Below are 72,089 nucleotides of genomic sequence, written 5' to 3'. Positions count from 1 at the left end.
AACCAATAAAGTTTGTTGGTTCCCAAGAAATGCGAATCCCTGCGAAATGCAGAATGGGGGCATTTCCGCATATGCAACAACACCAAGCTGGAGTCGCCGGTCGTAGGTATTAATTAAGTTACAAAATTTAGTTTTATAATTGGTACTCAAAAAAAGCACATAGTGCTGCTAAACAAATAAAAAAATATATATTTTATTATTCAGTATCCTTGAATTGGTTAATTTATGTATTATAAAGATAAAAGTAATGTCTAATTCATATTGGATTCTGGAGCCGAAAAGCGGACAAGGCGTTAAGGAAAGTATGTGTGTAACTAGTGTTGCTATGAAACATTTGCAACTGAATATAAAATAAATTAAAATTATCGCTTGTGGCATGAGGGAAATAAAATGATTAAAGATATAGAAATCTTAGTAGATGTGCAACTGAATAATGAGATATATGAGGTTTGTTGTAAAGGCTGTAAATCTCTACATTGATAATGGAAGAGAATATTTGTCTAATGACATGGTGAAAAGGCATGGGCTACCATTTAACAGTACCACACACACCACAACTAAATGGAGTATCCGAAATTATGTTAATGTTTCTCGAGTGAAACTGTTTTAACAGCAACATATTTAATTAAGAAAACTCTAAGTAAGGCTTTCCGGGATAAGAAAACTCCATTTGAAACAAATGTATATAAGTTGTGGAATATGGGTACTAAAGTTTTTGGTAACAAGAAATGTTGTTGTTAACGAAAAATCTGTAGAATGAGAGTATGGAACAGGTAGGAAATATCCAGAATAATATTCTGGATAGTCTACAATGGATTCGAACATAGATTCGAATGACAGAGTCATATTTCCGGAATAAGAGTACGGAAGAGGAAATCTGATAGTAAAATATCAGATAAACAGCCAAGTGAAAATACCAGTCCAACTGAATGGGTTGGTGAAAAATTGTCTGAATCTGAAAGGTAACAGGCTTCATTTAAATCTTTAAACATTTGCTTAGTGAATGTGCACATTTTTGTTATAGTATTCCAGTTACATATATTGAAATTAAGAATAGACCGAGCTAAATGGGACGAAACCATTAAAGAAGAATTAAATTCTCTTTAATTTTAATAAAGCGTGGACTTTGTTAGAGCACCCTTGGGGAAAAAACATAGTTGATTGGAAGTGGGTTTTTACTATTAAATATGAAGCCAGTAGCTCGAGGATTCACACAGGAGTATCTTATAGGCTAAGTTCAGACATTTGCTCCAGTTGCATGAATATCTAGCTTTAGATTTATTCTATCAATTGCAAACCAATTTAATTTAAAGGGCACCATTCCTAAATGGTATTTTGAAAGAGGAATTCTGAGTATTTCTAAAAGTTTATCACATGCAAGAGATAAAGTCTGCAAGTTAAATAAGTCAATTTATGGATTGAAGCAGACGGCACGATGATGGGTTTCCGAAAAAGCTTTAAAATGAATGCATCTATCTTCTTGATAAAGGGGATATAATGAAAGATATTTATGTGCATTTTGTACCTAGATGATTTCGTTATTGCAACTGAGAATAGATTCATTCATACCTAATGAGTATTTTTAGGATGACAGACATATGTGAAATGAGACATTTCATAGGAATAAAAGTAAAAAGACATGATAGTCAGTCAGTATATATTAGTAATATTCTAAAGAAGTTTAACATGGAAGAATGTAATTCCAAGTAAGCTCAATTATATTGCTTTGAATTCTGGTGTTCAATGTAGGGCGCCATGTAAATAAAAAGAAATATATTGAGCAGGTATACAAGAAAAAGTAATCAAGAGTTATGGCAATTTCTTAAAAGAGTATTAAAGAAACCACAACTGTGTATGTTCATTCTAACTGGGCCGAAAGTGAGTCTGATAGTAAAAGTACAACTAGATAATAATATGTTGGAACGCTAAGAAACAGAACTCAGTGGCTGCTTCTTCTACTGCAGCGGAATATATATGGCTTTGTTTAAAGCAGTTAGAAAAGCTCTATGGCTAAAATCGTTGATATCTAGTTTACAATTTTAATTTAGTGGGACAATAGAAATACTAGACTAATAAAGTTTGCATTAGTATAGCCAATAATCGCACATGCCACAAGAGACCAAAACATATTGATATAAAGTACCATTTATCAAGAGAGCAAATTAAAAATAAACTAATCACTCTTGAGTATATTTCTACAGATCACCAAGTGGCCGATATCCTGACAAAGCCGTTGCCTACTGCCAGATTTGTGACCCTCTGAAACGAATTGGGTTTCACAAAATAATTTTTCTTTTTTCCCTTAATTTTTTTCTGGGTTTCCCTTAATCCTAAAACTAATTTTGAAAAAGCAACTATTTCTAGACAAATGTGGATCATTAATATTGTTCCCAGAAGGCGCAACTTGTTCTAGAAGAAACTGTATTGTAACATTAACATTTATAATTAAAAAAGGGTAATGTATCTTTTAAGGGGGTGTGTTGGAGTATTGAGTGTTGAAATAATACGTGAAATTAGTTTTCACAACACTGTGTAGTAAATAATAATTTAACAACACTGAAATACACACAAACACTTCCAATCATACAAAAGTTACAGCGACCAAGTAGGCTTTTGTTATTTTAAAGACTTTAGTCTTAATACTGAAATGCTTAAATCGTTTAGCCTCACTCTTGCTGCAGCATCTGAACAAACAAGTTGAGCGCGTCAAGTAATCCAAATACTAAATATCAAAACGAACATAAAATAAAACTAAGTGTTATTATTTAATTGTGTGTGATTGGAAGGCAATATTCCAACAGTATCTAATGCCGGATCCTTCAGTCATCTTGTCTAACCTAGGCAAAGCGCGACTCTTTTCAACAATCGATCTAGAATCTGGATTTCATCCGATTCTGAAAGAAGAAGACATAGAAAAAACAGCTTTTTCCATTAACAATGGAAAATACGAATTCCTCTGTTTGCCATTTGGGCTTTCCAACGCACCAAGTATATTTCAGAAAGTAATGGACAATATATTGCGTGAAAAAATTTGAAAAACTTGTCACATTTATATGGACGATAATATAGTTTTTTTCAGATAATCCGAAACAACATTTTGATGACTTACAAGATGTAATGATCAATGCTTTTAAACGTTTGCTTGTGTCGATCCTTAACAAAGAACAAAGCATCAAAGAAATCTTAGTAAAAGGATCCACATGGAAAGAGGTGGTCACGCGTTAAAGTCGGAGGGCGAATGGCCTCAGTATACTTGGTTGCGAGAAAACAAACACCGGTGGCCCATCATTATCGACACCAATCCTTACTACGGTCTTTCCGGTAGACCTTAGGTGCACACCGGAGGTCTGGACCCTTTGATACCCTAGCTCTTCCGGGTTTAGGGTGGGGTTGCTGCGTCCTGAGACCGTCGTCTCATAAACTAAATTATTATAGAGTCCCTGCTGAATCTAAATTGGGGAAGCTAAACTTCCATTTTAACATACAAAAAAGTGGACAAGAAGAAAACCAAAACCTTACATCGTATTAAATGTATACATCAACATGTTGATGAGGCTCCTTACAGCTAAACAACTGTCTGATTGTTGCAGGATCTGAGATGAAGGGCGATCCTGGCGATCTTTTACCCACCCAACCATTAATCTCTCATGCCAGTTTAAGAGAGACTCCCTTTAGTAAACTTATCTATAAGATTAGGTCAATATGCCTCCCCTCAGTAACGATACTTAAACTTTCATTTGGAATTACAATAATATATATGCTTCAATTATTCTCTTTAAATTTTAAGATTCTTTGTAATTTTGGACATTCGTTATAGCTAGATGCGATTTGCAAATTAATTCTTCAGAATTATTTAATTATTAACGGAAGATAAATATTATATTTCCTTGTTTGTTTGCGTTTTTAAACCAGTTCATAATAACAAAAACTACTATCTTTACGTATAGTTCTTTAATTAAAGTTATTATTACTATTATTTTCTCATACAACTGGTAGTTGTATAACTACTGAAAAAAAAAAAAACGTATCGATGCTGTAAAACGTGCATTGGGCTACGTATATATATCTTGATCGAGCATCTTGACTAAAGTCCGAGCAAAAATCATAAAAAAAATTAAAAATAACAAACTAGTGGGCGCATACTTTTAGTAAGAACGGTCTCAAAGCAAATCAGCAGTTTCTACTACGTTCCTCCGCGTCAAGCTTTCGAGTTATGCAAGGGCTCGAAGCGTCAAAGTGCTCATTATGAGCATAAACGATTACTTGTTACCGATCAGCCGTCCTTTTACAGGAAAACAAACCAATCACCTTTGTTTCAAAAACCTGGAAAATGTCCAAAGGCAGCTGAAGAATTGAAAAAAAAAACAACAACAGCAGCAACAATGAGAAAAGAAAAGAAACATATTACATGGCTCCAAGATACGTCATCTACTGTGAATTAAATGAAACAACAAAAGCTGCAAATAATTAATGGCAGAGGAGCTCAAGTTCGAGACAGCTGTTCCTATTGAGCAAAGGGATTTGCCGACGTTGCAAGAGGCCTTGCAGGCAAATCCAGCCGATGGACCACGCCCACTCACAATAGCTGAGTACCGGGCGCGACAAGAAAAACAAGCGATACCAAAGCACAAAAGGAGTGGACGGAGAGTGAAACTCTTGCAGCAACGGCGACTGGTCAAGGAAATGATTCAGTTAGCCAAATATGAATCAGACCGACAACGCTACACAGAGCGTCTTCAACACCTAGATGAGCAGCTTCGCACTGGTGAGAAACAACGCAAACGGGATGCATAATTGCGAATGCCCCAATTTGCTTTAACATTTAGTTCTAATTTCAAGCCTATGTGGGAAACCGCTGCTTGAAAAAAATACTAAACACTGATAGGCTTTACACTAACAAATGTGGTTGGAGAATTTTTTTCTTTTAAAAAACAAAACAAATGAATTGTAAACCGAAATGTGAACCAACCACATTCTATAACAACTAATATTTTCATGTCTCTTGCGCTGGGTATCTATAAACTCAGCTGCAATAAAACATTTGTCAAATGATAATTTTTTTTAAAAAAAAATAAAATCTTTTCATAAAAATTATCACCTAAAATTTTAGTTTTGATTTTCAAAGAAGAAAATATTTTTCTTTTTTTACGTAATCCCACAATTAAAAATTTATGTAAAATAAACATTTTTAATCGAAAACCTTACTTTTACTTTCATAAACGTTTGCAAAAAAAAATTTTTTTTCATTGAATATATAAAAAAAAACAATTAAATTACATAATGGGATGGTTAAGTGATTCTAGTGAGGCAAAAGACAATACTGCCAACGTTGTAAACAATTCAAGATAATTGATCACACAGACGATATAAAATCGTTGTGGATCCTGTTATTAATTATCACGATAGTGTTAGTTTTACAATTTCTGCTTACAATCTATGTTAACCATAATAAAATTATTAAGAAAAGATACATGAGTAGGGCAAATAACTTAGATAAGATCTAAAAATGAATAAGGAGAAACTAGATCACGTTTACGAAAGCTTTCCAAATTTTCGCATTAATGCGATCAGAGTTTTACATTCCCATAGCGAATACATATCAGTATATCAGTTCGAGACTTGTTATATAGAATCTTTCGGCGGAATCTGTAGCCCAATTATACACTGCGATAAAGCAAAAAAGGCAATGGTACTTTCAACACTACCATGTGTCAGGGTAAAATTAACAGAAAAAAATAAATTTAACATGGTTAGTACGCTTAAGAAGAAAATTCGAGTAAAAGAATGGAATGGAACGAAATTGCGAAACATATAGACGCATTTCGTTACAAATTCGATAAATCTTACAAATGCATCAATAAAGATGCAGTTATAAAAGCGGAAACACTAAAAACCATATAGAAATATTAGTAAGGGAATACAATAATATAGTTACCTTAGTAAATAGTTTTGCAAATAAATTCACATCTGAGCACAATAGTAAATGTTTAAGGGTAATAAAATCCCTAAACACAAGATTGATTACTGTCACCAATAGGCGACATATTCAGATAAACGTGCCAGAAAGTCTAAATCAATGGGCGGAGTTTGATCCCAACCAATTAAAAGAATTAGAAGAATCAATTCAACCAAGCGACGCTGAATCTGATAGTGACATTGAAACACTAGAAGAAAGCGATCCAATCGAAACCAAACCGGAAATAATAACAATCTCTGAAATGGCACAAACAGTTGTAGAATTTATCAAGCTAGCCACATCTCTGATACCAGAGTTTGACGGTAAGCCGGAAAATCTACAAAGTTTTCTAGATTCTTTGAATCTATTAGAAACCTTAAAAGGCACACATGAGCTAACAGCCATAAGCCTTATAAAAACTAAGCTAAAAGGCCATGTGAGAAATTTAATAAGTAATGAGCAGACAATTGCTGCAATCATTACGCAACTATCAAATGCAGTAAAATGAGAATCGGTAGAAGTTGTATCTGCTAAGCTTCTTAATTTGCAACAGAAAAATAAAACGGCTAACCAATACACACAAGAGGTGGAAAAACTGTCAAAGGCCCTTGAAGGCGCCTATATCAGTGAAGGTCTAAGCCAATCACTAGCAAACAAATACAGCACTACAACGGCTGTAAAAGCTATGACCCAAAATTGTTCAATTGATAAGGTACAACTTAACATGCAGGCAGGCACATTCATAAATATGAATGATGCAGTCTCCAAATTTGTTAATAGCTGCACGGAGATAACAGGTCAAAGTAACACTGTCCTGTATTATCGACGAGGTGCAAACAACAATAATAGAGGAGGCCGAGGTTATAATCGTGGCAGAAATTACAACCACAACAATTACAACCGAGGCGCTAACAACAACAACAACAATAATTACAATAACCGTGGAGGAAGACGAGGCCAAAATCGAGGAGGAGGCCGAGGTAACTCCAACCAAGGTTATAATAGTAACAATGTGAGAATGGCGCAAAATACGCCGGAGAACTCTCAGAACCCATTAGTAAACAACTAGTAAATGCAAAGGTTCATTCCATCAATTACAGTCTTAATATATTTAAGAAAAAATTATAAACATCCAAGGCATAGGCCAAGGTGTAATAAAATCTCAAGGAACAACTTCAATAGAACTTCAATCAACAATATATATTATTCCTCACGAATTTAATTTAGTAGATTCCGATTTTTCAATACCGTGTGATGGAATAATAGGCATTGATTTTATTAAAAAATTCAATTGTCAATTAGATTTCAAACCAAGTAAAGACTGGTTTATAATTAGACCTCAAAATTTAAATTATCCTATTTATGTATTATGTATTCGAAAAATAGACATTAATACAGTAAATGATTATATATTTGTTCCTAATCAAGATATACATAATGGAATTTATGTTGCAAATACAATAGCAGCATCCAAACATGTATACATTCGCCTTCTCAACACAACTAATTTCGACCAATTGGTCAAAGTAAACAAAATCCAATATGAAAATTTAACAGATTACGACATTCATAGTACTAATCCAGAAAATAGAAGCGAACAAGTACTTTCAAAATTAAAGAAAAATTTTCCAGAACAATTCAAAAGTTAACTAACAGAATTATGCACCAAGTATAGTGATGTGTTCGGACTGGAAACCGAACCAATAGCGACAAATAATTTTTATAAACAAACATTAAGACTTGAAGATGATGAACCCATTTATATTAAAAACTACAGAAGCCCGCATAGCCGCATTGAAGAAATTCAAAAACAAGTAGGGAAATTAATAAATGACAAAATCGTAGAACCGTCTGTATCCGAGTATAACAGCCCACTCTTGTTAGTTCCGAAAAAATCATTACCAAATTCGGAAGAAAAGAAATGGCGATTAGTAATTGACTATCGCCAAATCAACAAAAAACTACTTTCTGATAAATTCCCGCTCCACAGAATTGATGATATTCTAGACCAACTGGGCAGAGCTAAATACTTTTCATGCCTTAACTTAATGTCAGGTTTCCACCAAATTGAACTTGAAGAAAATTCAAGAAATATAACATCTTATTCAACGAACAATGGCTCATATCGCTTCACGCGATTACCATTTGGTCTTAAAATAGCACCAAATTCATTTCAGAGAATGATGACTATAGCATTCTCGGGTTTAGAACCCTCTCAAGCATTTCTTTATATGGATGACTTAATGGTGATAGGATGTTCCGAAAAACACATGATTAAAAACTTAACTGATGTTTTTAAGAAATGTAGGAAATATAACCTAAAGTTGCATCCAGAAAAATGTTCATTTTTCATGCATGAAGTGACATTTTTAGGTCACAAATGCACTGACAAAGGAGTATTGCCAGATGACAAGAAATTTGACGTCATCAAAAATTATCCTGTCCCTCATGATGCGGACAGCGCGAGACGATTTGTAGCATTTTGCAATTATTATCGTCGATTTATAAAAAACTTCGCAGATTATTCACGGCACATAACTAGATTATGTAAAAAGAATATTCCTTTTGAATGGTCAAGTGAATGCCAAAACGCATTCCAATACCTTAAAGACAAGCTTATGCACCCCACATTATTGCAATATCCTGATTTTCGCAAAGAATTTTGCATTATAACAGATGCAGATGCTAGAAGCTTGCGGAGCGGTTCTAACTCAGAACCGTGACGGAATTCAGCTCCAAATAGCTTATTCATCTCGTTCATTTACAAAAGGGAAAAGCAATAAGAGCGCAACAGAACAAGAGTTAGCGGCAATTCATTGGGCAATTACCCATTTTAGACCATATATTTATGGCAAAAACTTTACTATTAAAACGGATCACAGACCATTGACATATCTTTTTTCTATGACTAATCCCAGTTCGAAATTAACTCGCATGCGGCTAGAGCTTGAAGAATACGACTTCACAGTAGAATACCTAAAGGGGAAAGATAATTTCGTAGCAGACCCACTTTTGCGTATTAATATAAAGGAACTCAAAGATATGCAACATGAAGTCCTGAAAGTCACTACCAGGCGACAAAGTAGACAAAATAAAAACTGTACAGTAGAAAATTATGAACGTCTGCGAAGGCAAAGTCATAAAAATGTATCTAAGCCCAACGTACATGAAGTCATTACAAATGATGAAGTACGAAAAGTAGTGACCTTGCGCATAACAGCATCTAAATGTTTATTTAAACATGGAAATAAAATTATCGCTAGAATTGAAGTTAGCGATTTATATACTAATGGAGTTCTCGACCTAGGTCAGTTCTTCCAAAGAGTCGAAAAAGAGGCCGGTATATTAAAAATCAGCCAACTCAAAGTGGCACCGAGCGAAAAGATCTTTGAATCAGTTTTAAAAGATTCTTTTAAAAATATGGGCAATAAAATATTAAAATCTTTAAGAGTAGCGCTACTCCAGCCGGTGACCCAAATAAAAGATGAAAAACAGATACAACAAATATTGTCTACATACCATGATGACCAATTTAAGGAGGCCATAGCGGCATAACAAGAACGCTAGCAAAAATAAAAATAAATGTGAGCTTACAAAATATTTAGTAGCCATTCCAATAAAAAGCAAAAGCGCAAATAATGTCGCAAAAGCTATATTCGAAAATTTCATACTCAAGTTTGGTCCAATGAAGACGTTCATCTCGGACATGGGAACAGAGTATAAAAACCAGATTTTAACTGATTTATGCAAGTATATGAAGATCAAGAATCTCACCTCTACTGCATATTATCATCAAACATTAGGGACAATAGAACGAAGTCATCGGACATTGAATGAATACATTCGTTCATACATCTCTGCAGACAAATCTGATTGGGATGTCTGGATTCAATATTTCACTTATTGCTTCAACACGACACCATCAGCAACGCATGAGTATTGTCCATACGAACTAGTATTTGGCAGACTACCAAAACAGTCAGATGCGCTGCCATTTATAATTTAGATTACTATTCCAAGGAAATAAAGTTTAGATTGGAAATAGCATACAAAAGAGCTAGAATTATGTTAGAAAAAGCCAAGGTTTATAGGAAATTAGCATATGATGAAAAAACAAAAAATGTTGAATTAAAAGTAGGAGATAAAGTACTTATAAGAAACGAATCAGGGGAAAAATAAGACCCAGTATATTTAGGACCATATATAGTAGAGAAAATAGAAGGTAATGACAACATTTTTATTAAAGATAGTAAAGATAAGAAACAAAAAGTACATAAGGATAGGCTAAAAAAATATATTCAATCAAACGTTTCATGAAAAAAAAGGTCCGATCAACCTGAAAAAAAAAGTTAAATATAAAATAAAACGTAAATTCAAATATATGAAATTTAAAAATTTGTCAATGAACACAAATGTTTAAAAAAAAAAGATAAAACCATTTTCAATACATAAATTTATAATAAGAAATTAAAAAATTAAATACAATATATTAACACTAACACTAAATGACTACATGTATTACTTCATTTCTTTAAAAAGGGAGGTGTTGCATATCTACCCTACCATTATTATAAATCAAAGGGTATAACAATCCATTAATACATTGTGACACTTTGTCATAATGAATACAAATATACAAATGCCCAAAGTACATTAAAAGACCGTTTAGAATTACATAAACATTCCAGCGCACAACCAATACGACCCGTCGCTTATACACAAGCCGATCGCGGCGCGTGGGAATGCTGAGCATGCACTTTGCAGCTGGCAGTGGTCAAATCATACACAACATGCCTTCTGCATACATACGTATATACCAACATACTTATACATACATTTAAACACATAGATATAAGCTTTGCATGTTTCGGGTTAGCTGAACCAACATGAATATATATGAATCAGTCTAAATAAAGTAACAGAACGGAGCAGACGCTCCAAATCAAAACTGTGTTAGTTGAACTTATTACAGTTCATATATATGGACGGACGGACAGACGGGCAGACGGACGGACATACAGACGGACATGGCTAGATCAACTCGGCTATTGATGCTGATCAAGAATATATATACTTTATGGGGTCGGAGATGCTTCCTTATGCCTGTTACATACATTTGCACAAATACATTATAACCTGTTTACCCATTTTTAATGGGTTCAGGGTATAAAAACCATTGAACCAATTTAAACAACAATTATTTGTTTCCAAAAACAACATAACAATTCACGAAATATATGAAGTGTTCAACAAAACAAGACATATTATAGAATACGACACAGTACAAAAATTAATAATCATAGCTTAAGAATTTCTTCAACCAAACCTAACTAAAGGAATTCATTGCAGTCTCGAAGACCTATAAGAAATTATAATAGAAGAAACACATTCTCGTGCTTATGGAGGTTTGGATGAAAATCGCTATTGCGAAATTTGTAACAAAAATAAATATAACAGAAACATGAAGTGAATTCCTATTTCCAAAGCTCCTATTCCGGAAAGAGAAGAACAATTACATATTGATATTTTGTATGCTCAAAAATTAACATTCATGACGTGCTTAGACGCATATTCTAAATTTTTAGTGATAAAGGAAATCAATAACAAATCAGATATGGCAAACAAAGTGTTGGAACTTATCCAAACTTTTCCTTTTGTTAAATCCATAACGATGGACAACGAACCTACGTTTTTCATCAGCACATTTGAAATCATCAGTGTCTCGGTCAGATATAAAGATTTATTATGCAGATCCCAGACACAGTTTTAGCAACGGCCAGGTAGAAAAGTTCATTCAACAATAATCGAAATTTCTCGTTGTATTCAAGAAGAAAACAATATAATGAATCATTCCGAAGTTATATACAGAGCAGTTAAAGAATATAACAACACAATTCAATCAATAACCCAACAAAAACCATGTGACATTATTAAAAAAATAGAACATCCAAACTTGTCAGATAAACTAAAATCATCCCAAGCATAAATGTTAGAGTATCATAACGAAAAGAGGTCACTAAAAAATTACCAAGTAGATGAAATAATTTATGAGAAAAAACATGGCGAACGAAACAAATTACAACCTAGATTCAAAAAACAAGTAGTTAAAGAAGACTTTGGAAATAAAATTAAAATAAACAATTTGGATCGTATTATTCAGATAATATCAAATTCTAACCTATTTTATGTTTTTTTATGTATTTTTAAAATGCTCATTTTATATATTTTATCTGTTTTATTGCCGTTATGTGGTTCAAATATTATTAATTATTCAAATAATAACTATGTCCTACTAGAGGATACATATAATCTTTTTTTATACGAAAAATACGGAGAGGTTTTTCACGTTACTAATCTACTAGTTAGAATTAAAATTCTTTAAAAACGAAAAAAATACCATTGATTGGGAAGTAACCATAGAATTGAATTTAATCAAAACACTGCTTTCTCAACTTACACCTCACAACATTGTCAAACGTAGTATCAATGAACTAGGTACCATTTTTCAATGGATCTAACTAAATATTTAGCTTTTTCATACAGTTTGTCAAGTAATTGTTTGCAAAATGAAACACATCACACAAATTAATGTATATGACTTTGATCTGCAGGTAATAAGGGGTCAACATTCATTTATCAATTCAAACCCAAAATCATAAAAAAGAAGGACGCGCGTCAGATGCGTGCCAATAATAATATTTTCTTTTACGACCATGATCTGCCCATTCACACACATTTGTGTGTGTGCCTGTGTGTAGAGTTCGAAAATCAAAATATTGTAAAATTGGCATTGGACTGGCAGGCAGGCACGAACAGGCACACAAGCGCATAAATGCTTCTATTCATATACAAAATACGCAAGTATGCGTGAATAGCAAGTCCAAAAACTTTTAAATGCACACGTGCCAACGCTTAGGTACCCTTTCGAACAAGAACGAGCTAAAATTAAAGGATTTCGCATCGACTTGGCAAACCCTTTCATATTTCGTATTACTCGTCCTCTCAAAAGGGAAGAAATGCCACCGACTTTTGACAAAAATTGAATTTGTGGGCATTTTTGCTTGTGCGGACACATACACACATTGAGAGCACTGAGAGTAAGTGCGAGCGAGATAAAAATAAACAGCGATGCCGTTCTATCGCACAAATCATATGGAAGAGAGTAAGCCAAAGCAGTTTCCTGTAGTGGGAGCGAGATAAAAAACAGCGATACTTCTACCGCACAAATCATATGGAAGAGAGTAAGACAAAGCAGTTTCCTGTAGTGCAAGCGATCAAAAGACATCATATGTATATCTTACTCGCTCGTTGGACCAGATGCACCGATATTTTTTGAGTCCACTTTGGTAACCCGGCATGTCCCATCTATATGTTCTTTGGTTAGTGGTAAAACAACAAATTCACAAACTACTTAGTTAGTGAATATCAATTCACTAATAACACTGAACTTCAATTAGAAAATACAAATATATTATCAAAAATTGATATAAAATTAGAAAGTAATCATTCAAAAATAACCTTTTTTTTATTTATACTTATATTTAGTTTTATTATGATAAAGCTTCTTAAACGTTGCCTTAATAAGCTTAAATATCCTCAAAATATTAAAGTTAAAATCGTCAAGTAATCAAAGTTATCATAACACTCAAGCCTCAGAAACAGAGCTTGACATATTCAATCAATTAAACGAACAAATTGAATGTTTAAAAAGAAATCATTAAGAATCGGGGAGGATTCTTTTTAAGAAAGGGAAGAGTTATCACCCATCCCGCAATGCAATTCTTATTGAAATCATAAACAATATTTCGGAATAAGTTTCTATTCCAATTTCTAAGCCCTTTCACACTTATTAGACCCGTTTTAATTATTTTGTGCACTTAACGCGCAGCTGCGGCAAACATAAAGATCCCGACTCCCAGCTCTAACTTAAATATAACAGCGCAACCACTTTACGTAAAGATCTAGATTCTTATGAGCAATTCATAACGTAAACTAAAGATTCAGATTCTCATGCGCATTTCCTAAACGTAAACTCATTGAGTAATAAACAGAAACAGAGCTGAAAAGTCACTTCGAGCTTTTATTACCGTTTTAAAACTGGCGCAAGGTGGATAAGGTTGGTCTGTAAACGCAAGATCAAACACAAAAAATAAAGCTCATTTACCATTTTTCGTCGTCTGTCTTGATCGCTGAAAAGTTGGTGAAAGATTTAGAGGACATAGGAAACTCAGTTAAAAAAAAAGTGACAAAAATTGACACTGTGTTTGTTGCTGGTTTCTCTGTCGTTCCAACAAGGCAAACAACAACAACACTATTTGGGTTCTAATGTTGTTGCTGCAGATCCGAGTCTCGGCGCAAGTAGGTAAAAAATATGAATGCCAGCAGGCCATGGCATTCAAATCAAAGGGTTACGCACACGGCGCACCAACATCAAATATTATGACGTAACATTTTAAAGAATTTCATTTCTTGTGATGCTTAGAATATATTTCTATCTTTATTACTTACATTAAAGTAATATATTAATAGGATCTTTTATAAAAATGCATGTATTAAATAATGTATTACTATATTGTACGCAACGGTCGCATACAAAAAACCCTAGCCTGTGATGTCACATGCGCAGCAGAATGTTGCAATCTTCTTAAATTCATATACTTCCCTTGGCTTGGAAAACACATACATGCATATTTTTTACCAATATGTGTGAGATGAGACACACATGCCAACAACTATTTGGCGCGTCGAGGCATTGATACCCTTACTTATAGAAATGGTATAGAATGTCTCAAGAAAACAATTATTATTGATTGTACTATTAGTTGCACACTAAATACGAAGTTATATTTTTCTCAGACATTGGATAAAAATGCATATAAGTTTAGTGGTATTAGGTTACAGAACTTATGAATAGTTAAAATACCCTATTTTGAGAAAGGCTGCCTTGCTGATCGAAAATTGAAAAATTATAAAATCTGCCGGGCTGCTTGCAAGTTGAAAGCGAGTGGAGAAGAAGAAGACATGACTTTGCGAATTAAAGGCATATAAGTGCCTAGAAACCACAATTATGAGTAAGAAGAGTGTAGAAGCTTAGATCAAAAACTGTAGCCTCGAACCAAACAGGGATAGCAAGAACAGAATTTGTGGTGTGGGAAATGTTCTGAAGTTGTCATTGAATTTAGAGCATCGGCAGAAGTAGCTGCAGACAGCCGGGTGTTGTGCTTGTAATTTGTGTTTGCAACTTCGCAATCTTGCTTCACATCAAAGAAAGAGCTATTGATCCTTTAAGAAAATAAGCTTTGTCATGCAGTATAAGTTCATAATTGTACTTTAGATCTAATTTTGGTTTCAATGAAATCGGAATTAGTCGACACTAATTGGTTAATTTGCACAAGTAGCAAGTCGCAAAAATTGAACATTTTCAATTTTTGGTCTTTTCTTAGAATTTTTTGACATGCCGACGATGAATTACCCTTGCTGAAATAAGACTTCTTTTTTTTTAATTTTCAGCAAAATAGGTCCCAACAGTAAACAAAAATATTAGAATATAAAATATAAATATTTCATTTGGGTCATTTAAGTTTTTATTAAATGAAAATAGATCAGATTCTTCTCATTATGCCTGACTGGACGAAGAAATACAAGATTGAGCATTTGAATGTGTGTGCCTTTTGCTACCACAGGCACAAAAGGCACACAATTGAAGAAAAAGTCTCTGGCTCGCGACAAACGCCGTGATCTACTTGTGCGCACATCTACACAAAACAAATGTATGTAGTTTTGTAGATGTCGGGGAGAGAAAGAGATGCACACAAGTGCGCAAAGCAATGAGTGAGAGCGAGGCACACTTTGCATGTGCATACCCACTTATGTATTTGGGCTGTAAGGATTTAAAACTAACATACATATATTAAGAAATAGTATCAGCGGCAGCGAAGTTGTGCGCTCAGCGAGATGCGGCTTCATACTGAACGTTCGGCATTCGAGGCCGGCGTTCGGATGCCACTCTCAGCAGTCTTACTCTATCTGGGCACACTAAAATGGTCGCGGGCATCCATGGGGCTCAGTCGTTGCGATTTATCGTGATCCGATTATTCTGCTGTTTGTCATATCTATGCATTGTGTGTTGTCATGTTGATTTATGTACAAATTAACCAATTAGTGGCTACTAATTGGAAAAAAAATATTTTTTAAGTGGGAGGCTGAAGGCTTCCGATTTATTTGAATCCAAGATTAGAACTAAAGTACAATTGTGAACTTATGCTGCAAGTCAGCTATGGTTATGATAAAGCTTATTCTCTTAAAGCTCAAAAGCTCGCGGTGATCTTATGCTGCGAATCAGCTGTGTTTATGTACAAATTAACCAATTAGTGGCTACTATTTGAAAAAAAAATATTTTTTAAGTGGGAGGCTGAAGGCTTCCGATTTATTTGAATCCAAGATTAGAACTAAAGTACAATTGTGAACATATGCTGCAAGTCAGCTATGGTTATGATAAAGCTTCTTTCCTTAAAGTTTAAAGCTCGCGGGGGCGGCTTGCGTAAGCTAGACGCTTTGAGTCATGTTTACGTTAGCAATTGCGCTCTAGAGACTGGGTCTTTAGTTTACGTTATGAATTGCGCATGAGAATATGAATCTTTAGTTTACGTTATGAATTGCGCATGAGAATATGAATCATTATGTTAAGTGGTTGCGCTGTTATGTTTATGTTAGAGCCGGGAATCTGGATATTTATGTTAGCAGAGCCGCAGCTGCGCGTTAAGTGGACGTAGTGATTGAAACGGGTCGAATAAGTCTGAAAGGGCTAAGTAATTGGGATAGCGACTTATAATGAAATGTTGTTTATGATTGCAATAAGAATTGCCTTGCGGGCTGGGTGATAACTCCTCCCTTTCTTAAAAAGAATCGTCCCCGATTGATTTCTTTTTAAAGATTCAATTTGTTCGTTTAATAGGTTTAATATGTCAAGCTCTGTTTCTGTAGTTTGAGTGTTATGGTACTTTTGATTACTTGACGATTTCAATTTCAGTATTTTGAGGGGATTTAAATTTATTAAAGGGCAGCGTTTAAGAAGCTTTACCATAGTAAAAATAAAAATTAGTATAAATAATAAAAAGGTTATTTTTGAATGATTACTTTCTAATTTTATAACAATTTTTGATAGTATATTTGTATTTTCTAATTGAAGTTCAGTATTATTAGTAACTTGATATTCACTAACTAAGTAGTTTGTGAATTTATTGTGTTTTACATAATTAAGAATTTTTTCTTATAACATTGGTGTAGGTAACATTGTTTATGGTTACTATGGTTTTAAATGTAACAAGGTAAATGCATGTAAGCCAGGTTTCGTTAATACAGTTTGTGCCTGATACTAAAATAGCGCCGTCTGTTATAAATTCTATTGGTTTATTTTTTTCGGATAATTTTATACAACTTGTAAATTTTTTATTAAGGAGATTTACAAAACAGTTTGGTTCAAAATTAATGTGGCAAAACTATTATAAATTTCTCTTTTAAAATTATCAATGAGGTAAAACGTGTTATTACATTTAGCAATTTTGTCGTTAACGAAAAATTTTCCATCTGTTTGGGATATGGCTTTAGCGTGGTATAACTTACAATTGTAATTAATTGTAGGGTATTTTATAAAAACTATGATTAAGCCTTGGTATGAAACGATCGAAAAAGAGGAAATGTCTAAAAGATCGATTAGAGTGATATTGAGTGTTTCGTGATTAAATATATTTATCATGTCTTGTTTATTTAAGATTTTTGGATTCAATATTCTGGCTTTGGAAAATGTGATAGTATCCAGCAGATTTTGTAGGTCAAGTGATAACAACTTAAATTCATAATTTCTCATAAATAATTCCTGATTAAATTTAATATCTCTTAAAAGATTTGTGATTTTAGTGACTTCTTTGAAAATTGCAGAATTGATTTGATTTTGCTTATTATTGTTTTGAACAAGTTCATTGATTTTAGTTTGAATAGATATCATGTCATCATGGTCTGGTGTTCCTGTGATCCATTTAAAAATTGTACCTAGTTCATTGATACTTCGTTTGGCAATTTTGTGAGGTGTAAGTTCAGAGGGGAGTGTTTTGATTAAATTCAATTCCAAGGTTACTTCCCAATCAATTGTATTGTTTTTGTTTTTAAAAAAATTTAATTCCTTTTCAAAAAATATCGTTATAAAAACTTAGATTAGTAACGTGAAAAACTTCTCCGTATGCTTCGTATAAAAAAGATTATCTGTATCCTCAAGTAGGACATAGTCATCATTTGAATAGTTAATAATGTCTGCACCGCAAAACGGCAGTATAACAAATAAGATACATAAAATGTGCATTCTAAAAATACATTAAAAAAAAACATAAAATAGGGTAGAATTTGATATTGTCTTTGTGAATAATACGATCCCTATTGTTTATTTTGACTTTATTTCCTAAGTCTTCTTTAACTACCTGCTTTTTAAATCTAGGTTGTAGTTTGTTTCGTTCGCCATGTTTTTTTTCATAAATTATTTCACCTAATTGGTAATTTTTTGGTGACCTCTTTTTGTTATGGTACTCTAACATTTTGGCTTGGGCTGATTTTAATTTTTCTGACAATTTTGGGTGTTCTATTTTGTTAAATAATATGTCACATGGTTTTTGTTGAGTTGTCGATTGAATTGTGTTGTTATACTCTTTAACTGCTCGGTATACGACTTCGGAATGATCCATTATATTGTATTCTTCTTGAATACAACGAGAAATTTCGATAATAGTTGAATGAACTCTTTCTACCTGACCGTTGCTTCAACTGTGTCTGGGGTCTGCATGATAAATCGCTATGTCTGAACGAGACATTGACGATTTGAATTGTGTCGAGGAAAACGTAGGTTCGTTGTCCATCATTATGGATTTAGCGAAAGGAAAAGTTTGGATAAGTTCCAACACTTTGTTTGCCATATCTGATTTGTCATTGATTTCCTTAATCACTAAAAATTTAGAATATGCGTCTAAGCATGTCAAGAATGTTAATTTTTGGGCATAAAAAATGTCAATATGTAATTGTTCACCTTCTCTCTCCGGAATAGGGGCTTTAGAAATAGGAATTTGCTTAGGGTTTCTGTTATATTTATTTTTATTACAAATTTCGCAGTAGCGTATGTGTTGTTTAAGGGTTTTATATAGTGTTGGCCAATAATAGTATTTGAGAATTTGCTTAAGATTTTCGTCCAAACCTCTATGAGCACGAGCATGTGTTTCTTCTATTATAATTTCTTGGTCATTTTTGTTTTCGATGTCTAGGACAAACTTTTTAGTAAATAAAAATTTGTTGTTAAAAGTGTTTTTTAATGAGTTTTGGATTTCGTATAAATCTTCGAGACTGCAATGAATTCCTGTAGTCAGGTTTGGTTGAAGAAATTCTTTAAGTATGATTATTAAATTGTGTACTGTGTCGTATTCTATAATATGTCTTGTTTTGTTGAAAACTTCATATTTTTCATGAATTGTTATGTTGTTTTTTGAAACAAGTAATTGTTGTTTAAATTGGTTCAATGGTTTGTGTGTTTCTTCAATTACGTTTTTATAACTACTGTCGGCTGAATGGATAGTTTCATTATCGGACGACGGTTCTTCTTCGGACACGAGATTACTTTCATTGGAAATATGATTGATCATTACCCTTGATAACGCGTCAGCGACGACATTGGTAGATCCTGGTTTGTAAAATATTTTAGGGGAAAATTCTTCTATGAAAGCATGCCATCTTTTCATTTTTGAGTTAGGGTTTCGTGCAGAAACTGCAAAAGAAAGTGGTTGATGGTCTGTTTGGATTTCTAAATTTGTAACACCATACAAGTAGTTCCTAAGGTTTTTTAATGCCCATACAATGGCGTATAGTTCCCTTTCATTTGTGGCGTAATTTCTTTCTGTTTTGTTTAAGGTTTTTGAAACAAAGGTGATTGGTTTGTTTTCCTGTGAAAGGACGGCGCCTATGGCGATGTCGGAAGCGTCTGTGGTGAGGACGAACTTTTTTGTATAATCTGGCTGAGTTAGTTCGATGTTTGCAATCAAGTGTGACTTTAAGTTTTCAAACGCAGAGATTGCTTCTTCGTCTAGAGATATTTCTGTTTTTTTGGACATATGTTTTGAAACCATACCGTTATGTCCCTGTAACAATTTAGTGAGTGGTTTTGCTATAGTCGCGTAGTTTTTTACAAACTTCCTGTAGTAGCCTGTTAAGCCAAGAAAACCTCGTAATTCCCTTAAATTATTAGGAGGAGGGTATTTCATGATTGATTCTATTTTTTTCGGATCAGTTTTAATGATATTGTATGATACTATGTATCCTAAAAATTCTATTTCTTTTCTAAAGAATTTTGATTTTTCCAAGGATATTTTCATGTTTGCTTTGAATAGAATTTCAATGATTTCTTGTAAATCATCAAAATGTTGTTCCGGAGTATTTGAAAAAACTATTATGTCGTCCATATAAATGTGACAAGTTTTTCCGATTTTTTCACGTAATATATTGTCCATTGCTCTCTGAAAGATGCTTGGCGCGTTCGCAAGCCCAAATGGCAAACGAAGAAATTCATATTTTCCATTGTTAATGGAAAAAGCTGTTTTTTCGATGTCTTCTTCTTTCATTAGAATCTGATGAAATCCCGATTCTAAGTCAATTGTCGAAAACATTTTGGCTTTGCCTAGGTTGGATAGAATGACTGAAGGATCAGGCATTGGATACCTATCGGGGATTGTATCGTTATTCAGTTTCTTAAAATCTATTACCAATCGATTCTTAGGCGTTCCATCTTCATTAAAACCTTTTTTCCCTACTACCCATACCGGGGCATTATAAGGACTTCTGCTGGGCCTTATTATATTTTCATTTAACATCCTGTTTATTTCCTGACTAACAAAATTGTTAGCTGAATGAGGATAAGGATATTGTTTACTGTAAATTGCATTTTCGTTTAATGTTCTTATCTCTCCTCTAATATCTGTTCTAAAAGGGAGACATGTTTGAATCTGAGAATGCTTTGTTTCTATTTGTTGAACGACTTGTTGCTCAAGGATATTCAAATTATCCATTTCATTAATGGAATGATTTATTTTGCATAAAGAAGAACTTGTTGTAGAGGATACCGACATCTTTCGACGTCTGCTCTTTTTGAGTTTTAATTTCTTTAGCTTTCCTTCATTAAGAATATCGTCAACTTTAGTTTTTTCGATACGTGGGCTATCAGCGTCACTTAAAGACGATGATTCTGTATCGGATACATTAAATAAAGAAAATGATTTACATTTCCCACTTTGGTAGTTCAAATACGAAGCAACGTTATAGGCTTCGTCTAAACTTTTTAAATGGCCAACCGTTTCTTGGACATGTTTTGTAAAATTAATATTTTCCTTTTTGTTATTATAAAACAAAGTTCCCTTTGACAAGTCGATTACTGCCTTAATCTCCTTCAGTAGATTATAACCGACTAATAGATCTGCGTCTAGATTATTAATTTCATAAAATCTGTGGCGTTTGCCAAATATGTTTATGTTATGAAAATGAGTTATGATACTGTAGCCATTTACAGTTTTAATTCTTTTTTTTATAACTAATTCTTCTGCGTTATCGTATATACCCTCTTTTATATAACAAGCGGTGGCACCGGTGTCAATTAATATTTTTAAAGTTTTATTTATTTTTTTATCTATTCTGAAAATGTAGGGGAGTTCTCCCCCTCTTCTTCTAAAAAATGGTCTTCCTCGAGGTTATTGATACGCATGAGTTTGTTAGGTTGCTGAACCGAAGGGGGAGCGTATTCCCGTTTCTTTGGTTGAGCCGAATTTCGATTTTGGGGATACGGATAAGGTGTATTCTGTAGTTGTATGGATTTGTCTACATCCATGGGCTCCGGTGGAGGTTGAGGAGTCTTGTTGCTTTGCGCAAAAATTTGATTTTGTGGAACTTGATTAAACCTTAAGTGATTGTCATATCTTTTATTAGGTTGTTTTGGGGATTCAGCTTTCTTTTGCTGATTGTTATGCCCTGGGTTTAGATTGTTACGTTGATGGGTATTTGCGAAATGGTGGTAAGCGAAGTTAGCCCTTTGGTAATTCGCTTCCAGTTCCTGGGCTTTTGCCAAAGCATTAGGCAAATTTTCAGGTTTAAAGGAGAACAAAACTTCTGATAAAGAACCGTTAAGACCTGTGATGAAAATTCTTAAAGCGTTGTCTCTGTTTTTCTTATTCATTTCTGTAATAATGTGGGCTTTGTCACCATACGTCATAATAGTTTTGTTTATCAAAAGGGTTAGTTTTTTATTAACTAAATTGTAGTATTCGAGAACGGATAAGTTACCCTGTCGTAAAATACTTAACTCCTGTTCTATTATATAGATTGGTCGTCTATCACTGTAGGCGAAATCCAACCTTGCAAGTATAGCTTCAAAATTAAGAACGGTACCGTGATTAGTCAAGGTGTCATTAGCTTTGCCTGTTATTTTATTTCTTAATATTGTTAAAGCACCTACGTACTTTCTACTTCCTTCTTTATACATTCGCATGGCACAGCAAGCGGCTTCGCGCCAACTAACATATGCATTATAGCTGCCTGAGAATTCTGGTATGGACTTGATAACATCAAAAGATTCATCGCAACGAATTAGGTCATTTATTTCAGTAATCTTATATTCTTGTTCATTATTAGATGAGAGAGTGATTTGTATCTTCAATTCTGCAATTTGCTCTTGAAGCGCTCTGGTCTGAGTTGCAATCAACTGAGCTACCAAATCAGCTGTCAAGTTATTATTATTAGCCATTTTTAAATTTTGAAAATCTTCAATTACACTTTCTATATGGTTATCCAGTTTATAACACTTATTATTCTAACAAATGCTTATAAAAATTTAAACTCTCATTACTTAAGTAAAAAAAATTTTATTTTTAAAGTAAATGATGATGGCTCACGTAAAAGGTCTTTCTTTATGGGTGATTATACAAGTCTGATTATTCAAGTCTTCCTTCCTTCCTTCCTTCCTTCCTTCCTTCCTTCTGGGTTTTAGGGTCTTCTTTTATGGGGGTCTCAGGTTGACGTGATATTGTTTATTTGGTTAAAAGTTTTTGATTGGTGAAAAAAAATTTTGTTGGCGAAAATATTTGTTTCGCTTCTTTGATCGATTAATTTTTTGGAATGTTTTCATTTAACTTGAATGGGAAAATTTGGTTTCACTTTTAAGTCTTGTGAACAATCAATATTTCCAGCTCAGGGTATTTTCACTACTCTTCAAGTTTTCATTAATAGGGTATTTCCGTTCGTCGGAAATTTTTAATGTTTCTTTTAGAGGCACTCGATATTTTCGTTCTTAGAAAATTTTTAAGGCTCTTTTGAGACAATCTTGGACTGGTAAATCGGCACTTTTGCTCACTCACGAATCACTAAGGATTTTGTTTCTTTTAATTATCCTTTTTTTGTGTTTATAATCGCGAGCCCAACGTTGGGCGCCAATTAACCAATTAGTGGCTACTAATTGGAAAAAAATATTTTTTAAGTGGGAGGCTTAATTTATTTGAATCCAAGATTAGAACTAAAGTACAATTGTGAACTTATGCTGCAAGTCAGCTATGGTTATGATAAAGCTTATTCTCTTAAAGCTCAAAAGCTCGCGGTGATCTTATGCTGCGAATAAGCTGTGTTTATGCTAAAGCTTCTTTCCTTAAAGTTTAAAAGCTCGCGGGGGCGGCTTGCGTAAGCTAGACGCTTTGTGTCATGTTTACGTTAGCAATTGCGCTCTAGAGACTGGGTCTTTAGTTTACGTTATGAATTGCGCATGAGAATATGAATCTTTAGTTTACGTTATGAATTGCGCATGAGAATATGAATCTTTATGTTAAGTGGTTGCGCTGTTATGTTTATGTTAGAGCCGGGAATCTGGATATTTATGTTAGCAGAGCCGCAGCTGCGCGTTAAGTGGACGTAGTGATTGAAACGGGTCTAATAAGTCTGAAAGGGCTAAGTAATTGGGATAGCGACTTATAGTGAAATGGTGTTTATGATTGCAATTAGAATTGCCTTGCGGGCTGGGTGATAACTTACATTGTATGTATATACATACATAGTGCGATTGCGTTTTGCATTCTGTTATAGAAAAAAATGCCTTTTTTGGATGTGGCTCAAGACCCTGATTATACCCATTGAAAATGCGTAAAAAGGCTATAATGTATTTTTTTCGAGCCCGATTGAAAGGAACTCATTTAACCTGAACCCATTAATAATGAATAAAAAGGGTATAAATATTTGTGAAAATGTATGTAACAGGCAGAAGCATCTCCGACCCCATAAATTATATATATTCATGATCAGCATCAATAGCCGAGTCGATCTAGCTATGTCCGTCTGTCCGTTCGTATGTATGATCGCAAGAATCACAGAAGCTATAAGAGCTAGAGGCTTGAAATTGAAATGGAATGTAGGTTCTCCTAGTGCATGCGCAGTACGAGCTTGTTTCCTATATTCGGTAACTCTCCCCGTTTCCAAGTAATCGATAAAAATCGATATCGAAATCTTGATTTTTGAGCAAATATCGTAATTATAATAGCTTGAATAACCAAATATTATAAGTAGCTTCTTGAATAGTATATATGTATATCAAATATAGCCTACACAGCATTGAAACTACCCACCCATTTAAGCCAACATTTTAATGCAATTTTTATAGAATAAACGAATATTATATAGCAAAATATGATCTACTGTTGAAAATTTCATAAAGATAGGTTAAAAAATATTGAAATATAATCTGTATCAGTTCAACCATGTCATAATACTTATCAATGAATCGGTATCTGAATAGAGCTGCTAATAGTAGAAGCTTTTTGTTAATATTGCTCTCTTGCGAATAAACTACGAAACAGAACAGACGTCTTTTTATCTACTCCATCCTTTTTCTGTGCGTTGATTGGAATGCCTCCCCCCAACAAGAAAGACAAACACATGTCAGCGGCAGCTAACGCAAAGCACCAATATTTCTATATACATGTACACACATTGACACGCTCGTCTTTATTGAATTGTATCACTTACCAAATAACATAAAGACTGGTCAAACCGTATATTTGGTGGTGACAATCGTTTTTTTTTGCGGCTGGTCCAAAGTCGCCTTCGTTTTTTTTCGGGTTCGAAACATGCCCGCATGGTCTCACAGCAAGAGACTAAGAATACATATGGCCTGTGTCGTGGAACGGAAACGCTGTCTTTTTACTCGCTCACTCTACAGTGCACTCTACAACTGCTTTGGCTTACTCTCATCCATATGATTTGTGCGATAGAACGGCATCGCTGTTTTTTATCTCGCTCCCACTACAGGAAACTGCTTTGGCTTACTCTCAGTGCTCTTTCAATTTGTCTATGTACCGTTTAAATGTTTGTGTGTGTATGTGTCCGCACAAGCAAAAATGCCCGCAAATTCAATTTTTGTCAAAAGTCGGTGGCACTTCTTCCCTTTTGAGGTGACGAGTAATATGAAATAATGAAAAGGTTTGCCAAGTCGATGCGAAATTCTTTCATTTTAGCTCGTTCTTGTTCGAAAGGGTACCTAAGCGTTGGCATGTGTGCATTTAAATGTTTTTGGACTTGCTATTCACGCATACTTGCGTATTATGTATATGAATAGAAGCATTTATGCGCATGTGTGCCTATTGCCCATTCACACACATTTGTGTCTCTGTGTGAGTGTGTAGAGCTCGAAATCCAGAAATCTAAAAATATTCTCAAATTTGCATCGGACAGGCAGGCAGGGACCAACAGGCACACATGCGCATAAATGCTTCTATTCATATACAAAATACGCAAGTATGCGTGAATAGCAAGTCCAAAAACATTTAAATGCACACATGCCATTTCACAACACAGGCCATATGTATTCTTACTCTCTTGCTGTGAGAGCATGCGGGCATGTCTCGAACCCGAACAAAAACGAAGGCGACTTTGGACCAGCCGCAAAAAAAAAACGATTGTCACCACCAAATATACGGTTTGACAAGTCTATATGTTATTTGGTTATTGATTCTTTCAACAGCATGGCAATTCCGATTTTATTGTATTCTGTGATGTGTGTATGTGTTGTTATTTTAAATCTTTTTTTTCGCTAAGAGTCAATTAGTGGTATGGCTGTTGAGTAGAGGCGTTAGTAAGTAGTGTGGTCTGTTACGGGTTTGAGTATTATTGAAGGATATATTTTGTTTTTTAAAATAATTTATATTACTACTAAAGCACAAAGCGAGACACAAAGCATATGGTGTTTATAGAATAGGGTTCAGGGTATCCCCAAGTCAGGAGCTCCCCTCTTACTTGTTCAAACTACAAGATTCTAAAAATTAACGTAAAGTAACTGATTCTTAAACTACTTTCATTTATAATTAAATAATTAATATAAGTTAAAGAAATGCAGCCCCTCTTTATACTTGCAAATATTTTGTTAGGTTGATACAATTATTTATTTATTTTCAATCGCTATGTTCAGGAGATATATTAGTTTTTTTATCTTGGAATAAATAATTAAAATGCTTAAATATTTCTTCAGTTTTGGGAACTATGCATCACCGAAAGGAGGTGACTATATACAATATACTATCTTATTTGGCCTTTTTGCAGGACCATGAAAGGGTGGGCAGATGCACGTCATGTCATGAAACCATTGAAAATGGTTAAAAAGGGTATTATGTATTTGTGCAAATGTATGTAACAGGTAGAAGGAAGCATCTCCGACCCCATAAAGTATATATATTATAGTAAAAACACCTATTTATGCTGCCCACCAATATAAGCCACAATTTAAATGCAATTGGGAGAACACACGAATATTTTACAGTACAATAAGGTCTACTGATGAAAATTACATCATTATCGGGTAAGAAACACAAAAGATATCGAAATCCTGTTTTTTGAGAAATTTTGGTAAATAATAAGAGCTAGAGTCACCAAACTTGACATGTAGCTTGTAGAAGAGTATATACAAATAAATTAACACCATACACCACCCTTGCCCCTCACAACAACCACAAGTCTTCGTGCCAACGGCACACATCGATCGCTGCCTATAAACTCTCTTCAAGTGGCCACTTCTCTTCGCTACAACAACGACCGCTGCTCAAGCGTTTTGGGCGCAACAACAAGGTTATCACCCGACACCGCAACGTCAACATATTAAACGCAACGACTGGCCGTTGCCGGGAGTTTCGTCATATCCGCTGCAACTATGTTGACATCGCTATGTGCTGACTCTACGATTTAAGCGCGACGTTGGGTCAACGAGCGGTCAACAGACTTGGAAGCGAATCAGATTCAATTCTGGAGAGGAAACGATGAGAACACAAAGCGGCCTTATCTTACTTTCAATAAAGAACATACAACTGAGAGTCGACATCTACTTACTACATTACCCAAGCAATTCTTAGGCTTCCACAGGACATCGAAGATGTTACATCATTACTTGTTAAGGATGTCATTGAGACTGCCATAATTGGCGCCCTAGCAGAATCTATCCCGGAGTATAAGAAAGTAGTAAAAATTTGAAGTGAAGAGTTGTGTTGCGTAAGCGTGTTCAAAAAAAAAAAAAAAAAAAAAAAATAGAAGAACCAACCATAAATGGTTGAGTATTAAAATAAAAAATGAAAGTGAAAATGAAAATGGTCAACAACCCACCGGCGGCAATTTGTTCGTACGCATGTGCGACATATTTGCGGGTGCAAAATGTTTGAACCTTAAATAACTAAAATAAAAAAGTCGACAACCCACCGGCGGCAATTTGTTCGTACGCACCTGCGACATATTTGCGGGTGCAAAATGTTCGAACTATAAATAACAAACAACAAAAATAACCAACAACCCACCGGCTGCAATTTGTTGGCGTATCTGTGACATATTTGCGGGTGCAAAAGGTTGGACTATTGAGCTAAAATGGTGTATGGTAGTCTACTAGATACGCTAAGTAGTGTGGAATGCATTCAAAAAAAGCCGCCTAGTGGACTGTGTGGCAACCGTACCTTAGTAGGCGAAATGCTAAAAAGGATAACTACGGACCACCGCGCACAATGCCAACAAAAATGTTTAATAACATTATTTTAAATTAATTTAATAAAATATTAATAATAATAATAATTATAAGAATTAAAGTGAACATACGCAATCGCACGCAACAATCACAAGCATTCGCTATATTTTTTTTTGAACACTTTTGTCAAACACTATTAAACATATTTTCTTTCTAAACAGAATCATCAAGACATAAACTGCATTACACTACACATCCATAAGCAACAACAATTTTATTACAACCATAAGCAACAACAATTATACTGTAACGGGTGAGTGAAGCGTTTTCCCATTTTTTGAAATTTTTTCACAGCAATTTTTCGTTTTTTTATAAAAAAAGAGAATAAAAGAGTAAAAAGTCAAATCTTGAGTGAGAATCTAAAGTAAAAAATCTATTTGCTTTCGAAAGAGTTTATCTTACCTTGTATCATCCTAACGAATTCAATATGGAAGAAAATAAAGAGACACTAAGGAAGTTCGACGAGTCGTTGAAGGCCTTGTTGAACCAAGTAATGTCAATTAAAGATGACGTGAGGAAGGTCAACAGCAGATTGCATACTTTAGAAACAGAGTACGATAGCCGAAACCCAGTAGTAGCCCAGCCTTTACCTTTAACGCGTCCACGCAATGAATATGAGTTGAAAGAAACTTCAACTTTACCTGATTGTGTTAAGGAGTTGCAAACGTTTAAGGGTATACCCGAAAAATATGTCTCGTGGATCGGCAGGGCTCAGTCGATTTTTAACGATTATGAAATCATTAGGGATAAGCCTTTGTATAGATCCATAGTACTGCATATCAGGCAGAAGATAAGGGGTATTGCAGATTTAGCACTTTGCTTTTACAGTGTACAAGACGACGACTGGTCCGAAATGAAAATAATTTTGGCCCTCCACTACGCGGACAAGCGCGATATACGAACCTTAGAATATCAGTTGAGTCAACTGAACCAAGGCAACAAGACATAAGAGGAGTATTACATGGAGGTCGGCAACCATTTTTCTCTTATTATGAACAAATCAAAGGCGGGAACTCACCCACCCAACGTTACAACCGCTTTAATCGAAACCTATAGAGATAAGGCACTGGATGTCTTCATGAGAGCACTCGACGGTGACACTTCTAAATTATTAGTGATTCGCAGTCCGAAAAATTTACCTGAGGCATACGCCTTTTGCCTAGAATTACAAAATGTCACGTATAGGGGTAATTTTAATAATTCCACTTACGCCGGGCCACCACAGCCATATCGCCCAACAAATAACCCTAGGTTTGCAACCAATCATCAACAACCTATTAGGACTCAGATGGTTCCGTTCTATAATGGGGGCTCACCTAGAACCCAACAGACTTACCAAAGATTCCAGGGCCTCGACCGGCTATCAAAATGGAGCCTAATAGATCTGGTCAATCGTACCAATCTAACCCGAACGTCCGTCAAGAAGAGGATGGTGGTAAGAGAAACTCGAACGTTTCTTCCCTTTTGAACCCTTTTAGGAAAGCCCAAAGACTTTACCATATGACCACAACTGTGCCTTCCACTCAGAACGAATACGCAAAAAGAGAAGTTAAAGCATTAATTGATAGGGAAAACGATTTGTTAATAATATCACCAGGAGTCAAACTTCCCCTTTTAGCTAAGGTATCTTCAAACGTTCACACACTGGTCAATGTCAATCATTTTGAAAGCATTAATCGCACATTAAACGTCTTGATCGAGGAGTATGCTAAGTCGATTTTTAACGATTATGAAATCATTAGGGATAAGCCTTTGTATAGATCCATAGTACTGCATATCAGGCAGAAGATAAGGGGTATTGCAGATTTAGCACTTTGCTTTTACAGTGTACAAGACGACGACTGGCCCGAAATGAAAATAATTTTGGCCCTCCACTACGCGGACAAGCGCGATATACGAACCTTAGAATATCAGTTGAGTCAACTGAACCAAGGCAACAAGACATAAGAGGAGTATTACATGGAGGTCGGCAACCATTTTTCTCTTATTATGAACAAATCAAAGGCGGGAACTCACCCACCCAACGTTACAACCGCTTTAATCGAAACCTATAGAGATAAGGCACTGGATGTCTTCATGAGAGCACTCGACGGTGACGCTTCTAAATTATTAGTGATTCGCAGTCCGAAAAATTTACCTGAGGCATACGCCTTTTGCCTAGAATTACAAAATGTCACGTATAGGGGTAATTTTAATAATTCCACTTACGCCGGGCCACCACAGCCATATCGCCCAACAAATAACCCTAGGTTTGCAACCAATCATCAACAACCTATTAGGACTCAGATGGTTCCGTTCTATAATGGGGGCTCACCTAGAACCCAACAGACTTACCAAAGATTCCAGGGCCTCGACCGGCTATCAAAATGGAGCCTAATAGATCTGGTCAATCGTACCAATCTAACCCGAACGTCCGTCAAGAAGAGGATGGTGGTAAGAGAAACTCGAACGTTTCTTCCGTTTTGAACCCTTTTAGGAAAGCCCAAAGACTTTACCATATGACCACAACTGTGCCTTCCACTCAGAACGAATACGCAAAAAGAGAAGTTAAAGCATTAATTGATAGGGAAAACGATTTGTTAATAATAACACCAGGAGTCTAACTTCCCCTTTTAGCTAAGGTATCTTCAAACGTTCACACACTGGTCAATGTCAATCATTTTGAAAGCATTAATCGCACATTAAACGTCTTGATCGAGGAGTATGCTAAGTCGATTTTTAACGATTATGAAATCATTAGGGATAAGCCTTTGTATAGATCCATAGTACTGCATATCAGGCAGAAGATAAGGGGTATTGCAGATTTAGCACTTTGCTTTTACAGTGTACAAGACGACGACTGGCCCGAAATGAAAATAATTTTGGCCCTCCACTACGCGGACAAGCGCGATATACGAACCTTAGAATATCAGTTGAGTCAACTGAACCAAGGCAACAAGACATAAGAGGAGTATTACATGGAGGTCGGCAACCATTTTTCTCTTATTATGAACAAATCAAAGGCGGGAACTCACCCACCCAACGTTACAACCGCTTTAATCGAAACCTATAGAGATAAGGCACTGGATGTCTTCATGAGAGCACTCGACGGTGACGCTTCTAAATTATTAGTGATTCGCAGTCCGAAAAATTTACCTGAGGCATACGCCTTTTGCCTAGAATTACAAAATGTCACGTATAGGGGTAATTTTAATAATTCCACTTACGCCGGGCCACCACAGCCATATCGCCCAACAAATAACCCTAGGTTTGCAACCAATCATCAACAACCTATTAGGACTCAGATGGTTCCGTTCTATAATGGGGGCTCACCTAGAACCCAACAGACTTACCAAAGATTCCAGGGCCTCGACCGGCTATCAAAATGGAGCCTAATAGATCTGGTCAATCGTACCAATCTAACCCGAACGTCCGTCAAGAAGAGGGTGGTGGTAAGAGAAACTCGAACGTTTCTTCCGTTTTGAACCCTTTTAGGAAAGCCCAAAGACTTTACCATATGACCACAACTGTGCCTTCCACTCAGAACGAATACGCAAAAAGAGAAGTTAAAGCATTAATTGATAGGGAAAACGATTTGTTAATAATAACACCAGGAGTCAAACTTCCCCTTTTAGCTAAGGTATCTTCAAACGTTCACACACTGGTCAATGTCAATCATTTTGAAAGCATTAATCGCACATTAAACGTCTTGATCGAGGAGTATGCTAAGATTTTCGAGCCAATCTCAAAAGGGGCGGCGGTAGATACTGTGGTAAAAGCTGATATTAATACAAGAAACGAAAATCCCGTTTAAACAAAAGCATACCCATACCCGGCTAATATGAGAGGAGTAGTAGAGTCGCAGGTAGAAGAACTCCTTAGCGATGGAATAATCAGACCTTCTAAAAGTCCATATAATTCTCCACTTTGGATAGTATCAAAGAAACCAAACCCAGACGGCGAAAAACAATACGGATTAGAAATTGATTTCAAGCGATTAAACGCTGTCACGATATCAGACACCTACCCTGTACCAGATATAAACTCTACCTTGGCCAGTCTTGGTAAAGCCAAATATTTCACAACTCTCGATTTAACTTCGGGATTTCATCAAATCCACATGAGAGAAAGTGACATTCCCAAAACCGCATTTTCCACGTTAAACGGGAAATACGACTCCCGTTTGGCTTGAAGAATGCCCCAGCTATTTTTCAACGTATGATCGACGATGTGTTGAGAGAACACATGTTTACATTGACGACATAATTGTCTTCAGTGACGATTACGATAGCCATTGGGAAAACCATCGCGTGGTTTTCGATAGTTTGAAAAAGGCAAATCTTCAAGTAAATCTGGAGAAACCGCATTTTTTAGCAACAGAATGGGAATTCTTGGGTTACATTGTCACCGCAGACGGCATCAAGGCAGATAGCAAGAAAGTAGAAGCTATTAACAGAATGAAATCTCCCGCCACCGTAAAAGAATTAAAAAGTTTTTTAGGTTTGACATCATATTATAGGAAGTTTATACAAGATTATGCCAAGATTGCAAAACCTTTTACTAATTTAACGAGAGGAAAATACGCTAATATCAAAGCTTCTCAATCCGCTAAGATACCAATCGAGTTAGACGAAAAGGCTATACAAGCATTTACAGATCTACAATCCATCCTTGCCTCTTCTGAGGTATTAGCATTTCCAAATTTTAACATACCTTTTCATCTAACAACGGACGTTTCAAACTTCGCTATAGGGGCAGTTCTTTCCCATGGCGACAATAGAAAAGACAGACCCATCGCTTATATTTCACGGTCTTTAAATAGAGCTGAAGAAAATTAAGCCACAATCGAGAAAGAAATGCTCGCGATAGTCTGGGCGTTGGATAATCTTAGAGCATACCTTTACGGCACGGCAACTATTAAGGTTTATACAGCCCATCAGCCTCTCACGTTTGCCTTAGGAAATACGAATTTCAATGCTAAACTAAAGCGTTGGAAGTCTCGCAAAGAAGAATATAATTGCGAGTTAATACACAAACCAGGAAAATCAAACGTTGTTGCAGACGCGCTTGCTCGAATCACGACATAAGCCAACCATCTGGGCTCCGACACAGCCACCGCGTCTGAGGCAGATTCCTTAGCCACTGTGCATAGCGCTCTTCAAGACGCTTCGAGTCTTATACCTCACGTGCTGGTGCCCATTAACATCTATAGAAACCAGCTAATATTTGACCCAAATTTCCCGGAATATTCTTGTGAACAGCCTCATATGGGCTACGTTCGACATTTTATACCCATTAACAGTCAGATGCTATCAGGTTTGAACACTTCTTTACAGAAGTATTCAAAACCCTCAATCATCAATGGTATTAAGATCCCAGAGACGTGTTTGCAGTTTATCAAAACACAGTGTTTTGAGAATTTTAAATTGTTTAAAATACGCATAACACACAGATTGGTTACAGACTTATCTGATGCAGATGAAATCTGCGATGTCATTGAGAAAAAGCATCGTAGAGCCCATAGGGGTCCCAAGGAGGTGCGCATTCAGCTCTTAGAGAAATTGTATTTCCTAAGGATGTCAAGCACAATACGTCTCCAACTTTCCACTTGTGAATGCTGCAAGATACACAAATATAATAGACACCCTGACACATCAGCTTTCCAACCAACACCTATCCCTAATTACCCATGCGAGATTCTCCACATTGACGTCTTTACGTTAGAGAAAAGAATTTATCTAAGTTGTATAGAAAAATTCACTAAATTCGCCAAACTTTTCCATTAGAGTCAAAGTCAGCAGTACACTTGCGTGAAAAATTAGTGGAAGTGTAACATTATTTCACAGTACCTAAAATGATAGTCTCGGACAATGAAAGAGGTCTTTTGTGCCCTACCGTGTTGAACTATCTGAGAACATTGGAAATCGAACTGTACCGTACTCCGAATCAGAAAAGCGAAGTAAATGGACAAGTCGAGAAATTTCACTCCACCTTCTTAGAAATACACAGATGTTTGAAGTTCGAATACCCTACTTTCAAGATCACTGAATTGGTGCCGATAACGGTAGACTGATACAATAACTCAGTCCCCTCGGTTACGGGTAAAAAACCAGTAGACATATTCCTTGATCGGTTCTCGAGAAGAAACTACCAAGGTTTGACAAATTTTAAACAAGAAACTTTGGAAGACATTAAGGGACTCATTGAACACAAAAAAACACAACCAACCGCAACAGGAATAAAAGTAGGACAGAGCCTGTCTCCTATTGTCACCAATAAACAGATTAAAACAAAAGAAAAACCACGCTACAAGCTAGAGGAGGTTCAGGAAGATAGGACGGTCACCGTCAAAACTAAATCAGGCAAAATATTCCATAAATCAGATTTAAGTAGAATAAAATAAAAAAAAAACGAAAAAGAAACGGTGGGGATGAAAGTTGTAAATATAATGAATGGTTCGAAGGCGTTTCATTTCAATACTAATACATTAAGAATACAAAAAAAAAGAAGAAAAAAATAATAAAATTAAAAAAGTAAAAAATGTAACAAAAAATATTAGAACCTAAATACAAAAAATATAAAAATCAAGGAATGAAATAGGAAAAAAACTAATATAGCTTATAACCATACAAAACACGAATAATTATAATCTAAAATTAAGTCTTGAAAAAAAAACTATTATTGTAATAATTCTACACACTTATGTTTAAATGCCTTCCCAAAAGCATGATTCTCTTCCACACAGCCAACGCGTTACACATCTACAAATATGACTCACCTGTTATTCCCCTTCAACAAGGCGTCGTCTGGAGAGTAAATGGTATTTTTAAACTAGCCCAAGTTATTGATTTGGATAAGATTCAACGAATCATTGATGACATAAGGGAGGAAACAAACTTGGTCACCGACCACCGGATCAGAGCACTTACGACCCACTATTTGGAAGAAGGAAGTGAGGGCCTCGCCTGTGTAACACATACAACCAGGAGAACAAAACGCGCCATTAACTGGCTAGGATCGGCTTTGAAATGGGTTGCTGGATCACCGGATGCATCGGATTGAACCGCCATTCTGACGTCCCAAGAAAATATTGTTAGAAATAACAACCAACAAATCAAAATCAATACACGGCTCTTCGAGTCGACTCAGGAATCATTCCAGCGACTCAACAATGTTATCGGAAAGATGAGCGCCGTAGACGAGGATATCCACGTTTTCACGACAGTGATGCACAAGGCCTTCATTCTTGGAAATCAAGTAAATGAGATCACAAGAGCTTGCCAATTAGCGAAATCAGGTGTTGTTAACACAAATCTACTAGACCACGGAGAGATAGCAACGATACTATCGGAAACAGAGAGCCTTCCCTACCAGAACGCTATCGAAGCCGTTGAGTTCTCTCGACCATCCATCCTAACAAACGGAACATTTTTACTAAATATCGTAGCTGTGCCTAAGGTCTTAGAAAGGAAGTATCAACTAATACTTTCTTCCCTACAACCTTCGAAGGAAGACAAGTGGTGCTATATTTCCAAAAGCTGGCCACGGAAACATACGCCGTCCTGGGAGACTGCCTTTCAATAGGCAACACAACTGTTTGCCAAGAAAGAAACTTACAACAGTTGGACGAAAACAGTTGCATACCAAGACTGTTGAAAGGAGGACATGCCTCTTGCAGGTATTTGAGGAACAACCAGGAAACAATCAAACTGGTCGACGACGGGACAATATTCTTGTCCAATTTCAACGGAACTATAAATATATAAATAAATAAATACTGCCTCAAAAAAACATTACCTGACGGGCTCGTTTATAGTCCGGTATAGTAACGAGACGATTACCATAGGGGATAGGAACTACAGCAGTTATACGACAACGCAATTGATGGCTATGCCGGCTGTGTTAACCAAAGTAACAGCCGCAGGTTATGAACTGTCATTGGAATATGTTCATAATTTCAACCTGGAAAACCACAAGAAACTGTCGAGCATGTTCGCAGGAATTTTATTTTCATTCTCCCTGGAAGCAACATTGGCATTGGTTATTATGACATTGTTGTACTATATTTGGAGGAAGTTGACATTAACCAAGGGCATTCCGAAAACATCCGACGTAGGCCGGCAGCTGGAGGAACAAATTACACCGAAGGTTTAGTAATCCGCGAGACGCAGATCTTGAAGGAGGGAGGAGTTAACACCATACACCACCCTTGCCCCTCACAACAACCACAAGTCTTCGTGCCAACGGCACACATCGATCGCTGCCTATAAACTCTCTTCAAGTGGCCACTTCTCTTCGCTACAACAACGACCGCTGCTCATAAACTCTCTACAAGTGCCTTCTCTTAAACCATTCTGCACGCTAAGCGTTTTGGCCGCAACAACAAGGTTGTCACCCGACACCACAACGTCAACATATTGACCGCAACGACGACGTTGCGCTAGCTAAGCACTGGCCGTTGCCGGGTGTTTCGCCATATCCGCTGCAACTATGTTGACATCGGTATGTGCTGACTCTGCGATTCAAGCGCAACGTTGGGTTAACGAGCGACCAACAGACTTGGAAGCGAATCAGATTTAATTCTGGCGAAGAAACGATGAGAACACAAAGTGGCCTTATCTTACTTTCAATAAACAACATACAACTGAGAATCGACATCTACTTACTACATTACCCAAGCAATTCTTAGGCTTCCACAGGACATCGAAGATGTTTCATCATTCCTTGTTAAGGTAGTTATTGAGACTGCCGTAACTTAAATATGAAGTATATTTCATTTTGTAGCTATCGCCACCTCCCCGCTACCACCGCAAAGCTATTAATCATGTTAGTAAACCAACTTGTATTGCCTACCTATTTAAGCCACAATTTAAATGCAATTGTCATTTTGAGAATACTCGAATTTTATATAAGATCGGTTAAGAAGCACAAAAGTTATGTACGCATGTGCTAGCAGCAGCTAGCGCAAATTCCAAGAATTTCTGTATACATGTACCCACACATTCATGCGTGTCTTCTTTAAATTCTACCAACAGCATTGCAATTGCGATTGCATTGTTTTCTGGGCTGCTATTTGAATTCGTTTTTTTTTGACTATGAATTGGGTCAAAGTTTAAACATCAGAATTTTTCGGTATTATATTAATTGGAATTGAGAGAATATTTAACTTATATTATTATTAATTATAAATAATATTTAATTTTTTTAGTATCGTCATAAATATAGCACAAGCGTTCTAGAGACATATATACAAGGAAACAAGGTGCCATTCAGTTTCCTTTTTATGCTCGTTGTTCAATTTGTTACTATCGTAACGGAGCGTGCGATATACTTACGAAAAGCGTTGGTTGTCAAAATTGTGTTCCATTTCGTAACAGTTATTGGAATACATATATGGATGTTCTTTTTAGTGCCATATGTTACAGCGCACAGTTTCGGGGCTACTGCACCAACTGTCTTTTATCTTATCAAATGCCTTCATATGTTATTATCAGCCTATCAGATGCGTTGTGGTTACCCAAGGCGCATTTTGGGAAATGTATTTACAAAGAGTTTTTCAATGGTTAACTATGTAGCGTTTAAAGTGTAAGCAAAAAAGAAATTTATAACTTTCATATTATTTCTGCTATATTAAAATAATACCGTTTTAGTTATATGGAAATACCATTTCTCTATATTCTTCGAACAATGCTGGACTGGTTATGCATTGATACCACACTTACAGTTATGGAATGGATTAAGATGGAAGATATTTTTCAATCTGTATTTATTGTACGTTGCTATAGGCAAATGGATTCAGATTTCCCAGTTTTACGGGGAGAGCCTAAGGCGTTTTATGCTAAATGCCTAATAGGTGGAACTATTATATTAATATTAGTAGCACTCATATGGAGCCCATTATTTCTTTTTGCTCTTGTCGGAACAGTGGGCAAACCAAATGTTCCTCGCAGAGCTGATATAGCCGTTAAAATTGGACATTATGAACCTATTTATGTTTCTCAAAGTTATTCGGGTATACACCAGTTTACTGAAGATAACTATAAAGAGCTGATTAAGAGCTTTAATTTCGATATAGTTGCCACTGATCACATAATGATATATGATTCCGTGGATATTACCGCAGTTAAATTTGATGCCAACTCTGTGACATTATGGAATATGTCACCACCGGATAAAAAACGTTTGTTAAGCGACTTAAAGACAGGTACATACAAATTCAATACCAAAATTGTATTTCTCAATAATAAATTTTGCTTACAGGTAAAAACATGGATATTCGCATAAGATTATCATTCAATTGCGGCGTTATGACTGATACAATACTATATGAAACGACATACTCCCTAACCAAGAATAGGGAATTGACACGTGAAATGCTCATAAAAACGCTGTCTGATGAAAATAGTAATGAAAAAGTCGTTGTACCTGAAATATTACCAAAATTCATTACAGTTCAGAAAATGCAGGTGTATGTAAACTTTATCAAAGATTTCGATGGTGCGTATATTACGGTTATATAATTTATATTTAATATTTATGTGTCATCTACTGATTTTTTTTTAACAAAAAATTTACAAGCACAGCCGCTGCAAACATTTTTAAGGCAGCGGCGGTCCCCACAATTTTTAAAAGTTATAATTTATTAGTTTATTTTTAAGAGTTGTTACAATCATTTTCACTATTGTAATACAGCCGTTTTTGACATTTTTTAAGTTACCGGAACTTTCGGAGAGTAATTGAACTGGGTTAATCTATGTCTCTTGGACGAATGATTGGTAAGCCGGATGCCATTGAGTAATAAAGAGACAGAGGAGTCTTTTGGATCAAAAGCTCTTTTTCGAAACGCTTCGTGCGCGATAGCAAGGTTGCAAACAAAAATTGCAACACAACACCCGGTTGTCTACAGCTACTTCTGCCGTTGCCCAAAAATCAATGACAACTTCAGAACATTTCCCATATGAACCAACAACAACCATAATCAAAACAAACGACTCTTCTTAACACTGATATGCCTTTAATTCGCAAAGTCATGTCTTCTTCTTCTCCACTCGCTTTCAACTTGCAAGCAGCCCGGCAGATTTTATAATTTTTCAATTTTCGATCAGCAAGGCAGCCTTTCTCAAAATAGGGTATTTTAACTATTCATAAGTTCTGTAACCTAATACCACTAAACTTATATGCATTTTTATCCAATGTCTGAGAAAAATATAACTTCGTATTTAGTGTGCAACTAATAGTACAATCAATAATAATTGTTTTCTTGAGACATTCTATACCATTTCTATAAATAAGGGTATCAATGCCTCGACGCGCCAAATAGTTGTTGGCATGTGTGTCTCATCTCACACATATTGGTAAAAAATATGCATGTATGTGTTTTCCAAGCCAAGGGAAGTATATGAATTTAATAAGATTGCAACATTCTGCTGCGCATGTGACATCACAGGCTAGGGTTTTTTGTATGCGACCGTTGCGTACAATATAGTAATACATTATTTAATACATGCATTTTTATAAAAGATCCTATTAATATATTACTTTAATGTAAGTAATAAAGATAGAAATATATTCTAAGCATCACAAGAAATGAAATTCTTTAAAATGTTACGTCATAATATTTGATGTTGGTGCGCCGTGTGCGTAACCCTTTGATTTGAATGCCATGGCCTGCTGGCATTCATATTTTTTACTTCCAACAAGGCAACGTGTAGAAACAACAACAACACGATTTGGGTTCTAATGTTGTTGCTGCAGATCCGAGTCTCGGCGCAAGTAGGTAGAAAATTTGAATGCCAGCAGCCCATGGCATGCAAACCAAAGGGTTATGCACACGTCGCGTCAACATCAAAAATTATGACGTCACATTTCATAGAATTTTATTTCTTGTGATGTTTAGTATATATTTATACCTTTATTACGTACATTTAAATAATTTATTAATAGTGTCTTTAATAATAACGAATTTATTTAAAAATGTATAAATTTACTTTACGCAACGATCGCACACAAAAAGCCCTAGCCTGTGACGTCACATGCGAAACAGAATGTTGCAATCTTCTTAAATTTAAATACTTCCCATTGCATGGCGGACACACATACATGTACACTTGCACCAAGTTATGTGTGTTGAGACACATACGCCAACCACAATTAGGCGCGTCGAGGTATTGATACCCTTATTTAAAGTAATAGTAATAATAATAATAATGTTAAAAAAGTAATTATTATTGATTGTACCAGTAGTTGGACAATTAATACGAAATTATATTTTAATCAGACAGTGGATCAAAACTTGTATATGAGAAGTATGGTATTTAGGTACAGCACTGATCAAGAGCTTTGAAAAAGAGATTTTGATCCAAAAGCCTCCTCTATATATTTATTACTCTATGGCTTAGGGCGGAGCAAGAGCGCAATAAAGCTTTATCACTCGCTTTGGGAGCGAATTCGCCTCGCTTCGCCGCCTTAGCTTAATTTAGGCTTAATAATGTCAGTTGTCGAATTGTAACATGAAGATAAGCAGGAAATGCATAATCCGCCTTTGAAAGCCAGCACAATTTTTCGTTTTTATACCCTGAACCCATTAAAAATGGGTAAAAAGGGTATTGTGTATTTTTTTGCAAATGTATGTTACAGGCAGAAGAAAGCATCTCCGACCCTATAAAGTATAGTATTAAAAAAGTACGAAATTTTAGCTGTAGGTCCTCCTAGTTCCGGCACAGATCGAGTTTGTTTCCGATATTCGATAACTTGCCCCGTTTCCAAGTAATCGATAAAAATCAAAATCGAAATACTGTTTTTTGAGCAAATTGGGTAAACAATAAGAGCTAGAGCCACCAAACTTGATATGTAGCTTCTAGAATAGTATATATATATCAAGTATCTTTCATTTGATACCCATCACCACCTCCCCGCTACCACCACAAAGCTTTGAATCAAGTAAATAAACCAATTTACATATGCCGTCCGCCAATATAAGCCACAATTTAAATGCAATTGTGAGAATACACGCATATTTTAAAGTACAACAAAATCTACTGATGAAAATTTCATCAAGATCGGGTAAGAAGCGCAAAAGAAAATGTGTTTTGGCTGCCCACGTGCTTGCGGCAGCTAGCGCAAATTCCAAGAATTTCTGTATACGTGTTCACACACACATTTATGCGCGTCTTCTTTAAAATCTACCAACAGCATTGCAATTCAGTCTCACTAATGGTGTAGCTGTTGGGTAGAGGCGGAGGTAGGTGTGGCTGTTGATTATAGGCGGTGACAAGTAGTGCGGTTAGTCACTAGTTCGAACCCTGCCAAGGAAACGTTTTTTGTATATCCTGAACCCATTGAAAATGGGAAAAAAAGGTATTATGTATTTGTGCAAATGTATGTAACAGACAGAAGGAAGCATCTGCATCCCCATAAAGTATATATATTCTTGATCAGCATCAACAGTCGAGTCGATCTAGCCATGTCCGTCTGTCTGTGCGTCCGTTCGTCTGTCCGTATGTATGAACGCAAGCATCTCAGAACCTATAAGAGCTAGAGACTTTTAGCTGTAGGTCCTCCTAGCGCAGATCGAGTTTGTTTCCGATATTCGATAACTTGCCCAGTTTCCAAGTAGTCGATAAAAATCGATATTGAAAACCCGTTTTTTGAGCAGTTTTTGTAAATTATAAGAGCTAGATTCACCAGACTTTACATGTAGCTCCTAGAATAGTGTATATATATGTCAAGTATCTTTCCTTGTTTAGCTATCGACTTTACATGTAGCTCCTAGAATAGTGTATATATATGCCAAGTATCTTTCCTTGTTTAGCTATCAACACCTCCCCGCTACTACCACATAGCTATAAATAAAGTAAAAACACCAATTTATGCCGCCCGCCCATATAAGCCACAATTTGAATGGAATCGACTTTTTGATAATACACGAATATTCTCTAGAACAATGAGGTTATTAAAAAAAACGTGTTGCAAGCTCGAAGCCTTCTGAGGAAAGTTTTTTTTTTTTAATTTATCGGGAGCTCCCGACTAGAACCTCTTCCTTGCTTATAAATAAAAGTGACCGTTCTCCACTGTAGTTTGCGCTGTCTTTCGTAAGTTAATATCTCTTCTGCTATTGCTTCTGGTTTTGTTTTAGGTATTTTTTTTTTGAGTTGATCGCGAATTTACTGTTCACGTGCGCCGTCACTCCTTCTAGGTGTCGTCGTCGCTTTCGAGATTGCAAGAATTCAGAGACGGTCCAATGGCAGAGTCTCTGAAGATTTAGTTCTTCATGGTTATCCAATTGCAGGATCACTGACGATTAGGTTGTTCAGTTTGTCTTATTGCTGGATATCTGGAGATAAGGATTGTGGCTTGAAGCTCTCCAATGATGGCCTTCGACGCGCTAAACATTGCAGGTCTTGTTGTCAACTTTCCTAGTTGTCTTCTGACGATATTTCTCATGTTCCTGAATGTGAAATGTCAGGTAGGAATGTGCCATGGACGGTTGTCTCTGTACTGTTACCGATTTTTATTTTAGCAGTTGCTTCGTTTATTATTATGATTCCGTCGTTCACTTCCTCCAGTGGTTTCAGACGACTGGGACGAGTACTCCAATGCGCTGTGCCGCCGAAGTGTAATTGTTGCGCGCATGTGGAGGGTAGTTGCTTGCAAAATGTTGACGTGAGCGTAGCAATGCAGTTTCTTATTGGCAGTTTTTTATTACCGCAGTCTGCGACATTATTATTATCAGCGAAATTAAGTATTGTACCGTTGTGTTGAACAGAAAACAAAGGGATTTTTTACAAAATAGGCTATCTAATAAAACATTGGCACATGCTACAACCATTAAATCGGTTTATGTTTTACTTTTAGGGTGTTCATTTAATATTTTCTATAAATCTTTAGAGTTTAGAATAGCAGTGTTTATAATTTTTATCAAGTATAACTGACAACATTAATGTCTCTAGTTCTGAGATTAGAATTCTATCCCTTGCGAGTAGTGTGTCATAGAGGTGGCCCGTTTCGATATGTTTCTCTTTGGCAACCTTGACGACAATGTTTACAGTTTCGGTTATTTTTATACCCTGAACATATTGAAAATGGTTAAAAAGGGTATTATGTATTTGTGCAAATGTATGTAACAGGCAGAAGGAAGCATCTTCGACCCCATTAAGTATATATATTATTGATAAGCATCAACAGCCGAGTCGATCTAGCCATGTCCGTCTGTCAGTCCGTCTGTCCGTATGTATAAACGGAAGAATCTCAGAACCTATAAGAGCTAGAGACATTTAGCTGTAGGTCCTCCTAGTCCCCGCGCAGATCGAGTTTGTTTCCGATATTCGATAACTTGCCCAGTTTCCAAGTAGTCGATAAAAATCGATATCGAAATCCTGTTTATTGAACAATTTCGGCAAATAATACGAGCTAGAGTCTCCAAACTTGACATGTAGCTTCTAGAATAGTATATATATATCAAGTATATTTCGTTTTATAGCTATCGCCACCACCACTTTACCACCACAAAGCTATAAATCAAGTTAATAAACCAACTTGTATTTCCCACCAATTTAAACCACTATTAATGCAATTGATAATACAATTGAGAATACACAAATATTCTATATTCTATCCTACAATTAGATGTACTGTCGAAAATTTCATGAAGATCGGTTAAGAAACACAAAAGTTATGTGCGCACGTGTTAGCAGCAGCTAGCGCAAATTCCAAGAATTTCTGTATACATGTACACACACACATTCATGCGCGTCTGCTTTGAATTCTATCAACAGCATTGCAATTGCGATTGTATTGTTTTCTGTGCTGCTATTTTAATTCGTTTTTTACTCATTAAGATTCAGTAAGTGTAGAGGCTTCGGCAAGTGCTGCGGTTAGTTGCGAGTTCGAACCCTGACAAGGGAAAATTTTTTTTTATTTTAATTTTTCTTTCTTACTACTCAAGCAAACGAGAGCGTAGCGCGAGCTGCATTTGGTGTTGGAAAATGAGGGTTCAGGGTATCCCCTAGTCGGGAGCAGTCGACTAGAACCTCTTACTTGTTTAATTACATAAAATAATATAATTTTTCATGGCGCCCCTGGGTGGACAGTTTTAAAAGATAATTGTGCGTAATATATAAGCTCAAGTGGCTTAAGTGCAACTTGCTGTGGCCCGCGTGTTAAGTAAATTTAAAAGAAAAATAAATTCGCGTCGGCCGGAAATAATTAAAAAATAAATCTATCCTGCTGCCATCGTTGAAAAATGCCAAGGAAAGTAGCTTCAAAAGTGGAAAGTCCCGAACAACAGGTACTGTGCTAAAAATTGAAAGTTCAACTCTATTGCCTTGATGCGCTAATGATGCCAACACTTTCAATACTTGGCATATATGTAGAGAAGTTGAGCAGAACTAAAATTTGCATACACTTACTAACCGCTTTGGAGATTCATATATATAATTAGATTTTTCTTTATTTGCTGTGAGTTTGAATCTTATAAAAACCGCGCACAGCTCTAACGGTTAAATTGAATGAAATACAAGGCGATATTTCACGACAAGTTAATTTATTGAAGAACAACTTAAGACTAAAATTCAGTAGAACTTATTATGCTTATTTATGCTGAGTGAGGTGTCTATTGCTTTGTGTAACTGTACAAGTGCAGCTGCAATTATCTAGTAAGGTGTTTATTGCTTTGCTTATCTGTTTGGATGCAGCTGCAATTATCTGAATAATGTTTTATTGCTTTGTTTAACTGTATTTATGCTTTTGCAGGCGATAAGCGCTTGCAGATTCGCAGCTGCAATTATGCTACCTTCTTATATTTGTCACTATACCTGTGCATATGTGCGAATATGCCACTTCCCTTCCCTTATAGAGAAGTCTATGCCTAAGCAGGGACTTATTAGTACAATACAGGTAGTGTTGTTTGGTTAACATTACATTTTGTGGTTTTGCACCTTGGTTTGCATCATTTTACAAAAGTTTAATTGGATTTAATTTTACATATGGTAGGTATAATTATAATATAATTAGTTATTTTGGAAAATTATATGAACAATGGTGTTGTAATATTTATTTTTGTTAATTCAAGAGGTGTGAAATCTATTTCTATTTTTTTTTTATTTTTTTTTTTTTTTTGACAATTTGACTTAAGTTTCTAGTTACAATCATTTCTGTTGTTTGTATTGGTATAAAGTTACAAATTGGTATACATTTTTTTATTGTTTGCATTTCATCATTCGTATTACGTCATTTAGCTCATGAATCTAATCGAATTTTGTGCAACGGTCTCTAAATTATTTTGGAATTCCACTCGATGATTTTCGTCGAGTGTGCCAAAAAGATATTTTTATGCTGAGCCTATTATGTTAAACAGTCCTTGTTTCTGTCTATTTTCTTGGTGTAGGGTTATTCCGGTGTTCTATTGCAGTTAGTTGTACTGTTAATTGTTGTCAAATTAATTATTTTAATTTATTTTCATGTGGTGATTAATAGAACTAACATCACTATTGCATTTAATAGACCTGTGGTATTGAGATTTGATTAAATTTCTTTCGTTTTTTAAATTGTGTTTTATAGTAGCGTGTAATTCTATTTCTGTTAGTAATTTGATAATGGCCTGGGTCTGTTTGTTCAACGTTTTTATTAGCTGTAAAAGGGTTTTCTAATTTTCCTTTTTGTAATGGTCCTTTTCGATATCTAGTATCAACTTCGTATTGTTGTCGGTCACTGTTAATTTTATTTATTATTTTTTCTTTTTTTTCTTGGGTATCTAAATTTGGTTGTCCGGCATATAAGAAAATGTGTGCAGGAGTTTGTCCAGTTGTGTCATGTTTTGTTTTGTGATTGTAAATGTAAAGAATTGTTTCTATTTTGCTGAGTTTATTTTCTTCGTCATTTAAAGTGTTAATTATTCTGATTTTTTCATTTATTGTTTTATGTAGTCTTTCGATGTCTGCTATTCCTGTTATTGTTGTATTTAATTGTATATCTACTCCTTCACTTTCAATATACGCATTAATGCATTTTTGCATTCTATCCAGTCTTTTGTTTTAATATTTTCAAGAGTAGCGAATTTTGAATAAATGTCCATGCAGCTAAGATAATGTTTGCCTTCAGAAGAATAAATGTCAATTACAAATTTGTCACGACAGTGTTCGGGCTTGGGTGTAATTTTCATTAGCATTTTTGTGTTTCTATGTTCTGATTTTGCTAAGTTGCAAATATGACATTCGTTTATTATGTTTTGTGTTAATATTTGGCTATTAGGGAAATAATAGGTTTCACAAAAAAGTTTATTTGTTTTATGAATTCCGGGGTGTAGGAGTTTTTCATGGGTTTTCAAAATAAGTTCTTTGAATTCGGCATAGGAGTTAATGTTTTTATGTGTTTATTGGTTTCTCTGTAGTGAATATTAAATTACTATTGTCTTCGTCAGCGCTATGTTGTGTTTCTTCTCCGAAATAAGTCTGTTCTATTTTTACTCGTGATAGAGCGTCAGCTATGTGGTTTTCTTTTCCTTTTATATGTTTTATGTCAAAGTCATATTCAGATAATTTAACTCTCCATTGGGTTAATTTTGAATTTGGTTCTTCCATTTTGTACAGCCAACATAATGGTTGATGGTCACTATTGATTTCGAAATGTCGTCCTAGTAGGTAATGTCTAAAAGTTTTTGTTGCCCATACAATGGCTAAAAGCTCTTTTTCTATGGCACTGTAGTTAGTTTCGTGGTCATTGAGAGTTCTGCTAATAAAACTAATGGGATGTCCGTCTTGAGAGAGTACTGCTCCAAGAGCTACATTACTTGCGTCAGTGGTTAAAACGAATTTACTTTTATAGTCTGGAATTTTTAGAATTGCGTCATTAGAAATTAGTTGTTTTAATTTTTCAAAAGTTCTAATGTATTCAGGATTTTTAATGTCGATTTTTGAGTCTTTTCTAAGTACTGCTGTCATTGGTTTGGCTATGTCTGCAAAATTTGGAATGAACTTTCTGTAGTAACCGGTTAATCCAAGAAAACCTTTTATTTCTTTGGTTTTTGTGGGAATTGGATATTTCTGAATTGCTTTGATTTTAACAGGATTGGGTTTTATTCCATCCTTAGTTATGACATGTCCTAGGAATGAAGTTTCTTGTTTTAAAAACTCGCATTTATCAAGTTGTAATTTGAGATTTGCTTCAGAAAGCTTCTCGAAAACTAATTGGAGTGATTGCAAATGTTCTTCTAAGGATGTTGAGAATACAATTATATCATCAAGATATACCAGACAATGTTTATTTAGTAACGGTCGTAAAACATTGTTCATGCAACGTTGAAAGGTTGCGGGTGCATTTTTTAATCCAAATGGCATACGAAGAAATTCATAGTGGCCATGTTTAGTAGAGAAAGCTGTTTTTTGAATGAAATCTGGATGCATTTCAAGTTGGTGGAATCCTTTTGCAAGGTCAATTGTAGTGAAATAATTGCATCTACCTAGTTTTCCCAAAATCTCGTCCATATTTGGTATTGGGTGCCTATCGCTTATGGTTACTTCATTTAATTTCCTGTAGTCAATTACGATTCTGAATTTTTGTTTACCTGAAGCATCTTGCTTTTTCGGTACGATCCATATAGGACTACAATAAGGAGAATTGCTAGTCCTTATGATACCTTCATTAAGCATGTCTTGAATTTGATGTTCAACTTCCTGTTCATATGCTTGTGGATAACTGCATGGTTTTGTATGTAAGTCTGAATTGTGGGTAGTATTTATAATGTGTTTTTCTTAATTACTGAAACTAAGTTGGTCGCCTTCTTTATATTGTATGTGTTGATATTGTTTCAACAAACAGATTAAATTGATTCTTTCTTCTTCATTTAAATGATCTAATCGGTAAGGGCTTGAGTTGGCAGATTCTTGGTTATCGGAAATTTCTCTAATTGGATTTCTAAACTGTTTATTAGTTTCAGGATTTGGTTGGGCTAAGAAGTGGCTCTGATTTGTGATTGGAATATCGTTGGTTAGTTTATACCTTCTATTGTATAAAGTAACAGTTTGGGTTTTATAATCTATAACGGCTTGTGCTTCTGAAAGCATTTTTTTTAACAATTAATAGATCATAGTCTGAGGAGAATTGGTGTAGAAGAAATTCATTATTACCCTTGAATAGGTTATTAGAAAGGACGTTAACTTTCTTTGTGATAGTTAAAGGTCCGTTGCTGGTTTGAATGAAACAATCGGTGTCATGAACTTGTAAATTGAAAACATTTGATGTCATCATATTTACAGTAGATCCTGTATCTATTAAACATTTCAGATTTTTGCCTTTATAAGTGATTACTATGTACTGTTTGTTTCCAAGGCTGGAAGCTGAAAATTTTCGGCTTGCTTGATTTCTATTTCATTTGGTTGTTCTGTCTCGTGTTCGGCTGATTGTGTGTATGTAAAGTCTGGGCTTTGTGGGTAACTTTCTACTTGATAATATTGTGGATAATATTCAGGATAAGCAGCGCATTGATTATAGTATTCTTGTTGCATGTAATCATGATAGTTTAGCTCTTCCTGATTTTTAGCTTCATCGTCAATACTCATCTTACTCTGTCCACTTTCTGCAGGTCTAACTCGTTTAGTCGGTTGGTTGGCTACGCCAGAGTTATTGAAAGAGTTTTGTTGTGGGGTTACTTGTCCGAAACGATTGTTGTCGAATTGGGTTTGTCGGAAGTTTGGTCTGGGTGTAAAGTAGGTTGGTCTGATTGGACTAGGTATTTGTTGCATTGGTTGAGGTGAATAATTATTAGGTTTAAAAGTGTTGTTGTTAGTATAGTTGGGTGATGGTTGATGATATGGTTGTTGAATGTAAGGTTGATGGGGTCGATATGGTACACAGGGTTGATTTGGTTGGAGAAAAGTGGGGAATCTTTGAATATTTGGGTTTGATTGATACAATGGCTTCAAATATTTTTCTTGTTTTACTTTATTTGGGGTTGGATTAAGACAGGGTTCGTTATAAAGATTTTTTTCTTGCAAAATATTAATTAGAGATCTTAAATCGGGAATTTCGCAATTTATAATTCGAATGCAAATGTTTGTGGGTAATTTTTGAATAAGGTCGTCAATGCTAGTTTTGATTAGTTGCGCATACAATGTTTTTTCGTCAATGTAATTTTCTAGTTCTAGCTTACTCATTAGTGTCTGCCTACGGTGTTCTGCTTCTTCCAGAAAAGCTCGCACGTTGCCTTTAAACGGGGTGCTCCTGAATTCCTCCAGTAGGATGTGGTTCTTAGTTTGCGTCTTGTAGTTCAGTATTAGTTGCTTCCCAAGATCCGTCCAGGTCCTCAAGTTGCTTACGCCAAGGGATAACATCACTTCACTGCTGATGCAGCGTTCCACAATTCCAAAAAGAATTGACCTCTGCCTTGCATCGTTGGTGGTGTAGAGGGCCAAAATGTAGTCGATCCGGTTGATGAACGTGTACAAAGCGTTCTTATCTCCAGTGAACTTCTCAACGTTTTTAAGTTGGTTGATCACTTGTGCCATGTTGGCATCGGTCAGGGGTGTTATTGCATTGCCTTCCATTATAAATTTTTTGTTTTTTTTTATTAAATTATTTTTTATTTACTTGGTTTTATTTTTAATTTTTCTTATCTCTTAGTTTTTGTTGTTTCACTTCAGCTTCTTTTATTTTAGGTTCAGTTTCTTTTAGTTGTTGATTATATTTTTATTGTATTCACTTAATTTGTTAACTTATAGTTTAAAATGTTTGATTGGTTTGCACAGATAGCACTTTCGAATCTTTTGAGATAACCAGAAGTTTCTGGAATTATTTTCTCTTCGAATTCTATCGCGTCTTCTTGAATTGTTTTTCAAGTTTTTTGCACAATCCGCGGCTTTGACAATATGCGAATATTGGTGTACACGTCACTGTCGAGGTTTAATAAAAACCTGACGCGATATTGACCGTCGCTTGGGTTGCCTTCGCGTTGGTTGTTTTAGCGGATAATAGTAAACGGGACACAAGAATTAATAACTTAGCTATTGCATCAGGATCCACAATTTATTGTTATCCTACCGGCTGCGCCAATTAGATTTTTCTTAATTTGCTGTGAGTTTGAATCTTATAAAAACCGCGCACAGCTCTAACGGTTAAATTGAATGAAATACAAGGCGATATTTCACGACAAGTTAATTTATTGAAGAACAACTTAAGACTAAAATTCAGTAGAACTTATTATGCTTATTTATGCTGAGTGAGGTGTCTATTGCTTTGTGTAACTGTACAAGTGCAGCTGCAATTATCTAGTAAGGTGTTTATTGCTTTGCTTATCTGTTTGGATGCAGCTGCAATTATCTGAATAATGTTTTATTGCTTTGTTTAACTGTATTTATGCTTTTGCAGGCGATAAGCGCTTGCAGATTCGCAGCTGCAATTATGCTACCTTCTTATATTTGTCACTATACCTGTGCATATGTGCGAATATGCCACTATATAATTTATTATTTGTGCGATTTAGAACTTCTGAGCGAATAATTATCAGTGTCAGAAATTAATTCTCACAGTTATCCGAGACCAAGCGCTTGTATATAAGTGCAGTACGTACACGCATACAGACACACGTACATGGCAAGCCAGCTCGTTTATTTTCGTTCCGCTTTGTGCTAAGCGGTGGCTGTGCAATTGTTGTTGTACGCATTTTTCGTTGGCGCGTTTCGGTCAAGAGACGCTCGCTTCCCTATGCTTTATTGATCAGGCATATCAGTTTTTTGAATTCGTGTGGCAAATTCGATTTTAATTTAAATTCGTAATTATTAAATCAAATTTAGAGTCACATACGGCTACTAAGGAAAGTTTTGACGATTCAAAAAAGAAACGCAATAAGTTCGTTAAAAGCATAATGCGTTTGAATGATCAAATAATAGGGTAAATTAAACCTAGAATCTACAGAGTTAGAATGTAGATTAGAAATGCTGGCCTCACATATAGATACAGCGTTAAGATATCAGACTCGAGTAGAAACTTTTGACTCAGATGATGAGTATCGTGCCGAGCTCGAAGAACTTTATATAACGAAAAAAGCTCGTCTAAGGTCCGTTATAAAGACATTATGTCCTGCAACGCCTGCAGGCATGCCCGAGCATATAGAAATTCAATCATCTGATCTCATGTCTCTCTGGTGAAGCTGTAGGCACTGTAAGAGCGTTTTAAGTCACCGAGGACAATTATTATATATTATTATAGAATTAAACAGCCATAAGAGAGTATATAACAATTAATTTCTTATATTTAAATGAAAATATTTCAGCTCACTTTAACCTGCCAAAAATAACACAACCTTCTGCGGCATCATTGACATTATTGATTGATACTGTCTCCTCCATTAATGGTTCGCAATGTCGATAGGTGATGGCAAAAGGATATCTAACACGATTCTCATTCACCTCATTATGAACAAAGTTGACCCAATGACCAGACGAAAATGGGAGGATCAACTCGATTATGCAATCATTCCATTATGGAGTGATTGTGAAACAGCCTTGAATCGTAGGTATCAACACCTTTCTGCTGAAGAATCAGCCAAAGCTTCGTCTGATGGCCCATAGCCAAAGTCAAAGGCTGTTTTTAAAAACAACAATCGAGGTTCGTTTTCGTGTTTTGGGGCTAGTGTAAGAAACGATCAAGAGACCCCAAAAATGTTTATATTGCGGTTCGGAAGGCCATTCGATATTTAATTGCTCTGCATATACCGCGTTATCAGTACAGCAGCGCTTTGAGTTCGCTAAGGAGGCTCCTTTATGCATCAATTGCCTTTGGAAGGGGAAGACTGTTGCCAAATGTAAGGTAAACAAGTACAGAGTATGCAGTCGTTCTCATAACACATTCTTGCATATATTCTCTGCCGTTTCTAACACTCGAGCATTACCACCACCCCTTGACTCCGCACAAGATCAACCATCGACTTCACATGCTATGCATGCGAATGTGTCTGATAGTGTAATCCTAGCTACCGCAGTCCACAAGTGGCGAGTCCGTTTTGGCTAGTGCTTTACTCCATTCTGGTTCACAAATTAATTTTGTAACAGACGTGCTAGCACAACGATTGCAGCTGCGTAGAGAAGAGGCTAGTATTCGCTTACTTGGGATTGCTCAATGCAATACTCAAGTAAGAAAGAAGAATCATACAGTGGTGAAGTCGCGAGTCAATTGCAGTGAGTTCTCGCTAGATTTGTGGATTTTGAAGACCATTTCGGGTTACCGGCCTGACCATACGGTCAATGTCAGTGGTTGGAAAATCTCTGAGAACCTGCAATTGGCTGATCCATATTTTCATAAGCCGCAGAAGATCGACATGCTCATCGGAGCTGAGACGTTCCTTGAGCTTCTGTCTATCGGTCAGATTAAACAAGGTCCGAATTGTCTGATTCTGCAAAAGACACTTGTTGGCTGGATTGTCAGGGTGTTACACGCCGTCAAGTCATTAGAAGACTCATGCTGTTAATCTGAGTTGCCAAGAAGAGTCTTATACCTCGATAAACAAAACATTGCAGTAATTTTGGACATTGAAAGAACATTGCAGCCAAAAAGGTCCGAACACTTGAACAGCAGTTATGTGAGTGCCACATTCTAAATAATTTTGAAATATTACCGTCAGGTCGATTTAAAGTAAAACTATCATTAACATCAGATCTAAATCAGCTTGGTAACTCCTTGTTAAGCCTCGTGTTTTGTCGCTTGAAAGACGCTTGTATCAAAATCTCGAGCTAAAGCGTATGTACTTAGAATTCATGGAGGAAAATTTAACTTTAGGTCACATGTCTGAAATAGATGATCAGATTTTAAGAACTCCACACTACATTTCGCGTCAGTGTGTTTTAAAGCCACAAAACACATCGACGAAGTTACGCGTTGTTTTCGACGCGTCCTGTCGGACATCGTCTCAAATTGCGTTGAATGACCTTCTAATGGTTGGAACGACCATTCAAGCTCTTCGACTCTGCTTCGATTTAGACTCCACAAATATGCGTTGACAGCTGACATCAAAAAGATGTATATATAGGTGAATGGTGAATCAAGCAGAACTAGATTTCCAGCTCGTAGTGTGGAGAAATAACCCATCTGACTCTTTGAGTTCCTTCAGGTTAAGCACATTTAACTTGCGTCACTGCGACTGCCTAGTTTTTAACAATACGGTGTTTGGCAAAGCTAAGCAAGAGGAACGGGTCATCACAGCCTCAAGCAGCTGACGTTATCGGGCACGATTTTTATGTTGATGATTAATTGACTTCGAAGTAACCAAATGGTTTTCGAATTCTCCTGAGTTCTCCGCAACAAACGCAGCTAAGCCGATAACGACCTCAGAGTCTGACACAACCAAAACACTTGGCGTGTTGTGGTTGCGAATGAAGATGCCTTTCAATTCAAGCTAGACGATTCATTCATGGGTTTTAGAGCGACAAAACGGAACATTCTTTCGGTGACATCGCAGCTATTTGACCGGCTTGGCCTGTTAAGACCTCTGATAATCAAGGCAAAAATCCTACTCCAAGAGCTTCGGCTTCAGAAATTGGACTAGGATGAATCTGTCCCTCAGAGTTCAGATAACTCGTGGCAGCAACTAAAATCTACTTTGATTTAGTTGTAACGAATAAAGATACCACGATACGTGTTTACAGAGCCAACTTAACCGATCGAGATACATGGTTTCGCCGACGCCTCAATAAGAGCGTTTGGCGCATGCGTATATATACGCAGCCATACTGCAGAAGGTTGTCGTATTTCGTTGTAGACATCCAAATCTAAAGTAGCCCCCCTCAAGAGAATGACTCTTCCCCGAATTGAGTTGTGCGCGGCTCACCTTCTCGCAGATCTTTGTCATCGAGTCAGAAGTCTCATACCGATTGAACGGACGGTTCTTTGGTCTGATTCTGAAATCAAGCATCATTGGATTCGGTCACATCTAGGTCTTTGGCAACATTTGTTTCGAATCGAGTGGCTAAAATCCAAGAATGGACAGAGAAATCTGAATGGCGCCGTGAACCAACAGAGTAAAACCCAGCAGATATTGTTTGAAGAGGCTGCGATGTTGATGAATTACTTGCGTCGATGTGGTTCGATGGGCCTTCATTTTTGAAGGAACCAAAAGAATCCTGGCCGCTTAACCAGCATCTGATGACAGATAAGATGCGAACTTTAGAAGTACGCAAAAGAGCTGTTGGACTAGCAGCTATGGTAGACCGACCAGATATCTTGGAAACTATCGATAATTTCTCATCGCATAACAGGCTGCCGAGAGTGTTTGCTTATGTGTTCCGCTTTATTTAAAAATGTAAAAATCGAGAAGTACAATTTAAAACTATCCCTAAGGTGCTCGAAAGCAAAGAAGCTTTCGAGAAAGTAGTTAAAGCCATCCAACGAGTTGAATTAAAGATGATTAGATCGAGTTCGAAATTCGCAATTCGCTGGAAGCTTCATTATATACCTGCATTTGACGAATTGTCATACTGGCCCAAGAGCACTCGTGAGTCCTCTTCGAGAGTGACTTTGGCTAATCAATGGTCAAGAGGTCTGTCGTCAGACAGTGAGATCATGTATCCGTCGCTTTAAATGCAAACGTCTGCTAACACAAATTATGGGAAATTTACCATCAGATCGACTCCGAGCGCTTCGCCCATTTTCTATCTGTGGCGTCGATTTTTGTAGCCCAATTAGCACGACCTTTCGAAAGTCGTACATAACATTATTTGTTTGCTTCGCCTCAAAGCGGTTCACTTAGAACTAGTATCTGCCTTATCCACTAATACATTTTTAATGGCTTTTCAAGGGTTCGTCGGCCGTCGAGGAGTCCCACAGACCGTCCATTGCGACAACGCGACGAGCTTCGTAGGAGCAAGTCGCCAGTTCCTGGAGTTGCGAGCTCGAATCGAGGAAGAGGCGGACGCAATTCGCGAATTCGCATCAAAATGCAGATGCGAATTTGCGTTAATACCGCCAAGAGCTACGCACTTCAGGGGCCTGTGGGAGGCAGGTGTGAAGTCTGCGAAGCACCTACTCCTACGGACGGTAGGCAGCCTGTTGCTAACGTCCGAAAAACTGCAGACGACTCTTGTCGCAGTGGAAGCCGTCCTCAATTCCAGACCCCTGGGAGCAATAATCGAGGACCCAAGCGATGGCGAGGCTCTAACGCCAGGCCACCTACTGGTAGGAGGCCCATTGAGGGCTCTGCCAGCAGAGGGGACCCCGGACCAGCAGGGTCTCACCTGATTGAATCGATGGCGAGCTGCCTCGTTGCTCAAGCAACAGTTTTGGCTGCGATGGTCAAAGGACTATGTGCTCGGACTCCAAGTGCGGAGCAAGTGGCACCGTCGCCTGCCAAACGTCATCGTGGGAGAGATGGTGGTCGTCGCCGAGGACAATCTGCCGCCCCAGCAGTGGCTGATCGGCAGAGTAACGGCAGTGCACGCAGGAGAAGACGGAGTCGTTAGAGTGGCAGAGATTAAGACGGCTACTGGCGGAAATTTTAAAAGGCCGATCCACAAGTTGGCTCGGCTACCCGTGGAATGAAGCCCCCAAGCGCTTCATGGTGGCCGGTGTTGGCGCAGATCCACGCATTAATTTTAAAAATGAATTTGAAAAACATGAAGTCTAGTGTAAGTTAGCTTTATCACTCACTTTGAAGCGAATTGATTAATTTGATTTTTTACACAATTGGTAGTTACCAGTTGTGTGCACACATTCCATCGTGCGTGCTATAACCCTAAAGTAGGCAAGAAAAATATTTGTCCTGTTTGCAAAACAACAATTTCATCGTCTAACCCAAGTTTGGTAGAAGACGCCATTGCAAAGCCGACGGTATTTATTTATTTATTTATATGTGGTCGACAAAACGAGTGTCTTCCAATTATTCAACACATTATAATTACAATTAGAAAAATTAAATGCTAAAAGCCTAGATAGAGAACACAAATTTCAAATAGCATCACCGACCGATGGAGGTGTTTTATTTGCCAGTCCGGCCAGCTGTGCCCCTTTTCACAGCTAATTTTGTCAGTGACGCTATTAGAGCCTACATCTAAGAAGAAGGGTGTAAGTAGGAAAAAGTGTTCTTAAGTAAAATTAAAAATAATGTTAATTTGCTATAATATTTAAGAATATACCATAAATAGGAGAAAAGAAAGGAGGAAGATTGTTAATAAAGTATAGAACTGTATGCTAGATATACAGAGTGTTAAGTAGATAGAATAAAGAGATAGTATTGGGAAAGTAATGGGAAATCACCGACCCGGTGGGGGAAAATTTACAGCCAGTCCGGCTAGCCATGCCCCTGCTCATAGCTGGGAATGGTCAGTGACTTCCCGAAGGTATCCTGAAAGCAACGATTTTATTAGGGGTAGAGAAAGTTCGGTAGAGAAAACGTGATGCAAACTATTGTAATTTTTACATAGCACGCGAAAAGAATTGTGCATAGCGTAGTCTGTTGTGCACGTCGATAGGAATAAGGGGCGGTAATTTCTGGTTGGTCTAGCCGGAACAGAGAATTGAAGACGCCCTAACAGAAAAGGAGAATCTATATCGCCAACAACCAACTTATGTAGAAAGACAACACCGAGAATTGTCCTACGGTTGGTCAACGACGGAAGATTAAGAAGAAGAAGCCTGCTGGAATAGGATGGCAACCGAAGATTAGGGTCCCAATTTAAACCTCGTAAGGCAAAAAGCAGAAATTGCTTCTGAACAGATTCAATACGATCCTGGCTATTGTTATACTGCGGAGACCAGATGCAAGAGCAGTATTCAAGGATAGGGCGAACAAGAGAGATGTACAGAAGTTTCGTTATAAAAGGATCGTTAAACTCTTTAGACCATCGTTTAATGAATCCAAGTACACCTTTTGCCTCATTAACGATGGTATCTATGTGAAGATTGAAACAGAGTTTAGAATCAAAAAGAACGCCTAGATCCTTAACTGTTAGTATACGTTGCAATGGGGTATTGTCGATTGTATAACTGACCAGATAAGGTGTAGTACGATTAAATGTCATAAACATACACTTTGAACAATTCAGATGCAATTGATTGGCCGAGCACCAAAGTTGCATAGCGTTCAAATCGTCTTGAAGACGAGAATGATGTAGGGGATTGGTGTATGATAGAATAAGTTTCACGTCGTCCGCATACATGAGTACACGGGCATGGGATATAACAGAGGGAAGATCATTTATAAAAAGAGTAAAGAGTAAAGGTCCAAGATGACTACCTTGAGGAACACCAGAAGTAACGTGAACCTGTTTAGAGGTAGTCAGCCTCAACATTACTCTTTGGGTCCTACCTTTTAAATAAGAACTAATCCAAAGCAAAAGATACGGAGGAAAACCTATTCGGTCAAGTTTAAAAAGTAAAATGTCATGGTGCACGGAGTCAAACGCCTTACTGAAGTCAGTGTAAATGACATCAGTTTGCATTTTCGAAAGGAAAGCATCATTTACCAAGGAAGTAAACTCAAGCAGATTGGTCGTAGTAGACCGATTCTTTACGAATCCATGTTGAACAGGGGAAACAACTGATTTGCAGAAATGCTGCAAATTCGAAGTGATTATTTTTTCAAATAATTTAGGAATAGCGGACAGTTTTGCAATGCCCCTGTAATTTAGTATATCAGACTTTCCACCTTTCTTGTGGAGAGGAATGATATAAGATTCTTTCCAAGCAAAGAGATGGAAAGACAGAAGATTCAAGGGATAGATTAAAAAGCTTTAGCAATGGATAAACAAGGGAAGAACTACACTCCTTGAGTAGACAACTAGGGATATTGTCAGGCCCAGGAGAGAAAGAAGATTTTAAAGAATTTAAAGCTAAAAGGAGAGAGGAATGGGAAATAATAGGGGGAGGTATAGAACTAGAGGAAGTAATAGTATAAGGGTAAGAATTATTATTAGGACAGACTGAAGAGTAAGTTGATTGAAAAAAATTAGCAAATAGGTTAGCAGAATCAGAGTCATTGCTAGCTTTATCCATCCCGAGAGAAAAAGAAGATGGCAAACTTGAAGATTTACGCTTCGAGTTTACAAAATTGTAAAACTGTCTTGGATTTAGGGCAAATTGCCTTTTGCAACGAGTTAGATAATTCTCATAGCATTGAGAATTCAGAAGAAAGAAGTTCGACTTGGCTATGGAATATTTAGCCAAGTCAGTACACGAACCAGACTTTTTAAACTTTTTAAAATATTTTGATTTTATATTTTTTAGATTCGTTAATCTGGGAGTAAACCAAGGTGGCTTTGAAGAGGTAGTCGAAGGAATTGACTTGGGAATACACATATCTAAGAGGGAGTTTAGGGTGTTATAAAAAAAGTTAATAGCAGTATTCATGTCAACCGAGCATATAAGAAAGACCAATCGGTTGCATAAATAAGCTGATTCAGCAATGAATAATTTCCTTTGCGAAAGCAACGGCGGGGCTTATTGGCTGATGAGCACGAAATGAGAGGATTACAATTGAACATTGCAACCTCTAAAGTAGGATGATATACATCCTCAGGAAGAGATAAAGGAGGGGACCTAGACACATTAGAAATAAGGTAGTCGTTAACAAATACAAGATCAAGTGTTCTATTCAAATGATTAGAAATTGAATTGATTTGAAACAACGAAAGGTCAAGCATGCAATCTATAAAGTCATGCTGTGCTGAGGGCACTAGATAATTTTCGGCAGTGAAAAGTGACCAAGTGATGTTCGGCAAATTAAAATCACCCAACACAATAAATAGGTCATTATCACGCACGTGTGAAGAAACTTCTTTAATACAAGAAATATGTTTCATATAAACTTGATTATCAGAAGAAGGAGGAACATAAGAGCATGAAATATAAATATTCCGTGTAGGAAAAGACACCTTGACTGAGACAATCTCAGCGTCAGTAGGCGTACTAAAACAGAAAAGTTCTGACTTGAGAGTGGCTTTAACGGCAATTAATACCCCACCACCCCGACTCGGCCGATCATTTCTATGCAAAATAAAATTATTCGAAAAAACCTCAAAATCAGATATGGTTGAGTTTAACCATGTTTCTGAAAATGCGATTATATCCGAATCGAAAGAAGTGCTGGCCATGAAAAGATTTTTAAGTTTTGAAATAAGACCTCTGACATTCTGATAGTGAATAAAGACTTGGTCAGAAGAAGAAGTTAGTTTTTTGGGGCAGAAATGGTACCATGTATTGAAGGGACTGGAAGGGTGACAGGCTGGTTACGCTTTTTTGGCTTGAACTCGTGGACAATCATATGTGGAGGCCAAAATTTGGGATCACAAATGATTGGGAACATATCATGTGAAACATTTATTTTGAAAGATGATATTTCACGAGGAGTTGAGAAATTAAATTTGGTAATTGACACGCTAGCAGAAGATTTGCTAGCAATATAGGCTGCCAATGACTCAGAGGTGGTGTCAGACGAAAGTCGAGACACAAAAACTTGCCTACGAGGGGCAACAACAGTTAACGTAGGAGCTGAAGGGGCTGGAGGGAGAACAGGATTTGGTGGGGCCAAAGAGGCACCATGATTGTTTTTAACAATCTGGGCAAGATTGCGCGCAGGTCTACCTTTGCGGCCAGGAGCTGAGGAGGCTGAGGCAGTTTGGCTAACTGGGACAGGTTCAGGTACGGGGTCTAACGGGTATGCCTATGCCTATTGGAACCCGAAGTCAAGGACCTTCAGAAGAGATTTTGTCCCAAGGCACAATGTCCAAGAATCTTCGTCCGCAAAGTGTCCCGCCTATGGCAGCAGAGCCAGATGCAGGCTCTCGTGTATTACACACTAGGCGAAATACAGCAGTCAATATCTGATTCAATGGCGGCAGCCACAGAAAGTCAAACAAATAGAACTAGGAGCTCTCCAATGATAGAAGAATTGCGTCCACATTGTAATGGTGGGTGTTCGGGCTCAGGTTTTGCCTTTTGTTTGGCCATCAACCAAAATAAAAGAAACGGCCGTGGCCATTGCCTAACCGGGTGCATAGGGATTGGAGGTTCGCACTTCTTGCTCATGCTCGGACAATAGCTCGTCGGGCTGGTCGGGTTTCCTTTCCCTTCTGCACTTACCATAAACACATAGTTTAAGTGCGATCAAAAAAAATTATTGATTTAAATAAATCCATTAAAAAGCAAGCTCCTAGTATGTGTAACATTCCCAAACCATCACTATAAATTGTAAACGGCTAACATGGGTACTTGACAGACAACAATTGAGGAATTAAGATATCATATCAAATAAACTAATATAATGACAGATAGTAAATAATTTACCGTCTTGCTATATAAGCTGCATTTAAATGATCATATATATATCTATATATATATATACATATATACATGCAGTTCCAAGTGTTGTTTTGAAGTCACTGTGGGTTTTCACTGTTACTCACTCAATATCCTCCGAAGCAAACGTTGGACCCAATGTGTACGACAAGTAGGATCGCTGTTTCTAAATGTTACAAAAAAAGTTTATAAGTTTATAAGCACATATATATATATATATACACATATATATATATATTCACAACAACAGAATTTTGAACCACTGTTATTCATAAGCTGCATTGCATAGCATATTTATTTATTTATTTATATGTGTAAGTAGGAAAAAGTGTTCTTAAGTAAAATTAAAAATAATCTTAATTTACTATATTATTTAATAATATACCATGAATAGGAGAAAAGATAGGAGGAAGATTGTTTAATAAAGTATAGAACTGTATGCTAGATATACAGAGTGTTAAGTAGATAGAATAAAGAGATAGTATTGGGAAAGTAATGGGAAATCACCGATCCGGTGGGGGAAAATTTACAGCCAGTCCGGCTAGCCATGCCCCTGCTCATAGCTGGGAATGGTCAGTGACTTCCCGAAGGTATCCTGAAAGCAACGATTTTATTAGGGGTAGAGAAAGTTCGGTAGAGAAAACGTGATGCAAACTATTGTAATTTTTACATAGCACGCGAAAAGAATTGTGCATAGCGTAGTCTGTTGTGCACGTCGATAGGAATAAGGGCGGTAATTTCTGGTTGGTCTAGCCGGAACAGAGAATTGAAGACGCCCTAACAGAAAAGGAGAATCTATATCGCCTACAACCAACTTATGTAGAAAGACAACACCGAGAATTGTCTTACGGTTGGTCAACGACGGAAGATTAAGAAGAAGAAGCCTGCTGGAATAGGATGGCAACCGAAGATTAGGGTCCCAATTTAAACCTCGTAAGGCAAAAAGCAGAAATTGCTTCTGAAAAGATTCAATACGATCCTGGCTATTGTTATACTGCGGAGACCAGATGCAAGAGCAGTATTCAAGGATAGGGCGAACAAGAGAGATATACAGAAGTTTCGTTATAAAAGGATCGTTAAACTCTTACGACCATCGTTTAATGAATCCAAGTACACCTTTTGCCTCATTAACGATGGTATCTATGTGAAGATTGAAACAAAGTTTAGAATCAAAAAGAACGCCTAGATCCTTAACTGTTAGTATACGTTGCAATGGGGTATTGTCGATTGTATAACTGACCAGATAAAGTGTAGTACGATTAAATGTCATAAACATACACTTTGAACAATTCAGATGCAATTAATTGGCCGAGCACCAAAGTTGCATAGCGTTCAAATCGTCTTAGAGACGAGAATGATGTAGGGGATTGGTGTATGATAGAATAAGTTTCACGTCGTCCGCATACATGAGTACACGGGCATGGGATATAACAGAGGGAAGATCATTTATAAAAAGAGTAAAGAGTAAAGGTCCAAGATGACTACCTTGAGGAACACCAGAAGTAACGTGAACCTGTTTAGAGGTAGTTAGCCTCAACATTACTCTTTGGGTCCTACCTTTTAAATAAGAACTAATCCAAAGCAAAAGATACGGAGGAAAACCTATTCGGTCAAGTTTAAAAAGTAAAATGTCATGGTGCACGGAGTCAAACGCCTTAATGAAGTCAGTGTAAATGACATCAGTTTGCATTTTCGAAAGGAAAGCATCATTTACCAAGGAAGTAAACTCAAGCAGATTGGTCGTAGTAGACCGATTCTTTACGAATCCATATTGAACAGGGAAAACAACTGATTTGCAGAAATGCTGCAAATTCGAAGTGATTATTTTTTCAAATAATTTAGGAATAGCGGACAGTTTTGCAATGCCCCTGTAATTTAGTATATCAGACTTTCCACCTTTCTTGTGGAGAGGAATGATATAAGATTCTTTCCAAAGCGATGAAAAGACAGAAGATTCAAGGGATAGATTACTAAGCTTTAGCAATAAACAAGGGAAGAACTACACTCCTTGATTAGACAACTAGGGATATTGTCAGGCCCAGGAGAGAAAGAAAATTTTAAAGAATTTAAAGCTAAAAGGAGGGAGGAATGGGAAATAATAGGGGGAGGTATAGATCTAGAGGAAGTAATAGTATAAGGGTATAAGGGTTATTAGGACAGACTGAAGAGTAAGTTGATTGAAAAAAATTAGCAAATAGGTTAGCAGAATCAGAGTCATTGCTAGCTTTATCCATCCCGAGAGAAAAAGAAGATGGCAAACTTGAAGATTTACGCTTCAAGTTTACAAAATTGTAAAACTGTCTTGGATTTAGGGTAAATTGCCTTTTGCAACGAATTAGATAATTCTCATAGCATTGAGAATTCAGAAGACAGAAGTTCGACTTGGCTATGGAATATTTAGCCAAGTCAGTACACGAACAAGACTTTTTAAACTTTTTAAAATATTTTGATTTAATTTTTATTAGATTCGTTAATCTGGGAGTAAACCAAGGTGGCTTTGAAGAGGTAGTCGAAGGAATTGACTTGGGAATACACATATCTAAGAGGGAGTTTAGCGTTAATAGCAGTATTCATGTCAACCGAGTCATATAAGAAAGACCAATCGGTTGCATAAATAAGCTGATTCAGCAATGAATAATTTCCTTTGCGAAAGCAACGGCGGGGCTTATTGGCTGATGAGCACGAAATGAGAGGATTACAATTGAACATTGCAACCTCTAAAGTAGGATGATATACATCCTCAGGAAGAGATAAAGGAGGGGACCTAGACACATTAGAAATAAGGTAGTCGTTAAGAAGATCAAGTGTTTTATTCAAATGATTAGAAATTGAATTGATTTGAAACAACGAAAGGTCAAGCATGCAATCTATAAAGTCATGCTGTGCTGAGGGCACTAGATAATTTTCGGCAGTGAAAAGTGACCAAGTGATGTTCGGCAAATAATAATCACCCAACACAATAAATAGGTCATTATCACGCACGTGTGAAGAAACTTCTCTAATACAAGAAATATGTTTCATATAAACTTGATTATCAGAAGAAGGAGGAACATAAGAGCATGAAATATAAATATTCCGTGTAGGAAAAGACACCTTGACTGAGACAATCTCAGCGTCAGTAGGCGTACTAAAACAGAAAAGTTCTGACTTGAGAGTGGCTTTAACGGCAATTAATACCCCACCACCCCGACTCGGCCGATCATTTCTATGCAAAATAAAATTATTCGAAAAAACCTCAAAATCAGATATGGTTGAGTTTAGCCATGTTTCTGAAAATGCGATTATATCCGAATCGAAAGAAGTGCTGGCCATGAAAAGATTTTTAAGTTTTGAAATAAGACCTCTGACATTCTGATACTGAATAAAGACTTGGTTAGAAGAAGAAGTTAGTTTTTTGGGGCAGAAATGGTACCATGTATTGAAGGGACTGGAAGGGTGACAGGCTGGTTACGCTTTTTTGGCTTGAACTCGTGGACAATCATATGTGGAGGCCAAAATTTGGGATCACAAATGATTTGGGAACATATCATGTGAAACATTTATTTTGAAAGATGATATTGATGAGTGGAGAAATTAAATTTGGTAATTGACACGCTAGCAGAAGATTTGCTAGCAATATAGGCTGCCAATGACTCAGAGGTGGTGTCAGACGAAAGTCGACACACAAAAACTTGCCTACGAGGGGCAACAACAGTTAACGTAGGAGCTGAAGGGGCTGGAGGGAGAAGAGGATTTGGTGGGGCCAAAGAGGCACCATGATTGTTTTTAACAATCTGGGCAAGATTGCGCGCAGGTCTACCTTTGCGGCCAGGAGCTGAGGAGGCTGAGGCAGTTTGGCTAACTGGGACAGGTTCAGGTACGGGGTCTAACGGGTATGCCTATGCCTATTGGAACCCGAAGTCAAGGACCTTCAGAAGAGATTTTGTCCCAAGGCACAATGTCCAAGAATCTTCGTCCGCAAAGTGTCCCGCCTATGGCAGCAGAGCCAGATGCAGGCTCTCGTGTATTACACACTAGGCGAAATACAGCAGTCAATATCTGATTCAATGGCGGCAGCCACAGAAAGTCAAACAAATAGAACTAGGAGCTCTCCAATGATAGAAGAATTGCGTCCACATTGTAATGGTGGGTGTTCGGGCTCAGGTTTTGCCTTTTGTTTGGCCATCAACCAAAATAAAAGAAACGGCCGTGGCCATTGCCTAACCGGGTGCATAGGGATTTGAGGTTCGCACTTCTTGCTCATGCTCGGACAATAGCTCGTCGGGCTGGTCGGGTTTCCTTTCCCTTCTGCACTTACCATAAACACATAGTTTAAGTGCGATCAAAAAAAATTATTGATTTAAATAAATCCATTAAAAAGCAAGCTCCTAGTATGTGTAACATTCCCAAACCATCACTATAAATTGTAAACGGCTAACATGGGTACTTGACAGACAACAATTGAGGAATTAAGATATCATATCAAATAAGCTAATATAATGACGGATAGTAAATAATTTACCGTCTTGCTATATAAGCTGCATTTAAATGATCATATATATATCTATATATATATATACATATATACATGCAGTTCCAAGTGTTGTTTTGAAGTCACTGTGGGTTTTCACTGTTACTCACTCAATATCCTCCGAAGCAAACGTTGGACCCAATGTGTACGACAAGTAGGATCGCTGTTTCTAAATGTTACAAAAAAAGTTTATAAGTTTATAAGCACATATATATATATATATATACATATATATAGTGACATATTCACAACAACAGAATTTTGAACCACTGTTATTCATAAGCTGCATTGCATAGCATATTTATTTATTTAGTTATATGTGGTCGACAAAACGAGTGTCTTCCAATTATTCAACACATTATAATTACAATTAGAAAAGTAAATGCTAAAAGCCTAGATAGAGAACAAAAATTTCAAATAGCATCACCGACCGATGGAGGTGTTTTATTTGCCAGTCCGGCCAGCTGTGCCCCTTTTCACAGCTAATTTTGTCAGTGACGCTATTACAGCCTACATCTAAGAAGAAGGGTGTAAGTAGGAAAAAGTGTTCTTAAGTAAAATTAAAAATAATCTTAATTTGCTATATTATTTAATAATATACCATAAATAGGAGAAAAGAAAGGAGGAAGATTGTTAATAAAGTATAGAACTGTATGCTAGATATACAGAGTGTTAAGTAGATAGAATAAAGAGATAGTATTGGGAAAGTAATGGGAAATCACCGATCCGGTGGGGGAAAATTTACAGCCAGTCCGGCTAGCCATGCCCCTGCTCATAGCTGGGAATGGTCAGTGACTTCCCGAAGGTATCCTGAAAGCAACGATTTTATTAGGGGTAGAGAAAGTTCGGTAGAGAAAATGTGATGCAAACTATTGTAATTTTTACATAGCACGCGAAAAGAATTGTGCATAGCGTAGTCTGTTGTGCACGTCGATAGGAATAAGGGGCGGTAATTTCTGGTTGGTCTAGCCGGAACAGAGAATTGAAGACGCCCTAACAGAAAAGGAGAATCTATATCGCCAACAACCAACTTATGTAGAAAGACAACACCGAGAATTGTCTTACGGTTGGTCAACGACGGAAGATTAAGAAGAAGAAGCCTGCTGGAATGGGATGGCAACCGAAGATTAGGGTCCCAATTTAAACCTCGTAAGGCAAAAAGCAGAAATTGCTTCTGAAAAGATTCAATACGATCCTGGCTATTGTTATACTGCGGAGACCAGATGCAAGAGCAGTATTCAAGGATAGGGGGAACAAGAGAGATGTACAGAAGTTTCGTTATAAAAGGATCGTTAAACTCTTACGACCATCGTTTAATGAATCCAAGTACACCTTTTGCCTCATTAACGATGGTATCCATGTGAAGATTGAAACAGAGTTTAGAATCAAAAAGAACGCCTAGATCCTTAACTGTTAGTATACGTTGCAATGGGGTATTGTCGATTGTATAACTGACCAGATAAAGTGTAGTACGATTAAATGTCATAAACATACACTTTGAACAATTCAGATGCAATTAATTGGCCGAGCACCAAAGTTGCATAGCGTTCAAATCGTCTTAGAGACGAGAATGATGTAGGGGATTGGTGTATGATAGAATAAGTTTCACGTCGTCCGCATACATGAGTACACGGGCATGGGATATAACAGAGGGAAGATCATTTATAAAAAGAGTAAAGAGTAAAGGTCCAAGATGACTACCTTGAGGAACACCAGAAGTAACGTGAACCTGTTTAGAGGTAGTTAGCCTCAACATTACTCTTTGGGTCCTACCTTTTAAATAAGAACTAATCCAAAGCAAAAGATACGGAGGAAAACCTATTCGGTCAAGTTTAAAAAGTAAAATGTCATGGTGCACGGAGTCAAACGCCTTACTGAAGTCAGTGTAAATGATATCAGTTTGCATTTTCGAAAGGAAAGCATCATTTACCAAGGAAGTAAACTCAAGCAGATTGGTCGTAGTAGACCGATTCGTTACGAATCCATATTGAACAGGGAAAACAACTGATTTGCAGAAATGCTGCAAATTCGAAGTGATTATTTTTTCAAATAATTTAGGAATAGCGGACAGTTTTGCAATGCCCCTGTAATTTAGTATATCAGACTTTCCACCTTTCTTGTGGAGAGGAATGATATAAGATTCTTTCCAAAGCGATGAAAAGACAGAAGATTCAAGGGATAGATTAATAAGCTTTAGCAATGGATAAACAAGGGAAGAACTACACTCCTTGATTAGACAACTAGGGATATTGTCAGGCCCAGGAGAGAAAGAAAATTTTAAAGAATTTAAAGCTAAAAGGAGGGAGGAATGGGAAATAATAGGGGGAGGTATAGATCTAGAGGAAGTAATAGTATAAGGGTATAAGGGTTATTAGGACAGACTGAAGAGTAAGTTGATTGAAAAAAATTAGCAAATAGGTTAGCAGAATCAGAGTCATTGCTAGCTTTATCCATCCCGATAGAAAAAGAAGATGGCAAACTTGAAGATTTACGCTTCAAGTTTACAAAATTGTAAAACTGTCTTGGATTTAGGGTAAATTGCCTTTTGCAACGAATTAGATAATTCTCATAGCATTGAGAATTCAGAAGACAGAAGTTCGACTTGGCTATGGAATATTTAGCCAAGTCAGTACACGAACAAGACTTTTTAAACTTTTTAAAATATTTTGATTTAATTTTTTTTAGATTCGTTAATCTGGGAGTAAACCAAGGTGGCTTTGAAGAGGTAGTCGAAGGAATTGACTTGGGAATACACATATCTAAGAGGGAGTTTAGCGTTAATAGCAGTATTCATGTCAACCGAGTCATATAAGAAAGACCAATCGGTTGCATAAATAAGCTAATTCAGCAATGAATAATTTCCTTTGCGAAAGCAACGGCGGGGTTTTTTGGCTGATGAACACGAAATGAGAGGATTACAATTGAACATTGCAACCTCTAAAGTAGGATGATATACATCCTCAGGAAGAGATAAAGGAGGGGACCTAGACACATTAGAAATAAGGTAGTCGTTAAGAAGATCAAGTGTTTTATTCAAATGATTAGAAATTGAATTGATTTGAAACAACGAAAGGTCAAGCATGCAATCTATAAAGTCATGCTGTGCTGAGGGCACTAGATAATTTTCGGCAGTGAAAAGTGACCAAGTGATGTTCGGCAAATAATAATCACCCAACACAATAAATAGGTCATTATCACGCACGTGTGAAGAAACTTCTCTAATACAAGAAATATGTTTCATATAAACTTGATTATCAGAAGAAGGAGGAACATAAGAGCATGAAATATAAATATTCCGTGTAGGAAAAGACACCTTGACTGAGACAATCTCAGCGTCAGTAGGCGTACTAAAACAGAAAAGTTCTGACTTGAGAGTGGCTTTAACGGCAATTAATACCCCACCACCCCGACTCGGCCGATCATTTCTATGCAAAATAAAATTATTCGAAAAAACCTCAAAATCAGATATGGTTGAGTTTAGCCATGTTTCTGAAAATGCGATTATATCCGAATCGAAAGGTGTGCTGGCCATGAAAAGATTTTTAAGTTTTGAAATAAGACCTCTGACATTCTGATAGTGAATAAAGACTTGGTTAGAAGAAGAAGTTAGTTTTTTGGGGCAGAAATGGTACCATGTATTGAAGGGACTGGAAGGGTGACAGGCTGGTTACGCTTTTTTGAACTCGTGGACAATCATATGTGGAGGCCAAAATTTGGGATCACAAATTATTTGGGAACATATCATGTGAAACATTTATTTTGAAAGATTATATTTCACGAGGAGTGGAGAAATTAAATTTGGTAATTGACACGCTAGCAGAAGATTTGCAAGCAACATAGGCTGCCAATGACTCAGAGGTGGTGTCAGACGAAAGTCGAGATACAAAAACTTGCCTACGAGGGGCAACAACAGTTAACGTAGGAGCTGAAGGGGCTGGAGAGAGAACAGGATTTGGTGGGGCCAAAGAGGCACCATAATTGTTTTTAACAATCTGGGCAAGATTGCGCGCAGGTCTACCTTTGCGGCCAGGAGCTGAGGAGGCTGAGGCAGTTTGGCTAACTGGGACAGGTTCAGGTACGGGGTCTAACGGGTATGCCTATGCCTATTGGAACCCGAAGTCAAGGACCTTCAGAAGAGATTTTGTCCCAAGGCACAATGTCCAAGAATCTTCGTCCGCAAAGTGTCCCGCCTATGGCAGCAGAGCCAGATGCAGGCTCTCGTGTATTACACACTAGGCGAAATACAGCAGTCAATATCTGATTCAATGGCGGCAGCCACAGAAAGTCAAACAAATAGAACTAGGAGCTCTCCAATGATAGAAGAATTGCGTCCACATTGTAATGGTGGGTGTTCGGGCTCAGGTTTTGCCTTTTGTTTGGCCATCAACCAAAATAAAAGAAACGGCCGTGGCCATTGCCTAACCGGGTGCATAGGGATTGGAGGTTCGCACTTCTTGTAAACGGCTAACATGGGTACTTGACAGACAACAATTGAGGAATTAAGATATCATATCAAATAAGCTAATATAATGACGGATAGTAAATAATTTACCGTCTTGCTATATAAGCTGCATTTAAATGATCATATATATATCTATATATATATATACATATATACATGCAGTTCCAAGTGTTGTTTTGAAGTCACTGTGGGTTTTCACTGTTACTCACTCAATATCCTCCGAAGCAAACGTTGGACCCAATGTGTACGACAAGTAGGATCGCTGTTTCTAAATGTTACAAAAAAAGTTTTTAAGTTTATAAGCACATATATATATATAGTGACATATTCACAACAACAGAATTTTGAACCACTGTTATTCATAAGCTACATTGCATAGCATAGCCCACTGTGTGTCTCATAAAAATAGCACGCCTTCTGCAGCCGAATTCAAATAATGCTAACAGCAGCAAAAAGCAGCATAAGAGCAGAATGCCTTCTGCAGCCAAGCTCACATATTGTCAAAAATCATTTATAAACAAAAACTGACCAACATAAAGGCGCTAGCATAAACAAGCTGCAGCTGCTGTGCCTTTGCAAAAAGTCACATACTCCAATTATTATTTAGCTTTAAATATAGCGTAAGCCAATTTTTGTACTTCAGTCTTAATCCAGATATTCAACATAATAAACTGATAAAAATTCACTCTCGTGAAATAAAGTCTTTTTATTCACACTTATAACTACGTTATTGGCGCAACCGGTAGGATAGCATTTTGTGAAAAGAAATAAATTAAAGTTCGTGCGTGATACGATCAATTAAAGAGAGGCTTATCCATACAACTGGTGCCTTCTCTGATCAACAAGTGTAATTGTGCACAGTATTACAACTAAATCGAATATATTTCAACTCCAAAATTCGCTATCCGCAAAAGAACTTGAAGTGCCAAAACAATTCAATCAACGTATAAATTCAATTCGGTCGTTGCAACACAAAGTGAATTTCGTGACACAAACTAAATACATAAAATTATTAAAAAATGGAGCAATGAATAAATTAAGCGACCAAAATTTAAACCAATTGCTTCAACAAATACGGAACATGCCAGCCTTTGAGGGAGACCCTATAACCCTGGGTCCATTTATCAGAAGGATGGATTACCTGCTTCAACTATACTCTACTTACAATGAACGACAACGGGCGATTGAGCTCTAGGTATACGGAAATGCCCAGAAGGTTCCTAGCATGCTCCAAATCCACAACTGAGGGAAGCCTTAATCTCCGAATACAAGACGCAAACACCCGTGAAAGAACTACTGCGAAGACTATATAATACCAATTATCAAGGTAATTTACGTAAATTTTGTAGTGAGGTAGAGGCTAAGATAATAATTTTAACTGACAAGTTAGAATTAGAAGGGAATTTAGATAATTCTAGATTATATACAAACGCTATGAATAACACTGTAAAAAACTTAATAAATAAAAAATTACCAGATAAACTCTTTATGTCACTTGCAAGATACGACATATCCACTATTTTAAAATTAAAACAAGTAGCACAAATGGAGGGCTACTATGAGGAAAATTATTATAACAATAATAAAAACAAAATACTATCAATACTATAAATTATACAGGAAATTCTTAACCTTAATTTACCCCAAATTACATAACTAACCCTCCTAACTAACCCTCACCCTCCGAACAACCAAATTTATTTGAACCAAAATAAGCAACTAGCTCAAGAATTCAAAAACAGAATTTACAACAAGCACAAATAAATAACCCCATAAATCAAAATATTTCTCAAGGTAGATATATACCAAATCAACCGTACAAGCGTATACGAGAAAATACTAGTGGTTGCCAAAAAATGCAGGTTGATGAAAATGATCAACAATCAGAAAACTATCAGGATAACTATGTACAAGAAGAGTATGGTTGTCAGAACAACCAATATGAGGAGTTTCAGAATAATGAAATAAAAGACGAAAATTTTCTAATTGGAGCCTCGGGACAAGCCAGTACATAGAAATTAAAATTAATAACAGACGCTGCAGATGTCTCATTGACACTGGGTCGTCAATAAATATGATGAGGGAAAACTTCCTTAATATACCAGTTTATACAAGACCTACTTCGATTAGAACCATGATAGGGATATCAAAACTAAACCATTATGTATCCACTGCACCTAAGAAACTCTCTAGGCAAGATCAGATATTTTACATACATGATTTTTCACCTCATTATGATATACTTTAAGGCAGAAATTTATTAAAGGCAAACGACGCCATAATTGACTACGCTCATGACAGAATAATAATTAGCGAGAGATCGTTCAATCAGAAGAAATTAGTTTGGAATCCAAATTTTGAAAAAAACTTCGAAGCATATTTAAAACCAGAAAGTTATACACAAGAAATTAATTACGCAATAAGTAATGAAATAACATCGAGATTACCGAGTTGATCATCTAAACGATGAAGAAAAATCAAAACTATTAAAATTACTGCAAAATTTCAGTGACATCCAATATCGAGAAGGTGGCAATTTGACCTTCACGAGCATTGTTAAGCACGAAATTAATACACATCATGAAAATCCAATTTACAAGAAACCATAAGGTTACCCTTTCGCTTTCGAACAAGAAGTCGAAAAGCAAACTAAAGATATGTTAACCCAAGGTATTATTCGGCATAGCCAGTCGCCTTATTGTAGTCCCTTATGGATAGTACAAAAAAAGGGAAAATGCCTCAGGAAAGGCAAAATTTAGACTAGTGGTCGATTACAGAGGATTGAACGACATTACAATCAATGATAAAT

At 36.6% G+C, this 72,089-nt stretch overlaps 1 protein-coding gene across 1 annotated transcript; it reads left to right on the top strand.

The window, feature by feature from the left end:
- Positions 1–35,225: 35,225 nt before the first annotated feature.
- Positions 35,226–55,556, top strand: LOC135440860 (piezo-type mechanosensitive ion channel component-like). The gene is made up of 6 exons (XM_064700279.1): positions 35,226–35,297; positions 37,249–37,625; positions 37,691–38,244; positions 38,301–38,537; positions 54,817–55,193; positions 55,290–55,556. The coding sequence occupies exons 1-6, from the start codon at positions 35,226–35,228 to the stop codon at positions 55,554–55,556; spliced, it is 1,884 nt and encodes a 627-aa protein (XP_064556349.1).
- Positions 55,557–72,089: the final 16,533 nt, after the last annotated feature.

This window comes from Drosophila montana, unplaced genomic scaffold (assembly GCF_035044405.1).
Source record: "Drosophila montana isolate Dmon_TW-CO22-7 unplaced genomic scaffold, ASM3504440v1 contig_1069_1, whole genome shotgun sequence".
NCBI classification, from domain to species: Eukaryota; Metazoa; Arthropoda; class Insecta; order Diptera; family Drosophilidae; genus Drosophila; species Drosophila montana.
Note: the sequence above shows the minus strand (reverse complement) of the source record. Positions and strands in the feature narration are given on the sequence as shown.

Excerpts from the sequence above, each read along its gene's own strand:
- LOC135440860 (XM_064700279.1), top strand. The coding sequence starts at position 35,226 with ATGAGCGCCGTAGACGAGGATATCCACGTTTTCACGACAGTGATGCAC. Across the intron at positions 38,538-54,816 it reads CTTTATCAAAGATTTCGATG|GGTTCGTCGGCCGTCGAGGA; the intron begins GTGCGTATATTA and ends TGGCTTTTCAAG. Across the intron at positions 55,194-55,289 it reads TAACGCCAGGCCACCTACTG|CAACAGTTTTGGCTGCGATG; the intron begins GTAGGAGGCCCA and ends TCGTTGCTCAAG.